The following is a 72089-nucleotide window of genomic DNA, read 5'->3' on the forward strand; positions in this document are numbered from 1 at the left end:
TGGTGAGTCAGGGACATGGGTTTCAGTTGTGTTAGTCACTATGCGCTGGCCAGTGTGCAAATCACAGTACTTTGATAACACTACAAAACGAAAGCAATAAAATTGTCGCGTAGTCCACAATCTAATGGATGAGTTAGCCTTCTTCTTCCGTCATCTCTACCATCCGAAGCAGTACCTGAGATGGTAGAGCGTAATCTTTGGGGGGATACTGTAGTCAAACCACTTTACAGCCTAAATCTGTAGAGACAAAGCTCCAAACGCCTTCAGGAGTTCTCAATTCTGGACTGAAGATAGAGTGAGCGCAAAAGCGTTCGTCTCCTTTAGACTTCTAACACAATTTCGCGAGGTCTATCCTCGGCAAGAGGCGCGAACTTTCCCTTCCGCTTGACCTAAGCTCACGAATCAAAAGATGACTCCGCATTTAAAAACTGTCCCAAGCCCCAGCGCGCGGGGGCCGGTAGCCGGACCACGTGACGTGCCCTCCCTCCGCAGTCATCCTCAAGACTGCGGGGAGCTCCCCTCAAATCCTCTCCGTCCCTTCAGAGAGGCCGGGCGCCCACGCGAAGCCGTGCGAGGTACCCTTGAACTCTGCGGGGGTGAACGGGGAGGCACAACAACCGGCCTCCTCCAGTTCCATCGCCCGGCCGACTCCTCCCGCCACACCAGCCCGGATCGCTTCCGCCAGTCTGCCCAGCACGTGATCACGCGAGACTTGGGGTGTGTGTGTGGAGGGGGGGTAGGCCGTATTTACTCTAGTCACCCCCCCCCCCGCGCGGCTCCGCCCACCCGGCCCCAGCCAGGGCGCGCTCGGCCCCGGCGCGCGTGCGCACGCGGCTCTCGCGGTGTCTCGCGCTCGGCCCCGCCCCCTGCCCCCGCCCTTTCCGCCCCTCCCTCCCTCCGCCCTGTCTCTCGGCGGCGGCGGCGGCGGCAGCTCGCGCAGCTTGTTGGCTCGCTATATAAAGGGGAGAAGCAGGCGGACCGGACGGCTGGAGCTGCAGCCGGTGGCGGCAGCGGCGGCGCTGGGAGCGGTGACCGGTGTTGGTTTCCCTCCGCGGCGCCGTGTGGGGAGCGGGTGACGCCCCCCTAGCCCCCCGAAGGGTAGTGGCTTGTATTTTTTTTTCCTATTTTTTTTTTTTCTTTAAGGCGATTCTCGAGGCGCCGAGCCGCGGGAGGAGTGCCCCCCTCCTCCTGGTCCCCCGCCTCTCACTCCTTCGGGATCGGTTTTGTTGAGCAAATTTTGCCCCACTCTTGCGGGTGACTTGGGTCACCCTCCCGGTCTGAGGGTTCTTTTTTTTTTTTTTTTTTTTTTTTTTAAATCTCGTTCCCTCTTGTTTGTGTTGTGTGTGGAAATGGCGAACTCGGCAAACACAAACACCGTGGTAAGGACGTGGTGCGGTGGCCGGCGGGGGCAGCGAAGGTTCCGGCGGCGGCAGGCAACGGCCGGGGCGGGCGGGGGCGGGCCCGGGCGAGGCGGCTCTCCCGACCCGGTCTCCCCCCTCCGCCCTCCACCGCCGCTGCCCGCCGCGGGCCTGGCCGGGCGGGGGGGCGCCGAGGGCTGGCGGGCGGAGGGCGGCGGGGCCGGGAGCGCCGCGGGGCGGGCCACGCAGGCCGTTGGGCCCTGGCTGCCGACCCCGGGGCGAGGACAGGCGGGCGGCGACCCCACGCGGGGGCCGAACCCGGTCAGCCCCCGAGCGGCCGCGGGTCGAGCCCCGCTCCTGGGGTGTCCACTAGGACGCTGCCAAGGTCCGGCGTGCCTTCGGGGGCTCTCTGGAGGTGGTGCTTTGGAAAGCCTGCACTGGGGCCGATTTTGCTAATCTTCCAAAAAAAAAAAAAAAAAGAAAAAAAAAAATGAAGGTTGGAAAGCACTTATCTCGGTTCCTCCCCAGTGGGTAAAATGGCGAAGGGGAAGCAAAACCCCCGTGGTAACTTCGACTAGCAAAAGCACCAGGACAAACAAAGCCTTACAATGAGTGGTCCAAGTGTCCCCGCATTCGCCTTGAAATTTGCCTACTTCTTCCCGCTGCTCCATTTTTTTGGTTCCTTGCGATCACGTAGGTTTGCAAAAAGCAGTCACATAAAAATAACCTTTTCCGTAGTCACCAATGCAGTGTGATCACTAGACCACCCCAACTCTTTAATTTTTAATTATAATAAAACACTTGTTTTTTTTTTTCTTTTTCTTTTTTGGTTTCATTTTGTTTTCTTTTTTTCGCCCGGCCCCAAACGCCGCAGAGCAGCCCGCTGCCGCCCGACACCGTACCGTTGGCGACTCGGGTAGATCCATCATGGCTGCGGCCGCTTACCCTGCTTTTCAGTGCCTGCGCCTTGTGGTCCTCCTCCCTTTGGCTGCCCTGTTTATATAGAGCCATTGCCGCTCTCTAATATAGACTCTGCCAGGATGGGAAGGTGCTTTTCAGGCCTACGTCACCGCCTCTCCATTTAAACACCAGATCCGGCTTTAAATAGTGAGAGCTGCTGAGCGCGGGGCTGGGAGGTGCGTGCTCCCGAGGCGAGAGGCGCCAGCGTGCGGAGCTCAATTTATTTCTAGGTTCCTTTCACGCCGAAATTTCGCTTCCGAGCCGGGAGGCTGCTTTCACAGATCCGAGTGTGTTTTCCTGTAAAAGCTAGGGTATGCTGCCTTTGTTTGTAGTGGGAAGTAGGCCAGAATTGCAGCATCGTTTTATTTTTCCTCTTTATTTATAGAATTTAAATTTTAAACCATATTAGACAATAGATGATTTTTTTTGTCCCCTTGAACTTTTTTTTTTAAACATTCTCAGCTTGAAGAATATTGTACATTAAATGTTTCTCCCACAGAGGACTTGGGTTTGGTAGTGTTTTGTTCATCAGGTATTCAGGAAATGTTAGAAACACAGCGCCTAACGTTTCATCGTGTTTTCTTAATACGGACACACAAAGCACCAAGTGACAGAAGCTTAGTCACTCGAGAGATCTTTCTGCCTACAATACATTGATATATGGGGTACTAAACTGGATTTTAAGCATTAAAGGTTAGGTGGTGGTTTTAATTGTATCAGTGGCTAACATGGGTCCAGTATAACAACCCACCCAATTTACTTAATATTGTGCTAGAAAATTAATACTTTCTGAAAAGAACCTTCCAGTGAATCACTTGATGATGCCACACGATACCTCTAATTTACGGCTTTCAAAGTTTCGAAAGGACAGATCTAAATGACTTTGTATGCAGTAGAGACAAACCCTAGCCCAAGAGATTAGAATTTAAGCATTTCCCTTTTCCCTTCAGCCATAGTGAAACCAGATTTGTACCCAAGTGTCTGAATCTCAGAAGATTTGGGGGTAACTGATTTCTTGAAATCTTAAAGCATCTGGTCTCCTGGAAATTTGTCCTACCAATTTAAAATTACACGGCCAATGTACAGTTCAGTGGGGTAGCTTGAAGGACAAACTAGGGCAGGGGGACAAAGGCATTTATATGATCAAATTCTGATTAGATTGCTGGTTATGACCAGGAGATGCCTAGTGAACTGAAAGTTCCCCAAAATTCAATAATTGGAAAGGTTATTACACTACTACCATAGTATAAAAAAAAAAAAAAAGAAAGAAAGGTTATGAGATAGGACAGGGGTTAAACCAAGCGTGGATAGTAGGACCCAGACATCATAAACTATTAATCATTGTGTTTGTTATTTTGCTCATAAACAAGGAAATTGTAACTGGAATTTGGGTTGCTTGTGTATAAAGAACTTTGGTTTATGAACTACATTGCACAGCCTTATGCCTCTATAAAATATGTGATTATTAAATCCAGTTTAATGAGGCCAAAATATGTTTTTTGTTTGCTTGTTTTTGTTTTTGAAACAGGGTCTCTCTGTAGACGAGGTTGGAAATCTGAAACCCTCCTGTCTGCCTCCCGAGTGATAAGCCTAGTTTAGGATTGCCATATCTTTAAAGGCACAGTTTAAAGTAAATTTTAGACAGTTGGCCAAATGGCTTGTATTTAAGAATTTCTTAAAGGCTGTTAAACTTTTGAAATCAGTCTTTTATTGAATCTTATTTTTCCTTTAAAGCCTAAATTATATAGATCTGTGATTGAAGATGTTATTAATGATGTACGAGACATCTTTCTGGATGATGGAGTGGATGAACAAGTCCTGATGGAACTAAAAACTGTGAGTTTGGCTCTTTTTAAATAATATCACCCTCAAGAAAAGCCCATTTCCTTTGTCACCAAGAGGTAGTTTTCCCGTAGTCTGAATGTTTGACGTTAAGGAGAGACGAAGAGATGCCTGAGTCTAGTGAAGGGTCTTCGTTTTAAACCTCAGATGTACCATCTCATCTCCCTCTGACTGTGTGCAGAGGACTTGCATTTCAGCTTCTTTCCCTCCAAGACAGGAATTGGTAGCACAGACTTAACTGCTGGTTGATCTCAGGATTAAATGCAGTAAATGTAGGGATACCTACCAGAATGCCCCCAAATAGCTTTTCTTCTTCACATGTAGTGTTTTGTGGTTCAATTACTTGACGTCTCAGTAACAGCTTTAATGTTTTTGTAGTCTTACTGTATTTCTGTTCTAAAAGTTGTTTGCTACAGGGATTAAACAAATCCTTGCTATGATAAAAGAATTTAGGCATTAGAGTTAACTCCTTTATGTGTGCTCAATGTTCCAGTTATTATATATTGAACATTGAGAGCTAGTTTTTCTCTTAAATTTATGCAAATATACTTAGATTTTTTTAAAATGACGTTTGTGTGGGAACTGGAGAGATGGCCCAGTGATTAAGAGCTCTGACCGCTCTTCCCAGAGGAACTGGGTTCAACTCCCGGTACCCACATGGTGACTCACAATAGTTTGTAACTACAGTCTCAGGAGATGCTCACTTCTGCATTCACAGGCATCTGCACACAAGTGCTGCACAGACATTCATGCAGGCAAGACACATATATACGTAATAAAAATAAATTTTAAAGAGATAGCATTTTTGTTTATATAGATCTGTGGAGTATTTTTATACTGGTTGGACTAAGTACCCAAGTTTGAAAATTTCATAGTTTATCATTCCTTAATTTTGAAGTTATATCTAGTGTGTTTGGGGAAAAGACACATTAAGAGTGCTTACTCTGAAATTAAGAGAACTTGAATTCAGATCTCCATCACCACGTCCCTGTCACCCCAGTGTTTGGGGGATGGAGACATCTGGATCCCAGGAGCTCACTGAAGCTTGGAGCTCCAGGTTTTAATGAGAGACCTGTCTCCAGGCAAAGGTGGAAAGTCATAGAGGAAAACTTAAGATCCTTCTGTAGGCTCCACATGCATACCTACACAAGTTGTCCAGTGATAAGCCTGCAGCTCAGCTCACACTTGTGTGCACAGTACTTACTGTCTCTTTCCTTAAAAGCCGCAGGCTTGCTTTAGGTGTATTTATTGTGTTGATGACTATTTTATACTCACTGTTGTTTAGGGAAATGTGTTAACTTTGGAAAGATATGCATAATTTATTTTCAATGTATGTTGGAAGTTCCATTTAAAATTATATATTAATAGATTTTACTCTGAATATGAAAAATTCATTGGTATAGGTTGAGATATTGCTGAACTATTAAGAAATATTTTAAAATACCTTTTGGTTTCTCAACTGTGTAACTGTAAGAGAAAATTTTCTTTCTATTCTTGAACCAAAACAAGAGCAAAATATAGAGGCAGATGGGGCATCTAGCTTCTTTTAAGTCCTTTCTGCTACTTTGTCGTTGTTGTTGTTAATTCTGGAAAAATTGCTGTCATTTATATACACATAGACCTAAAATTTTTTTGAAGTTCTCAGTAATTTTGAAAAGAGATAAGTGGAGCAGAAACTGCATAAAGTTGTCTCCATGTGCCATGCATGGTATATGCACCCCCGTCATCCATACACAATATAATAGATAAGGAACTTGAGATCACAAGATATTAGAACTATTGATTTAGAAATTGGAAGCAGTTCCTTTAGAGGTGTGTTGAAATTATCACAGCTAATAAATGTCTAGGGACATTAGCTGTGGTCTTTTCCATTCAGATGTGGAAGCTAGAATTTAGCACTCATTTAAAGTAAAGTAAATCTATCTGAGTTTTATTGTGGAGATGAAGTATGTCTTAATTTGTTAACTTTTAGAATATTGAGTAAGAATTTGTCAATGTGAGAAAGGAACAAATGTAAGTTTTAGTGAGGTGAGTAATATCTAGTGGGAGAGAAGTGGAAATGTATTGATGCTTAAGGATGCTAGTGTTAGAGAACCTCCTCTGAAACAGGAGTGGGAACAGCGTAAAGTACCTAAGTTACAGGGAGAGTAAATGCAGAAGTTTAGCATGGTCCGTAGTTTGCTGGACTAAGTGCTTTGCTGTCTTCAAATGCTGTTCTTATACTCTGTAGCTTTATACAGACTTTGTGTGGAAGACATAATTTCTGTAGGTGTGGAAATGAGCTTTAGAGACTTTAATTGATTTACAGTAGAGGTCAATTCTGGATCTTTATTAATTGCTCGTTTTGTAAGTTTACAGTCTTGACACTTCAGTCTTCTGACTGGTCCCCATAACTATAAGACATTCTATTCAGAGAAACTGAGTTGTCTCGGAAAAATCAAGTCTCTGCATTTGCATGCTTCTTACATTTAAAAGAGACTCAATTTTTGATCTTCAGTTTCTACCATAATACCTGCCATGTGTGGCTTGCATTCAGTTAAATATTTAGTGAACTGGCTAATAGTAGCTGTGGCTCCTAAATCTTAACAACGCTATTTTTATTGCTAAGTGGGGCATACTCTTATATCTTGGGTTGTAATAAGAGTTAAAGCTGATGGCCGGGCGGTGGTGGCGCACGCCTTTAATCCCAGCACTCGGGAGGCAGAGGCAGGCGGATCTCTGTGAGTTCGAGACCAGCCTGGTCTACAAGAGCTAGTTCCAGGACAGGCTCCAAAACCACAGAGAAACCCTGTCTCGAAAAACCAAAAAAAAAAAAAAAAAAAAAAAAAAAGAGTTAAAGCTGTTAGACCAGAATGAACTTAATTCTCTCTACTAAATTTCTTGAGGACCTCGTTAGAATTTTCAGAATGTGCCTTAGTTTTCGCAGTTGGACGCTAGTCCTGTCCAGGGAACAGCTGTCTACAGTGCTGGGAAGAAATGCTCTGTGTCTGTCTGTCATCTGCTACGCAGTAGTCGTTAGCCACTAGCCACATGCGACTGTAAGGCATTTGGAATGTGATTAGAGCAACTGAGAAATACATTTTTATTAATTTTACTTAAATTTAAATCACTACATGTGGCTAGTGATTACCACATTGAGCCACACAGATTTTCTCGTTAACAAGGTTAACAGTCAGTGTATATTTTATGATTTATAATGGACTTTAATTTAACACTAGCCCTTCTCCCTTTTTAACTGTTTAACAGAGATTATCAAAAGGTTGCTAAGGCTGTCAGATACAGTGGGAATTAGATTATGACCTGAGATACATGGTGAGGATGCCTGTAATGTAAAGGTTAACTGGATACTGCAGGTAATGTCATGACTTAAAAAAGAAATTCAGCCCAGTTCTTGGGATGATTTCTCAAGTGTTAGGAGCTCACTTAGATGTGGGAACTGTGGGAACTAGGGAAGACATAAGATATTGTCGATAAACTTGTTTTTAAGGGATTGTGGATTGGCAATTAGCTGGGTGGTAATAACAGTAGAAATTCTCTTCAAAGTGAATAATAAGCGACTAAGAAGGGGAAGCTGGGAGAGTCTGCACAAATTTAAAGTCAACCTAGTCTGTAATTGCAGGCCCCAGTCAGGGCTACATAGTGAGATTGTCTCAAAACAAACAAAAATGTAAAGTAAATGATTAAAAACAATTTGTCAGCCCTGCCTATATCTAAATAGTAAGTACAACTTGAAATATATACATTTTTCCTATCATTGCTGGAGATTAAATGAAGCACCTTGTGCATGCTGGGCTAGTGCTCTGCCACTAAGCTTCTGTGCTGATAAAATAGATTCCTCAGTTAGAGATGCGTCTGAAAATTCAGGCTCTAGGGCCTCAGATTTGGTGCTTCTGGCATGTTGACATGATTGGTTAGTTGTTTCATGTAGGATCCTTCAGCTCACTACATAGCACTTTGTAGTTATGTTCAGAAATGTCTTTATTGCTAGTGTCCCTAAGGAAGTAGTAGCAAAATCACCCCAAACTTGAGAACCATTTCCTAAACATACGCTAATTGTAGATAGATACTTGATACATTGATATGAATATCTAGAGTATAAATTGAGTAATTACCTACTTTCTGTCCTTTGACAAGAGCATTTAGCTAGTAGGTAGTAGAAATGTGGACCTAGGTGTGTGCCTTGAGCTGAAAGCCCTCCCTTCACATTCCCACCATCTGTTAGCTAAGTGCCCTCGTCACGGGATGGGTAGAGTTCACTTTGAATCCCACTGTGAACTGCCCATTCTCCAGCAGCATGCTGGGCTAGATATTTTAAACCACTCTCTTGTTTCCACAAAATATCTAGCTACTGGGTAAAGTGTACAACTAATCATTTCAGAGCTTCCAGAAGCTGTTGGGGAACTCACTTTCCCAAACGAAATAGACAGTAGATGAAGTGTGGTTAGATGAGAAGTGTGGATTAGAGCTAGCATTAGGGCAAGACAAGTGAAGTGCCCAGGATACAATATTCAGAGACAATGAAATAGACTTCTGGATTTTAGTTATCCTATTTTTGCCTTCTATTATTTGTTGATCTTGGATAACTTGCCTAACTTCTTCAGGTTCTTTTTCTTTAAAGGAGGTGATAATGTCTACATATGTACTTATATAGAACCAAAATAAAGTTTAGTTATTAAACTGTCTTCAGTAACACATACAGTTTTACACCTCAGTCTTTTTTTTTTTTGGTTTTTCGAGACAGGGTTTCTCTGTGGTTTTGGAGCCTGTCCTGGAACTAGCTCTTGTAGACCAGGGTGGTCTTGAACTCACAGAGATTCGCCTGCCTCTGTCTCCCAAGTGCTGGGATTAAAGGCGTGCGCCACCACCGCCCGGCTACACCTCAGTCTTTTTGGGAACAGAAGTTAATGTTTTTCATGTCAATTTTAGATGCCTAGGCAAAAAATTACTGAAGTATGGGTTTACCAGAATTAATAGTTACATGTGGGAAAGGGAGTGAATAATAAAAAACTCTTCCAGTTTTCTAAGCAAAAGAAATATTTACAATTTGGTATTCCTAGTTTCAGCATTACTAATACAGTTACTATTGCCAAAACAATGTAACATTGTTTTAACTGCGAACAGTTAGAATCTGGAACTTTTTGATACAGTTAAAATTGTGTTGAAGTAAAATTAAAACACTGGAGAGATGGCTCAGCAGTTAACTTGCTGCTCTTATAGAGGACCTGAGTTCAGTTCTCAGTGCCTGCATCGAGGCTCACAGCCATCCATAACTCCCATTTTCCAAGGAATCCAATGCCTTCTGACTTCTGTGGGTATTACACATGCATGCATGCAGGCAAAACCGTTGTAAACATAAATTTTTTTTTTTTTTTTTTTTTTTTGGATTTTCGAGACAGGGTTTCTCTGTGGTTTTGGAGCCTGTCCTGGAACTAGCTCTTGTAGACTAGGCTGGTCTCGAACTCACAGAGATTCGCCTGCCTCTGCCTCCCATGTGCTGGGATTAAAGGCATGCGCCACCACCGCCCGGCTCATAAATCTTTTTTAAAAAATGAAGATAAGCATTGAATAAATAAAATTTGACTTGATGGTATAAGCATAGTGCATAGCTGTAGACTATTATTTTTATATTTGTTTAGTTATACCTATCATGATTTTTTTTTTTTTTTTTGAGACAGGGTTTCTGTGTAACAGTGTGTAACAGTCCTGGCTGTCCTGGAACTTGCTTTGTAGACTATAGGCTGGCCTTGAACTCACTGAAATCCGCCTGTCTCCGCCTTCCAAGTGCTGGAATTAAAGGTGTGACCACTACCACCTGGCTAAGTCCTGATTCTTGATTGATTAGCTCAACTCCTGCAGAGCTTTTGGAATATATGGGACCTTGTTCGTGTGTCAAGACTAGCCAACACCTTTAACATTTAGTAGCTAAGAACTAGGAATGTTGCATTTCCCATGGGACCATGCTGAATGATACAGACATACTCTGCCTAAAATGCAGTAGCATGCTATATAGAAAATAGAAAACAGTTTTATTTTTCCAATTTTGTTTGAATTTCATACTAAATGACTGGTAAATTTTTAGTTATCTGTTAGGTCCTTAGTAAAATAGTCTCTTCATGAAGGAGTTCATTCAAAAGTAAAACTGTTTCTAATATACACAGGAAGTAACCACCATACCCCCTCCCCCTTGTGGAGCCCTGGTCGGCCTTGAACTCACAGATCACCTGCCTCTATTTCCCAAGTGCTGTGGGTTAAAGATGTGTACCACCATGTGTAGCTTAAGTGACTGGCTTTTCTTTCAGGCTTTGGGACTTTGATGTTTCATTTTAGAAGACTGCAGATTAAAAGCAGTCTAAGGTTATTTCACTAAAAGCAGTTTGAAACTATAGTTCAAGTTGAGTATCCGCTAGTCTAGGGCAGATAGGCTGTACTACCCAAGCTTCTGCTCTAGAGTCCGACTAAATGGCGTGGGTAGCAGCACGGGACCAAGCCGCTGTTCCTCAAAATAAGTGTACTAGTTTCCCCTTATCTATGGTCTTCTTTATTAAAAATATATTTTACGTGTGTATGTCTGCACCATGTGCTTGGTGCCTGTAAGGCAGGAAAGAGGGCATTGGATCCCTGGGAACTGGGTTTACAGACTATTTTGAGTCGCCACGATGGGTGCTGTTAATTGAACCTGGGTCCTCTGAAAGAGCGGAAGTTCTTTTAACTACTAATGCTTCTCTCCAACCCCTGTTGTTATTTTTTGAGGTTTTGGTCACCCTTGGTCACCTTTATTAGAAAAATATTAAATGAAATATTCCAGAATGAGCAATTTGTGGGTTTGAAGTTGTGTGCATTCTGACTAGAATGATGAAAACTCCCCAGCCAGCTGCATAGTCGAGGTTGTGAGTCATTCCTATATGCAGTTTATTCATTCTGCATATGCAGCTCATCCATTAATCACTTTGTGTCCACCCAGTTGTCAGAATCCCTGCTGCAATGCTGCAATGTTTATGTTCAGCTAACCTTACATAGAGCTGTTCCATCAAAGTGTCCGTGTGCTTCACCATCTTATCATGTAGGCACTGTATTTCACTAGCCGAAACAGCTTTATTCATTAACCAATAAAAGCAAAACATAGACAGAAGGACTTTCCACACCAGCCCGCAAGAAGACTGCAGTTCGTTTGGTAAGGTGCTTGAGAAAGAGATCAGTCACATAGGATTTATCACAGGAGATCCTTATAGTTATGTTTCACTAATTTTATTTGCACTGTATATAATTTGCAAATTAAACTTTATCATGGATTTGTATGTATGTAGGGAAATGTATGTATTTGAGTCGAGTGTAGTTTTAGACTTCCAGTTGGAACATGAACTATTTTCTCAACTATAAGGGTGAATATATTATAGGCTACACATACTACATTATATGCAGTATTACATATTGTATAACCTACAGATTATGATTTACTGTGGTTACAATTAAGCAAAAGATGCATTTGTAAACTTCAGAGAACTAATCCTGTTAACATGGCAGAAAATATAACAAAATACAGAAGCTATTTTTATGCTGCATTTCCCTTTCATTTTGTTTGTCATACAAAATTCAACATTGACTTTTTAATGACCCACTAATAGGTTTCAATCCTCAATTTGAAAAGCATTGGTTTCAACTTCAACTATTCACTGGGAAACATCCCAGAATAATGTGGTGAGTTGTCGTGGCTCATGTCTAAACCTGCTGATAGAGGAGGTGTGGGATCACACCTCAGAATTACTTATTGTTCTGCAGCTGCTGTCTCTTCCCTCCACCCTACTTTCTTCTATTTTCTTTATTTTCTTGTTCTGAATTAGTGGTTCTCATTTCATGCTAACTGGGCAAGCACTCTTAACCACTGAAGTACACTTGAAACCTCAGTTATGATTTTTTGATTGATAGGCTCTTGATATGGGAAAGTAGGGGAGTTGAACATACACTCAGCTGTTTTGTGATATTTGACTCTTTTGGCTTTTGGGGGGCTACCACCCAGTTCCCAAATAAATCATACACGGATTCTTATTCTTAGGAATGCCTGGCTTACCTTGGCTTTTTCTTGCCAGCTCTTCTTTTCTTTCTTTCTTTCTTTTTTTAAGTTACAATTATCTGGCCAGTGTCTTAGGCTTCTTGCTGGCTAGCTCTAACCATTTCTTTTAGTTTATATTTTACCATGAGACCCATGGCTTGTTACCTCACATCTTGCTTTTCCGGCTTGTCAGCTTTTCTTAACCCATCTACCAAAAATTTCCTCGGGGTTTTTTATCTTTCTCTATTTCTGTATATCTTTCTTTACTTTTTCTGTGGCTTGCTGTGCATGTGTAGCTAGGTGGCTGACCCCTGATGTCCTCTCTTTGTTTCCTTGTTCCTCTCTTCCTGATTCTCCTTCTGTTTATATTCTCTGCCTGCCAGCCCCGCCTAGCCTTGCTCCTGCCTTGCTATCCTGTTCAGGTCTTTATTAGACAATTAAGTGTTAGACAGGCAAAGAATCATAGCTTCACAGAATTAAAAGCAGCATAAACAAAAGTCACACATCTTAAAAGAATATTCCCCAACAGAAAAACAGTATTCCCCATTACTCAACTGCATATTACATGTAGTCAATATTTCTGTTTATTAGAGGCTTCATTGGAATGATGTGCTCTCATTCCAGTGGGTACACCAATTGATAGTAATAAAAATGAAACATGAATTTAGAAAAGTGTGAGAGGGAGGCTAGAATAGTGACTCGGTCAGAGTTCTGTTCCTAGACCCCACTTCAGGTGCCTCCAAACCTCTTGTAACTCCAGTTCCAAGGGATCCAGCCTTCTTTTGGTCAGGGAGAGCAGCCATAAGCATGTGACATATATTCACACAATATAATTCACATACAAGTAAGATAATTTTTTTTTTTTTTTAAAGTATCATAGTTTGGGGTTTTGGACCAGTCAGTGTTAGAACACGTTCTTTAAGAACTAGGTTGGGCCAGGCGATGGTGGCGCACGCCTTTAATCCCAGCACTCGGGAGGCAGAGGCAGGTGGATCTCTGTGAGTTCGAGACCAGCCTGGTCTACAGAGCTAGTTCCAGGACAGGCTCCAAAGCCACAGAGAAACCCTGTCTCGAAAAACCAAAAAAAAAAAAAAAAAAAAAAAAAGAACTAGGTTGGGCCCCCCCTCTGAGGAGTGGATGGGAGGTGGGATAGGGAGAGGTAGTAGGGGGGGGAGAATGGGGGGGGGACTGGGGCTGGTGTGTAAAATGAAAAAAATTAAAAATAAACAAAAAGAACTAGGTTGGATCCTCGTCCTCATCTCAATTAGAAAATTGTGGTGCAAAGAACCTTTTTTCCCCTCGCGGCAGGATCTCACTATGTAACTCTAGCTGTCCTGGAACTTAGTATGTAGACCAGGCTGGCCTCGAAGGCATCTGCCTCTACACCTGGTTTAAAAACCTTAAAAACCATTTTCTTAAACATCAATTGCTCTTTTACGTCACATTTTAATTTTTTTAGAAAAATATTATGCATGCACATATATGTATGGATATGAACCACCATGTACATATAGAAGTCAGAGGATAACTTGTGGGAGTTGATTTTCTCATCTACCGTGTGGGTCTCAGAAATCAAACCCATTATCAATTTGGTGACAGGTGCCTTAACTCCCTGAACCATCTCAACAACCCCTTCGCCTTGATTTTGACTCATGAAACCAGGTTTTGAGTTTGAAAAAGAGGAAGACAGGAGGTTCAGGTGACTAGTGTATCTGAGAAACTTATACAATACACTCATGTCTTACTTGTCATGCAGGCACCTGTTTTGACTGCTTTTAGCCCAGTTGCGGAGATCAGCCAGACACAATTTGAACCCTTAGGAAGTAGTACTTTGTTGCTACAGGGAGAAACCAGTTGTTTTTAGTGTGGGGTTTGTAGAAGCGTCTATTACTGGCTAGAAGTTTAGGAGTAATGTAAATCAATTTTCCTTTAATTTTAGGTGAGGAAAATATCTAACAATGTTACATGATTGAGTCATATTAGTAGACAGACCAGGATTAACTGGTTCCCCAGCTTGTGATGTAATGCTGTTACATATTTAAAACCACTACTACAGTAGTAATAGCAGCTAGTATTCCGTGGTCACTGGCTTTAACTCTGATAGCTATGAATAGAGTTTAGTATCTTTTTAAGTATTTAAGTATTGGGCTTCCTAGAGAAATAAGTTTTACTGTAAATCTGACTTTACTTCATTCTTTCAGTACACTATTGGAAGGATGCTGGAATTGTCACTAGCATGTAGTCATCTGAGAGGATCTTGGAGAAGCCTGTGAATTAGCAGTATCCCAAGAGCAGTTCCTGGCGTTAAAAGCAGTATGTGTAGACGTGCAAGTGTGAAAATGACCAAATTGTTTCATTTGCATTTTAAAAGCTCATTTGGGAGTAAGGCTCTAAATTAAACATTAAGCATAACAGAAAGCAAATATGTTAATGAAATAGTTGGAAATGTTTTCATTTCTTCTTTCTTGGGTGACTTTCCCTCCTCCTCCCATTATAGAATTCACCCTGCAGTGAAATAAGGAGATACAGATTGGGTATCCCTAATCTGAAAGGTGTCACCCACCCAGCAATATTTTCTTTTCACATTCTTTTCAGATTTTGAAATACTTGCATATAGAATGCAGTAAAGTTCACTTACGTTTTATATATACCTTGTATACATTGCTAGAAACTAATTTCACACACTATTTTAAATTTTATGCTTAGAGTAAAATTTTATCAGGTGGAATTTTTGACTGGTGGTGTCGTGTTAGTAGACTGTACATGTTAGTAGCAGTCAGTACAGATTGTGGAATGTTGCAGAATTTGAATTTTTAGGTTATATATGTTCTGCCTATATATGACAAAGCAGGAAGTGATTGTCAATCTTTGGCATATTGCTAGAAAGGAAATTTCAAGAGGTGTAGAGGATTGCAGTGACCATTAAGGCCTCGATTTCTTTTCCTTATAAGATTAGACAAATGGAAGTTGTCTATCTTAATTTAGAATGCCTCTACTTCTCATTCTACTGAAGGAGAGATGAATATTTGTTCTGTTGACTGCTATCTAAGAGACAGAAAATTTGGGATTTTTTTTTTTTTTTTTTGGTTTGGTTTTTTGAGACAGGGTTTCTCTGTGTAGTCCTGCAGTCCTGGAACTCGGCTCTGTAGACCAGACTGGCCTGGAACTCAGAGATCTATCTGTCTCTGCCTCCTGAGTGCTGGGATTAGAGGTGTGCACCACCACCACCTGATGAGATAGAAAATACATATTGAGCAAAGTTCTATAAAAGTAATTTAATAAGTGTTTTTTTTTTTTTTTTTGGATTTTTCGAGACAGGGTTTCTCCGTAGCTTTTGGTTCCTGTCCTGGAACTAGCTCTTGTAGACCAGGCTGGCCTCGAACTCACAGAGATCCGCCTGTCTCTGCTTCCTGAGTGCTGGGATTAAAGGCGTGCGCCACCACCGCCCGGCTTAATAAGTGTTTTGAAATGAAAAGAGAAGCTGTGATTTTTAAGATATTGGCTCTTGGTTAAGCAACTCCTGCCAATTAACATTTCTTGGAATGTTCTTTATTAAAGGTGAAATTTGATAAAGGTTTATTTTCCATATATAAAACTTGTATAAGAATTGCAGGCTATTTTTTTATGATTGTATCATTTCTTAAAATGGAATAAAGTTATAAACACCTAATAAATGTTTTGCTCATATGTCAAGAGTTTTCTTTGACTCACTGAGAAGACTTTACTGTTCTTTGTCTTAGTTGTGGGAGAATAAATTAATGCAGTCTAGGGCAGTAGATGGATTTCATTCAGAAGAGCAGCAGCTTTTGTTGCAAGTTCAGCAGCAACATCAACCCCAACAGCAGCAGCATCACCACCACCACCACCACCAGCAAGCGCAACCTCAACAAACGGTACCTCAGCAAGCACAGACCCAACAGGTCCTTATTCCTGCATCACAGCAAGGTGAGAGAGCCAGATTGGTCCCTGTCGTGGCTCAGAAACTACACTTGTCTTTGGAAAGTATTCTTGTGACTCTTGGGTTTCTTGTATCATGCTTTTGAATAAGTACTTGGTTGGGGGAAATTCTTCACTGATTGTTCTGTTCCTCTCTATTGGCTGAGTTTGTGATTGAAAGTATTTGTTTAAGGAAAAAAAATGGGGATCTGGAACTATAGAGGCTTATTTCTGAAGGGTTTCATTATATTACATAAGGTATATATATATATGGTTTCTTTATGAAACATGTTCTTTCAAAGATATGTTTTATTTTTATCCATGTATATTAGAGAAATTTTGTTACTTTGATAGTCTGAAAGTTTAGTCTAGCTTAAGTAGAAAATGAATATGAAATTTAGCTTAATTTTAATGCTTGGTTTAAAGAAAAAACTCACTTATAGACTTTATAGGTTTTTACAATATACAGATCATTTTATAGGTTCTGTTTGTTAGTCTTTTACTGGGATGTTGTAGAATAGCTATTAGCTATATTTCACAGTTGAAGAAAAATCTGAGCCCTGGAAAGAATCTTGCCAGGTTGTAGTGGTGCACGCCTCACTTGGGAGGTAGAGGCAGGCATATCTCTGAGTTCAAGGCCAGCCTAGTCTATAGTATAGAAGTTCCAGGACAGCCAGGCCTACATTGAAGAACTATCTTGAAAAACCAGGGAAAAAGAAAGCATTTGATCCATCATACAAAACTTTTTGTTTTAAATATGACAAAATCTATCCAGTTACAAAATTTTCTCAATATTGTAGTTAGATGAATCTTGACTGGGAAAGGAAACAGGATACATGAAAGCTTGGCTTAAGGTGGTAACTGTTTGGTGACTCATTTGTTTCATCTCCTCTGCGAAATACAAAACAAGTAGTGATAAGTAGTAGAAAAGTCTATATGATCTGGTTTATTGTTTATAGCTAAGAGATTTTGAATATCTTTTTTTAATTTAAGATTTACTTAGTTTAGTGTTTGTGGAGGAGTGATAGACCATGGTATACATGTTGAAGTCAGGACAGCTTGCAGCAGTCTGTTCTCTCCTTCTACCATGTGAGTTCTAAGGATGGAGTTCTGGTCTTTAGGCTTGGCAGCAAGCGCCTTTGCCCACTGAGCTACCTCAGCAGCTCTTACCCATGTCGTCTGTACCACATAATCTCATCCTTTCCATCTTTGATGACTGTTCCTCCTATTGCCTTTAGGCATGGCACTAGGATTTTAGATCATCATAAATTAAAATTGATTTTTTTCATTCAGAGAGTATCAAGATAATGGGATTATCTGTGTATTCTCTGAAATTTGCGGGATCAAACAATTATTTGCATTTTTTAACTGACATTGCCATTGTTTCTGAATTGTGTGTGATGTGTGTGTGCACATGCAGATGTAGGTGCCCATGGACATGGTGCATGCATGGAGTCAGAAGACAAGTTGGGGTGTTTGAGACGGACGGGGTCTCTCTCAGACTCGCTGTTGTCAGGCTTCTGGCCGTGTCATCACCCCTGCTCCGCCTGCTCAGCGCTCGTGCTCTGGGACAGCAAGCACTTACACCCTTGATTTGTATATTTTAAATAGTTAGTTAAAATGCCTCAATTGTGTAGTTGTCAAGTTGGTAAAAGGTTTTTGGTTTTTGGTTTGTTTGTTTTTGGACAGCGTCTCACTGTGTAGCCCAAGCTGACCTTGAACTCAGAGATCTGCTTGCCTGATTACTGAGTGTTAGAATTAAAGGCACACACTATACCACGCCTGCCCTGGTATTATCATTTTAATGTTTCTCAGTATAAAATGAATATATCCCAGCTGTTGATTTCCATAGAAAAATTTAAAAACTTCCAAAAGGGAAAATAGTTTGAGAATATTGTACTGTAAAAATATAAGTATGAAAAGATTGACGTCGCTGCTGTGAGTATGAAGTACCCTTGTGGTTCCTTGTTTGCAAATGTCTTTTTTTTCTTTGTATCTTTGTAGCTACAGCACCACAAGTTATTGTCCCTGATTCTAAGTTGATACAGCATATGAATGCATCAAGTATTACGGTAAGACTTGAACATGACACTTACATTGGCTTTAGTTATTTAATTTAAAATTGCAACTATTTGTGTGTATTATATTTAACAATTTTAGGATTATGGAAGATTTGAGCAGAATAGCTTAATCTTAAACATTAAAGTTCATAAAATTATGTAATTTTCTTCTTAAAAAATACCAAAATACTTTGTGGTTGATATGTTATTATAACTGTAGGGAATCAGCCAAACGTATGCTAGCACCCATAGTTCTGTTTCAGAAATCAGTTAAGTTTAAGAGTATATTTTCTAAACTGCTAAGATTTGTAAAGTTGCTGAAAATTAACTGTTCTGGACGATTCAAGATAGCTATTTCTTTTTAAATTTAATTTTATTAGTCATTTGAGAATTTCATATGATATATTTTAATCATATTTACCCCCTCCTCCAATTCTTCCCAGATTCATCCCTTCTTTTCTACCTGCCCTTAAGCCCATAAGAAGCAGGTCAGCTGCTAGTCACATGACTCCTTGTGTACAGTCTTGCTACCTAGACAATATTTACAGTGCTATTCAATACTAGCTATTACAATTTTTATTTTTACTTATTTGTATTTTTAAAAAATTCTTTGTGTATGATTGCTTGCCTGCATGTGTATTTGTGAGCCACATGCATGCCTGGTGCCTACCTATAAAGCCTAAAAGAGGGTGGCAGATTCCTTGAAGCTGGAGTTACAGATGGTAGTAATCTGCCATGGGTCTGTGCTGGAAATAGAACCTGGGTCCTCTGCAAGAGCAATGAGTGCCCTTAACCACTGAGCCTTCTCTCCTGCCTTTGAATTGTGCAAAGTCGTTTTGATTTCTTTGGCATTAGTTTCTCTACAGCGTTTATTTCCCTAAGCTTAATCCAAATGTGAGTTTTCTAAAAATTTATAGGTTGAACAGAGTATGTAGCAGTTGATGTCTTAAGGAATATGTAAGCATAATGGAATGAAACCATACCTAAATGTAGTTACGGTTAGATGCATAAAAATACTTCAAGTACAAAATGAAGCTAAACGAGTGTTGGAAACCTCTTGGGGCAAGCAAGAGAAATGATATCTTTGGAACAAATAAATGGAGTAATTTTGCCTCAAGTCTCACTGGGGCCATCATAGGGCACTTTTGTAATTCCATTTCTCAGGAGATTGAGGCAAGAGAATCATCATTTTGAGGCCATCCTGGACTATGCATTGAGACCCTGTCTTTAAAAAAAAAAGAAGACTAAAGGGCTAGAGAGACGACTCAGTGGTTAAGAGCACTTGCTGCTCTTCCAAAGGACACAGGTTCAATTCTCAGCACTCACATGGTGGTTCATAACTGTCTATATCTACAGTTCCAGAGGACCCAACACCCTCACATAGACATATTTGAAGGAAGAACAGCACCAATGCACATAAAATAAAAGCAAATTATAAAAAAAGACTATGTCTGAAGAAAGAGAACAAAACAAGACTATGCATGTTAGTATGCACTTGTGATTCCAGTACTTGGGAGGCACAGGCAGGGAATTCACTTCATGTTGAAGACCAGTCTGTCTGGGTAGTGAGTTACAGGCTAGAGAGGATTACATATAAGACTATTCCCAGAAAAGGGAATAAACCCACAGGCTACTAAAATATGAAATTATATTTATATTTCCTAATGTATGTAGGAAAAATACCATCCATATACCTTGGAGTTCACGTATCCAGGATAGATGATAGGGTGTGTGTGTGTGTGTGTGTGTGTGTGTGTATACACTAAATCTGGGGGAAATAGCTGAAGTTTGAGATAGTTCTGGCTCCAAGCTTTTGGAATAAGAAACACTCAGCTTAATACATATTTTACCTAGACTATTGTGTCATTGTGTTCATTTTTAGATAATGTGGCATCTTAGAAGAATTGCCAGTTACAGAAACAAAGGAATTCTTTAGATTGTTTTGTAGGGGGACATGTTGATTCTGGTAGAAATGTACAAAATGAAGAAAGGTTTGACTTTGACCTTTAGTATATTGTTACTGAAGCCGGAAATCGGATGTAAAAACTTGGAAGGATGGCAGTCACGGAATGGTGGTCTGATCTGTGGTACAGCATGACTGCTAGTGCATGCACTTCTAAAAACATACGGTTAGGCCGAGGCTGTGACAGCTTGAATCGGGTATACGTCCTTGTGAGGTTGCTTAGAGTAAGTTCTCTAGGGGAAGCAAACAGTCAGACCTGTGATTTCCTGTGACACTTGAGTAGGTTGTTTCGTGTGCCACACGGAGCTTCAGTGGCGTTTCAGTCCATTCTCCCATGCACTGCAAAGTCTGCCGTCTCATTAGGTTCACATGCAGATGTGATTTCCCCTTTGTTTTTGTTATTCCAGAGTGCTGCTGCTACGGCTGCTACCTTGGCACTCCCTGCAGGCGTGACTCCTGTTCAACAGATATTCACGAATTCAGGTAATTAGAACAAGGGAAGCAGTTTTAAATATTGTTCTGAAATTAACACCAAGTAGCTCTTAATGTTTTATTGTTGCTGAAGGGAGACAATACTGACACTTGTTTTTAGCTTTTGTTAAAAAGAGCTCTAAAATAGAGAATTGTAAATCTTTGTTGAGGGCACAGTTGAAAAAATGAGAATTGTAGCCACTGTGGTAGCACACATGATGCCAGCAGTTGGGAGTTGGAGGTGGGGATCAGAACTTCAATGTCATTCTTGATTTCAGAGTGAGTTGGAGTCCAGCTGAAACCCTGATTCAAAAAAAAAAAAATTTAAAATGGGAATGATGGATCTTTTGTTCACTCTGCCGAAGAAGTGGGATTGTTTAGAAATGGTTATTTACTGAGGCTTTTTTTTTTTAACTAAGCATCTGTTTTGCCAAATGAGCTAAATGAAATATTTGAATTAATTTGTGATAACCAAATTAAATTACACAGGACTGGAAGAGCTGATTCATTGTGTATTCTTAGACATATTGTCTCTGCATTGATGTCAAATGCATATTTTTCATCTTATCTTTGGAAGACTTACACAGACTATTATATGGACTGATGTGTATAATTTTTATTTTATTTATTTATCTATTTATTTGTTAATTACTTTCTAAATTTGTGAGGAACCAATTAGAATTTTGTCTTGATGCATGCATTTGTTCACTTTTTTTTTTTTTTTTTTTGAGACAGGGTTTCTATGTAGCTTTGGTACTTGTCCTGGAACTAGCTCTTGTAGACCAGGCTGGCCTTGATCTCACAGAAATCCACCTACCTCTGCCTCCCTAGTACTGGGATTAAAGGTGTGCGCCACCACCACATTGGCTTGCATTGTTTTTCACTCTTAAGGAGCATACTCTGTATATGTTATTGAGTCAAAATTACAGCAAATTTTCATTGCTTGTTGAAAGTTTGAAGCAAAGCCTTGTGCTCTGGTTTAAGGTATAAACAAGATACTATAGCTTTCTGTCTTTAAATTTTAAAAGCAATCATTGAAATGTCTAATACTGTTTACTACACAGATTCCTACCATGTGAGCAAAAGTAATTAAGGCTGTCTTTAAGTCTTTTTTATTTCATTTTTTAATTTTATATGTATAGCTATTTTACCTGCTTGTTTGTGTACCACGTGCTTGAAGTTCCTTGGGAGTGCAGAAAAGGTTGTCAGAATCCCTGGAACTGGTGTTAGAGCTGGCTGTGAGCTGCCCTGTGGTGCTAGGAATGGAGCTCCACTTCTCTGGAGGAGCACCTAGTGCTCGTAACTGCTGCATTATCTCACTAGTATCCTTATAACTCTTAACAGTCTGTTGTTAACGCTTTATTGGTTTAAAAAAAAAAAGAAAAAAAAGCTAATGAAGGGGGCTGGAGAGATGGCTCTGTCCCTGGGTTCGATTCTCAGCATCCGCATGGTAGCTCACAGCTGTCTGTAACTCCAGGTTTAGGGGATCTGATATCCTCACACAGATATACATGCAGGTAAAACACCAATGCATGTTTTAAAAAAAAGCTAATGAAAATAATAAATATGGAAAAACTTTTGGAGGACATAGGGGGAGGTTGGGAATAACAGTGGTTGTAGTTTATCATGTATAATTGATAGTCCTTCGTAAGATGGTCGGTCAGTCTTCTAACTTGGTGGTTTTGGTTCTTTGGCTTGAGAACAATATAAATTTGTTTCTTTGTGTATTGCTGCTGAAATAGCAATTTGGACTATTTTTTTCTTTTTTTCTTTTTTTTGCCTTAGGCCAGATTCTTCAGGTGGTTCGAGCAGCCAACGGTGCCCAGTATATCTTTCAACCTCCGCAATCAGTTGTTCTACAACAACAAGTTATACCACAGATGCAACCTGGTGGAGTGCAAGCTCCTGTTATCCAGCAGGTGAAGCAATGTTAACCATCCCCAGGGATCCATCTGCTGCTATAGCTGTATGAATTTATTGTGTGGTTCCCCACTCTTTCCCCACAAGTTCACATGTGCACAGTAGTCAAGACAATCTTATTCTGAACTATTGTTGTTATCACCATCATCATTATTATTATGCCTCCAATCCCAATTTACATTTTTCATGTTTAAAACTGAATTATTATTAGTTTGGTTCTGTTGTTTTGATCCTGCTTACCAGTTCCTAATAGGTGGTTTTGTTTGCCCTAGGTCCTAGCCCCACTTCCTGGAGGGATTTCACCACAGACAGGTGTCATCATCCAACCACAGCAGATCTTATTTGCAGGAAATAAAACTCAGGTCATCCCTACTACAGTGGCAGCACCCACACCAGCACAAGCACAGATACCTGCCCCTGGCCAGCAGCAGCCACAGGCCCAGCCTGCTCAGCAGCAGGCTCCATTGGTGCTGCAGGTTGATGGAACAGGGGACACATCATCTGAGGAAGATGAAGATGAGGAAGAAGACTATGATGATGATGAAGAGGAAGATAAAGAGAAAGATGGAGCTGAAGATGGGCAGGTAGAAGAAGTAAGTTTCTAGTAGAAAGGAAAGAGACTTGAAAAGAGAAGCCCCTCATCGTTTACCGTTGTGTTTGTGTTAAACAGACAAATGACCTGCTATGTCTTCAGAGGCACAGGGAGGAGGATGCTTGAACCCAACTAACCCCAGGGAAAGGTGTTATCCACTTTGAGTGTGGGTCTCCCTACCTCAGTTAACCACATCATTTCAGACCATCATAGGCATTCTCAGGAGCTAGATCACCTGTCCCTCATAGGTGTGCCTGGAGGTTTGTCTCCTAGTGATTACAGAGCCTGTTAGGTTGATATTAGCAGTAACCAGCCATGACAGGTGCATTTCTTAAAGGTATGACTATGAAATGGAAATACATTAATAGGGATAGTACAAATCAAATTCTTGCACTAGTTATACATAATGTGGCTTAAACATAAGATATTGGTAGACCAGAAGGGTGTAATTGATCTTTTGTTTCAGTGATTAAAAAGGCATGGTTGTATTTGAGGAGAAAAGCTGAATGTAATGGCTCCAGCCAAAAGCTGTCTTTGGCCTTTTTTTGTTTTGTTCCATACCAGGTCCTCAGTAATTGGTCTTCATACCTTTTTCTTGATGTCTGTAAACATGGCCCCATTTTCTCCATTCTTCCAGGATAGTTACTCTGTCCAAGGTGATTATTTGGCCCACCATAGTTTTTATGGTTAATTGCTTTGGCATAAAATGGAGTCTTCCGTCTTTTAAATCTTAATACTAAATTCTGTTTCAATTTACTTATTTATATTTGTTTATTATTATTTTAGTTTTTTTGGAGACATTTTCACACTGTAGCCTAGAGTGGAAATCATTATATAGCCCAGATCGACCTTGAGTTTGTAGTAATCTCCCTGGTTCAGCCTCCCAGGAATTATAGGTATGAGCCATTGTTTGGGTCTAAACATTTTTTTCTGAATAATTTAGTTAAAGATAGTTATTAAATATTTGAGGAATAAAAGAGAATAAAGTATTTTAAAATATTACTATCCTGGCAGCCACCATTTAGGTAAAATTTTTTTCTGTTAAGTGTTTTGGTGTTCCCTCCCAGTTACAGCCTCTTCCTTCTGCTTTCAAAGCGTCTGTGCCAGACTTAATCACGAACTTGTCTTTGTATTTCAGTATTTGTTTCTATTTCCAAAGGTAATGCTGCTTGAGTTTTTCTTGTCCATGAATAGTATGACTCCAGTATTTTAATGTAGTTTTTGTTAATTTGTCTTAAAATGATAATCCTGAGGTTCAACCAGGTTGTTGCATATAATTGTAATTATTTTTACTGTTGACTGTACCATTATTTGATTATCCTATTGAGAACTAGAGGAACAGGCTAGTTCTTTACTGCATTTTAGATATTGTATGTGTCTTTTGGGAACTCATACATGTATTTCTCTTCACTATTATACATGAACATGGACTTGCCAACTTACTGTACTGAGTTTGTTCTGCCAGTTTTATCTAATTTGTAGATGTCAACATGTTACCACTTCCTAATATTGGCAGACTTGAATTTTTCCAGTCTGGCAGAAAAATGGTGTCTTAATTTAGTTTTAGTTTGAACATCCTCAAATACTTAGGAGCTTCAGCCTCTTTTCAATATCTACTTGCTATTTGTATTTTTATTATGTGGAAGTACGTATTTAGCATTATCCTTATTCTTTTTCCAGTTTTGGTCCTTCTCTAAGTGATACTTCTATTTCATTTCCTCCTGCTTGCCAGTGTTATAGATGTGCATAGAAATTTTAATAGCCATCACTGAGCCAGCCTGATGCCTTTTGTAAAAATGCCTTTGTTGATTCTTTTGTTTTATATGTAGATGGAGCTTCTTTTAATGGTCTGTTATTTGTTAAGTAAAATGTTAAGTAATTTGTTGTCTTTTGTAGATGTCTTTTAGGGCTAAAGGAATTCATTTCTTTGTAATTAACCAAATGCTTTGCTTTTTTTCTTTAAACTATAAGGAATGTATTTTATTTTATTGTTTATTGCTTTTCTGCAACCAGTTGATAGTCAGACAAATGTCTGATTCAGAATGTCATTTATGAATTTCATTGATTGATCTTAATTGACAAACCAGTCTTGAGTTCCCGATATGACAAGCTGAGGACCCTGTACATTGTATTCTGTGTAACTGCAAGAATCACATTGACAGAAGTTTTGCATCGATGTGCATGAGTGCTTCTGTAACTTCTTTTCTTTCTCATAAGCTTCTCACTGGTCCTCATGTTAATAGTAACCTTTATGAAAGAAATTGGACTTTTTTGTTTTAAAGGTCATGCGAATTTCTTATGCATTTGTTTTTGTCGTTATTAATTTATTGTTGTTTTTGAGACAGGGTCTTATGTAGCCCTGGCCAGCTTGGAACTCTATGTCTCCTAAGCGTTAGGATTAAAGTTGTGCACCACTGTCCATGCCTGGCTAAATTTGGGGTTTGGGGGATTTTTGTTGTCTTTTTCCCCCCTATTTATTTATTTATTTATTTATTTATTTATTTATTATGTATACAATATTCTGTCTGTGCGTATGTCTGAAGGCCAGAAGAGGGCGCTAGACCTCTTTACAGATGGTTGTGAGCCACCATGTGGTTGCTGGGAATTGAACTCAGGACCTTTGGAAGAGCAGGCAATGCTCTTAACCACTGAGCCATCTCTCCAGTCCTCCCCCCCCCCCTTTTTTTTTTTTAAAGGTAGAGTCTCACTATGTAGCTCTGGCTGTCCTGGAACTCAGTACATAGACCAGGCTATTCTATAGCTCACCAAGATCTGCCTGCCTCTGCTTCCCAAGTGCTGGGATTAAACATATGGGCCACCATTTGCAGCATCTGTGGGTATTATTAAAGCTTGTTACTTTGCTCTGCCATTACCTGTCTATCCCTCAGCTCATGAGAGCCCTTATTAAAGTAAGGTCTCATTCTTAAAACTTTGAGCAATTCAGTTCTGCCGACGACCTGAATGAAAGGTTTGAGATGACATTATCATGTCATTAGGGAAATGCAATTCTTTTCTTTTTTTTTTTTTTTTTTTTTTTTGGTTTTTCGAGACAGGGTTTCTCTGTGGCTTTGGAGCCTGTCCTGGAACTAGCTCTGTAGACCAGGCTGGTCTTGAACTCACAGAGATCCACCTGCCTCTGCCTCCCAAGTGCTGGGATTAAAGGCGTGCGCCACCATCGCCCGGCGGGAAATGCAATTCTAAACCACATTAGGGGTGTTTTGCCTGCATATATTCCCGTGTAACACATACATGCAGTACCTACAGAGGCCAGAGAAGAGGGCCTCAGACCCCTGAAACTGAAGTTATAGATGGTTGTGAGCTGCCATGTGGGTGCTGGAATTGAATTCAGGTCTTCTGGAAAAGCAGCCAGTATTCTTAATTGCTAGAGCCATCTCTCCAGCGCAGGATGGTATAATTTTAAAAGTAAATGTGTGTGTGTGTGTGTGTGTGTGTGTTGGTGAGGATTTGCCAAATTTCACTTGCAAGTACATGTAGGGAAGAATTAAAATCAGGTGTACATGAGTGCTCATGGCAGTACCCCTTGACTATCCAGACAGAAAAAGCATCTGGGTATCTGTTAGTATCTTCTGAATGGCAAATAAAACATGTCATGGCCATACAACGAAATAGCATTTAGCTGTAAAGAAGCATGAAGAACTGAGTACATTGACAACCTGAAAGCGCAGTACAAAGCCCACAATTTGTATTGTTCTATTTATGTATCCAGGATAGGCAAGTTCATGAAGTCAGACAGCAGATTGGTGGTTGCCAGGAGACAGGAGGGACTGTAGAGGGATAGTTTCTGGGTGTGGTTCATGAAGTGCTCTGCAGCTACATAGCACTGCTGAAATGTACATTCCCAAAGGGTTAAAGTCTTATCATTTCCTCCCACTTAGCATAGATACTTTTATTTAAATGTCCATACACACCTATGTTTGAGTGGCATACACCTAATACAACTAGGCTTTTATCATTCTTGCTTATTTTCCTTTCTGCCTGTTTTGACTTGTCTTTTTCTTCCTTATTTTTGTCTTATACCACAAATGAAGCTCAGCCTTATTTTATCCCTTTCTTTGGTTTTATTTTTGGCCCTGAGATATTTCATTCTCTTCATTTAAGAGTAATTTAAATCTTAATTATTTATTATATCTCCAACGTAATGTCTTCATAATGACAAACAGTACCGATTGGGTCTTTAATATAGTCCTAAGACCACACTAGAAACTTATTGTATTCTTCTGCTTCTCTGACGTTACTATTGGCTTGCTTTGTTTTGACCTCACAACACAACCTTCATATTTCCTCAGGTTTATTTCTAGGTACCTGAAAATTTATTGATGAGAATTTATCTTGTGCAATTATTAAAGAATAAAGAATTATTATTATTATTATTATTATTATTATTATTATTATTATTGGGTTTTTCAAGACAGGGTTTCTCTGTAGGTTTGGAACTTTCCCTGGAACCCTCTCTGTAGACTAGGCTGGCCTCGAGCAACTCACAGAGATCCATCTTCCTCTGCCTCCTGAGTGCTTGGATTAGAGGTGTGTGTCACCACCACCTGGCAAGCATAAAGAAAAATTTAAAAATTACTTTATGTGTATGACTGTTTTGCCTGCATGTATGTCTGTTCACCACATGAGTACCTGGTACCTAGGGAGTCCAGAAGAGGGCATTTGGTCCCAGGATTAGATTTAGAAATGGTTGTGAGCTGCCATGTAGGTGCTGGGAATTGAACCCAGGTCTTATGCACGAGCAGACAGTGCTCTTAACAAATGAACCATCTCTCTAGCCCTGAAAAAAATACATTTTAATCCCTTTTGATTTTTATGAGTGCTATAGCTTAACTTGTATTGAATTTCTTGCTGAAATAACATCGACAAACCTTCTGTATTGACAGCACTACATTCAGTGTGTGCAGACACCTGATAACACTTAGTTCTCAAAGAGCATCAAGGTCATGCTTCTTCTTACTATATGTTACGGGAAACACTATAGCAATCCATGAGATCTATGTGTAAATTCTCCTTTTATTTGCAGGAGCCCCTCAACAGTGAAGATGATGTAAGTGACGAGGAAGGACAGGAACTGTTTGACACAGAAAATGTTGTTGTATGCCAATATGATAAGGTACGGACTTCATTTTCATTCATGGACATTGTTGTTGTTGTAGTGCCCTCCTCTAAACCATCTGCTCAGTCTTAGAGAAAGGTTTAGGGAGATGATGACTATCCATATTTTAATTTTATGTTTTACCTCTGAGATGAAGTATATTAACAATCAAGGATGACCTGGAACAATGTAGGTGGCTAGCTCAGGGTGGCTTCGTAGTCAGTTGTACTCCTGTCTCAACTTGGGATTAGAGGTACACGCTACCCTGTCCAGCTTGCTTTCTTTACTTTTATAGACAGTGTAAAAGAGAGCATTGTGATTGTTTCAGAGACTGTCTGAGTAAAATGAACTCTATAGTGTTACCTTTGAAAAGTAAGTAGTGAGTAAAATGGTGAGAGATGATCATTTTTCTTTCTTTTTATAAAAAAATTAATTTCGGTTAATGCAGATTGGTGCTTTGCCTGAATGTGAGGGTGTCTGGTTCTCTAGAACTGCAGTTAAGACCATGTGAGCTACCATGTGGATGCGGGGAATTGAACCTGGGTCCTCTGGAAGGGAAACCAGTGGTCTTCACTGCTGAGCCATCTCTCCAGCTCCAAGATGATCATTTTTCTTTCATTCTACATCAGCTTGTAAACAGCCCCTTTTCTTTCAATGACACAAACTCAAAAGAAAACATAACCTTTACACACTTCAGCGTGCTTGAGTCTGGAAAGACCTAATTGATATTTTATTACTAAGAGGACCAGAAAAATAAGTACCAAAAACCAACAAACAGATGAGATTTAAGAGATTGCTTAAATATCGTGTTTTCTAAAAGAAATGTTTATTGAGTAGCAGGGAGTAAGTACTTAGGGACAAGGATTGTGGTAATGAACATGGATTATTTGTATCTTTTAGCTGAAAGAAATCTTAAATTTTTTGTTATAATGAATATGATAAGTAGTGCTTACATGAAACAGATCTATAGAATGCCAGTGTAATGGATCTTACTTAGTAAAGGGTAAAACCAGCCAGTTGCATGCCAGTTACCTAAAGTCAGACACATTATTGATACTCTGATAGTATATACTTTTGTACGTTGTGACTTACCCTTGACCACAAATGGCATTTTTTTTTTATCTGTAGAAAAAGGTATATGAGGTTAAAACAGCAGGAAGTCCTAAGGGACCTGCTTGTAGCCAAATACCTAATGCATAATTTCATGATAGCAAATTACCAAATGAGAACTTGCCTACAGGATATTTCGCAAAGTATTTTCCTATTGTAAGAGAGTATTCTCCTTGATTAGCTATATAGTGTTTTAAATGTTATTAAAGTTGGTTTATCTTGCTCACAGATACGCTCACGTTTTAAACTAATAGAGACTTGGGTTGGTTATATAGCTTAATTTCATAGTTTTCAGAGCTGTATTTCAAGAATCAGAAAGATGAAAAGTATAGTCAGAACTTTGACAGACTGTAAAGGTGAGTTAGTCTGTGGTTAGTTAAAATAAGGATAAATGTAATTTGGGCCAACTTGAGTTTTAGGAATTTTGTTTTGAAGCCTAAGCTTTATATTTCAGTAGTGAGTCTATTCTAAGACAAGCACAGGAGTAATGGCGTTTATATTGCCAGACAAGCATGTCTTAATTGAAATGCTAGCAGGATGACAGGTTTAGGTAACTGAAGGACTGTAGGGCATAGTGAAAACAGTATCTAGTGTGACGTTTCAACCTGTTTATAGCTCATTTCACATTAAGAAATTTTCACTGGACATTAAAAAGGCCCTTCTGTTGGCTTTTAGTGTGTCCATGAAAGGCTTAAGGCCAGGAAAGAAATACTTTTAAAGTTTTACATTATAAGCCGGGCGGTGGTGGCGCACGCCTTTAAATCCCAGCACTCGGGAGGCAGAGGCAGGCGGATCTCTGGGAGTTCGAGGCCAGCCTGGTCTACAAGAGCTAGTTCCGGGACAGGCACCAAAGCTACAGAGAAACTCTGTCTCGAAAAACCAAATAAATAAATAAATAAAGTTTTACATTGTACTTTTATGTAAATAAAAATATCATTTATTACTCAACATGACTTCAGTTTTGAATTTCTGGACTTATATCTGAATGTGAGAGTCTCTTCCTTCTAACTTTATTGCTGTTTTATTTTAACAAAAGTTTGAATCTAGAGCAGGAACATTGAAAGGGAAAGTCATAAAACACGTTTTTTATATCAAAAGGCAGCGCCAGGATCAGTAAGTGAAAGGTAGAGGAAACAGGTTTGAGGACAGGGTAAAAAGTCTAGATAAACTTCTAATTATAGTCAGGCAGACATTGAACAGCCATTTGTCCTAAATATGCCGGAGGGTGTCTGTGCTAAGAGTATAGGTCATAGGATTTTAGAATCGAGCTCAGAAATGTCTATCTACTGAGTTATGGTGAAAGGTCCATGCTAGGTTTTGAGAACGCTAAGCTTATTTTACCAAAAGAAAGAAGGCCCCAGTTGTATTGCTTGCAAATAACTTGTAACTCTTTTAGTGAATACGAGTTACTAAGAGCTATTAATGAATTCAAGAAAATTTTAAATCTAGAGGTTTTTTGCTAAACATTAAGAGACCAATTTCCAAATATAGTAATTATACGAGACAAGCTTGTGGTTTTATTATCAGTGGGGTTTTGTTGTGTTTTCCTCTTACATCTTTTGCATTTTCAATTTTTGTTTAGATACACAGAAGTAAAAATAAATGGAAATTTCATCTCAAGGATGGCATTATGAATCTTAATGGAAGAGATTATATATTTTCCAAAGCAATTGGAGATGCAGAGTGGTGAAGAGTTGCTTCTTTCCTTTTATAAGTAAGACAAAAAGAAACTTAAAAAGTTAAAATGGACGGTTTGAAACTTGGGACATATATCAACCAAAACTTCACTTCTGCATGTCAGAACAGCGCAGTAGAAGCAAAGCTACTGGAACAAAGCTAGACCTTGACAACATAGACACTACTAACTGGCAAGCCATGGAACTGCAGCTCCTGGGGTTGTTGGGCGGGGGAGGGGTTGTGTAGGAAACTGTAACTGTCGATTTTAAATACAGGAACCTGCCATTGGTAATTAGCATGTAAAGCTTTGTTTATATTACTTTCTCCAAGTTTGGCTCAGTCAGAAGATACTTGTTGGAATGATCTGAAGAAATTTCCCTTTTGATAGATTGAACTGAAACTGCTTATTGTATGTGGTTATATTTGGTACAAATTGCGTGTGAGCTTTTTACAGAAGGGCAAGAATTATGGTGTTGAATTTTAATTCATTGTGTAAGAAGATTTAAAACTCATAATAGGTCTTAAACATTTTTACTTGTTACTCTCCCTCAGTAACACATACCTCTTGCTTCCCTGCTGTCTGAAACATCTACCTTAGATTTAAAGAAAGGATCAGTGGTCACAATTTGGAAACAAAGTCGACCCAGGAACGGATGCTTGTTTTAATTAGGTTTTCATACTTGTTAAATGTAATTTAAGACTTGGGTCTTACCTGTGTTGAGTAGAATTAAAGTGACAGCTTGATTTCCATAGAAAAACTGTACTCAGTCACGTACTTTAAGAGACTCCAAATTGGCTCCTCAGGAATATGTTTATTCACAAAGGTACAACCGAGCTGAAATTGTACAGTACGCTTGATATGTGAAGGTTTTTCTTGTTGGGCTACAGTGTGTGCTTAGCTGTTCATTTAGTCTTTATGTAACACTGAGATGGCATTCTGTACATTGGTCTAAGAAGCATAAGGGCAGGTGGTGAGGACTGGATTTTTATTAAACAATTTAGTAATTATAAAAGTTTCTTGTGTTTACTAGTAAAGAATTTTAGAAATTATTTTAATTGAACAAATTTTTTAAAACAATTTGTAATTTGAGGGGAATGCTTGGGGGTGGAGGGGGTAAAGGGAGGTGGGCCACTAAATACAAATTTACCTCTCTTTCATTGGGTAGCCCTTCCAGGCCATTGATGATCTAGACTTGGGCCCCAGTTTGCACATTGGAAAGAAAGTATAGAGATTTGACTTGTATATTAAAAACTCTAGATACTCGCTGTATGTGATGAGAATGTGTAGCTCTGGTTCGTTCCTGTAGGGGCTCTCAACAGTTTGGCGCTGCAGTGGGTCAGCTTCCTGGGAACTGCAGGAATGCTCACTCGCCTTCTCTCCTAGTGACTAACAACATTTGATTCAAGTTAACTTGCCTGTTGGTTCTTCTGTCTTCCATTTTTGTCTTCCTTTAATTTGACTTTATGTAGTTCCAGAAGTAACAGATGAACTAAAGTATATTACAAAAGAAAAACTGTGAGTTATAAAAATATACATATAGTGCTTCTTTAAAGCACATATTTTTAAATTTCTTAATGCAATTGATTCCTCTCCCCCACTTATCACCCCACTGAACCAGTTTATATTGTGGAATTCGTTATAAGTGGTGGTGTCTTAACATGATAGTAGTTAGATTTTGCTTTATCCCATAACTGGTAATACAGTTTCTTGTTCTATTATTAATACAGCCTTTTGGGGAAAGTTTCTTTATTCTCTGTTCTCAAAGCACATGCAGTTCTGTTTAATTATAACACTTGGAGTACAGAGGGAGTAAAATCCCATGAGTTCTGTCTCAGTTGTCCCTCGGTATAGTTTCTAGAAGGCTTGTGTTTATTCGGTGAACAGTGACTGAACTACCTACGGCAGTGCAGCAGTGTTACTTCAGTGAAACTTGGGCTCCCCAGTAGCTTTTCTGTTACTGAAACTCGGATTACTTTATGATAATTCAGCACATGACCCTGGGCTCTCTATGTAGTCAAACATATTGAAGGTTAGCATTGTACACCGGCTTGTTTTTTCAAACATGAACAACCACTTCTTTCAGAGTAACACATGGGGTTGTTTTGAAAGCAGGAAGTAACCATTTGTATCTGTACCTATGTATTGCCTATTAATGGTGACCTCCTGGATAAATGCTTTTATATGTGAAAAATTCTGAAAGCTGGTTCAAACAACCCTGCACACTAGGTTGTGCTCTTATATGCTGTTATATTGTGTTCCTTTTTAAATCAAGTAGCATGTTGTGTGTTTTTTTTTATTACACTAGCTTTTGCTATGTAAATGTCACTTGCTTTGAATTCTTAATCATGTTTTGCCATTACATTTAACAGATGATGTCATTAGGTTCTATTAAAATGTCATTCCTTTGGAAAGGCAAGGGGGTCCCGCTTGCAGAATTTTGAGTAGCATGTTTATCCAAAAAGTGGATATAATTCAGACTTGGGAATCCTGAAGTAGGCAGTGTTTTCAGAAGGTGATCTGTTTAGATTTGTATCAGTAGTGATTACACCTTTTACATAACATGATACCAGTAGTGCTAAGGTATATTTACACAGAATGACGGAAGTGGAGATGTGTGCCTCCCAGTGTCTGAACTCTTGCCTGGTGTCATTTGTACTCAGACCACTGGAATGCCTGAGAGCACGTGCGATGTCTTTGAGTGACACAGCTTTGTCACGTGCGGTCTGTGCAGGCAAACGTGATAGGAGGGGAACTTGATGTTGGGTGTTGATGTTTGAAGTGTGCACATTTCTGTTGACTCCGTATCACATTTACACTGTTGCCTTTTAAATCACGCGTGGACAGTGATTGAAATGTGTTCTGGACAAACCTAACAGATTCTGGCTTTAGAAAACAGTGTAAAATCTACTAGTTTTTATAGAGAGGCTTTCTTTGTTGTATTGAAAATCCAGGAGTTTTCTTTTGGTGGCTTGTATGGGCGAATGCAGAGTTGTCTCCATCTGAGAATGCTTTTTATTATCTCATAGCAATAATGTCGCCATATTAGAGGGTAAGTATTCCTTGTATAAGAAAACAGACATATCTCCTCTTAGCAACCCCCTTATAATAGCGTTTTCTTCTACTTGAGAAAGTTCTTATATTCTCAGATTACTTCATCTTGAACTGAGCTTTTGTGCAATGTGCTATTTTATTGATCTTTGTACGTTTTCGTTTCGAGTTTCCTGCCTACCTGTTTGAATCAGCTGTAGCAGATACTGATTTTTTTGTTTTAAAAATGGTTGTTTTGTGCGTTTTCTCATGTGTTTACTGTTAGGCTTGGATTTTGATCTGTTATCCCTATGGAAATGATTCTGGTTTGTAGTCTTCCCCCTGGAAACCTGCCTTTGTCTTTTCTTTGTCATCTTTCCTGCATGCATGATTTAAGGAAGAATGTGTCTTTTTTTTCTTTATTTTCTTTTTTTTCTTTCTTTTTTTCCTTTTTTTTTTTTTTGCTTATTTTGAGGAACAAAAGCTTCCTTTTTGAGGAGAGAACAAAAGAATATTGAATCAACAATTACTCTTTCAGCCAAGCTTCCTTAAATCAGTCCGGTATGCATTGGGTTGGGGAGGGTTAATCCCTAGCTTTTCGGAGCTACTATTGTCGACTGCTGTTGTACATACTGTTATGTGTAAGGGCGTAAATATATTTATTATGTTTGTAAAATTCATTCTGTACACTTGCAGATCAAGGTTGCTCTTCTGTGATATATGGGTTGTTAGGTTTTAAAGACCATCTTGGAGTACAATTAAAGAGCTTAGTATTTTGATGTACTAAGACCTATTTTAAGTTTAATATTTTACCTTGCAAAAACTTTAATTAAAGATGTTATTTAAAAAAAGTAATGTTGCTTGCTTTGCTTACTGGTCTATGACATTGGCATACGGACAACTGACTAAAACCATACAGTTTAGACAGGAAAAGTTCAACAAAAATAGGGATATTGTTAAATTCTATACCCTTAGTTAAATTCTGTACCTTTAAGGTAGTGGTTTTGGGATGCCAGACTGAATTGTTAAACTGTCTTAGATATCTTAAGCGCTTTTAAAAGCTGTGTTTTCCAGGCACAGAGGTATTTAGGATGGGTAAATTCACACCAACTAAATGTAAATTAAGGTTAATATAATTAGCATTGTATTGAAAGAGTATTTCTACTCAAAAGCTTAGATTGCTTAGGATGAAGTTACTAAGAACATCATTTCATTTCTTTGTCTGGCTAAACTGTTTTCTCTCAGTTCAGAGTTTGTAAATAATTGCTTATTAGGAGATTTGGATTATTGAGGTTTGTATTACATATTGAATATATTTTGTGTTACTTTAGAAGATATTAAATTACTAGCAGTATTTTGATTTTATAGTTAATTCAAATGAATCATTAAGAGCTTGCCTTTTGTAATTTTTTATCTGTTATAAACTACTTTATCTAAGGAAACATGCAGATTTTAACTATTAAATAATCCTAATAAAGATATTTTATTTATTGCCAGCATTTCTTGTATTTTGCAGTTTAATTCAAGCTCCTACATTATGATCTTAATTCATGTGACCTGAGTTCCTATCTGTGAAATAACAGTGGCAAGGTTTTGAGTATGAAGTTATTTGGATAATTTAAAATTAGTATAAAAAAAAGTAAATCATCAAAATAAAAAAAATGTCGTGTGATTGAGAGACAAAATGTTTGTTCACAAAGCAGCCCAGCGGGAGAGTTGGCGGACCTTTGCAGCTACTAGGAGCAGCCCAAGGCAGAGGAGGGAAAGGAAAGGCTGGGCATCAGAGTGGGAAGACTTTATGCCCTGAATTACATGTCTGAAATAGATTTGTTTTTCAAAGTTGAAATTAATAGAGAACTATACATTTTTTTTACTCTGTGTGCATGATAGTTGTCCCCTCCCCTTTTCCCCCATGTATATACATGCACCATGAGCATGCAGTGCTCACAGAGATCAGAAGACGGCATTGGATCCCTTGAAACTGGAGTTATGGATGGTTGGGCGCTGCCGTGAGGGTGTTGGGAATCAAACCCAGGTCCTCTTCAAGAGCAGCCATTCTTCATAATGTTTGAGTCATCTCGTCAGCCTGGGAGCTACACTGTTTTAAAAATCAATTTCCCAAGTATGCGTGGGTCATGTGAAGGGAAAGCACGGAGGTGACAAGCACTAATCCATGAGTGTGAGGTAATCTCTCCTTTGCCAAAGCGCCCACTGACTTACTCTAGTCCGTGGAACTTCCATGCTAATGATGTATCCAAGAACAATGCAATAGCCTGTGTTTTGATGGGCTGTGGCCCTCTGACAAAGTCACATAGCCTGTATTATACTGGGATTTTTTTTTTTTAAGCCGTATGATACTTGACAAGAAGATTCACTGGGGGTGGGGGAGTTAAGAGATGAGAGAGAGAATACAATCAATGTACATTCCGTGTGTGTGTGTGTGAAACAGTAGGAAAGATGCCGTAGAAGGTGCAGTTGGGGCAGGGCAGGCAGGCTCGGTACAGGTAGGATCACCCTTGGACTCAGTTTGCTTTCCATCTTGGCTAGACCTGTGGGCTGTAGCTGCGGGGTCTTTTCTGCAACTTTCATTGTCTCTGTGTCCCTCAACAGTCAAGGGAGTGAATAAAAACATCGTCCAGTATATAGTGTAACTATTTGCTTTGTGTGTCCAAGAACCTGAATTTCCATGGTGACTTAGAGAAGACATTGGGTGGCAGCCATAATAACAGAATAAGTAGAACAGTACTCACTGACAGGGTTAGAAGGTAATGGTGATGAGACTATTGCTATATCCGTGTAGGAACGGGAAGGGTCAGGATACCCTCCCTTGATTGCAGTCATTACACCCCCAGCCTGAGCTGCACATCATCCTGCCGCTAAGGTGGTGTTAGTGCAGGGGTGAGAGCATATAAGAGCTGGGTGGTTATTTGGGGGTTGAGACATCAATGATGTAGTCCCGTGCTCTTATAAGGAAGCACAGTTAATTTGAGTTCACCAAGCTGGACTTGGAAATAATTTCTCCTTCTGTCTGCCTGATCTTCTCTTTATGAGATGCGTAGATTTTTTTTCTTCAATCATCTTGGCAGGAGGGAAGATCTCTAAAGAGACACTTTTGTCTCTGCTTTTGGCTATCACGTTGTTGAAACAGTAGTCCCCAAAGGAATTAGAATTTCCCTGAGTCTCACACTGGGAAAAGGGAAAGGCTGAGTCTGGATGCCAGCCCATGGGAGAGAAGGGAGCTTGTCTCCTGGAGAGAGGTGTCCTACCACCTTGGAGGAGACAAAGATAAAACGATGAGTCTGTTGATGGCTACAGCACAGCTTGCCCTGACTACTAAGTGCATACCTTCTCTCTCTAATTCAAGTCTGGACCCCAGCTATGGGCTTGGGAGGGTGTCACTGAATCGCTTGATTTGTTACTCTTCCCAGTGTGGCCACGCTGGCTACATCTTTCAGTAATACTGCTCTCTTCACTTGGCTTGGTGAGGACAGGTGGCTGAGCCCAGCTTATGGCTGCCAGGGCCCAGTCTTCAACCCTAACAGTTCCTATAAGTATGTGATCTTAAGTCATACAGTGGGAGCATGCGGGCGGAGTGACTGCTGCTCATTCGTGTGAGAGTCAGCAAAGTGTGCAGCTAAAGTATTTGACCTCACAACAGTAAAATTAATTAAAGAAAAAAGAGGGCTTGTGTGTTCGTGAGTGGGGGCGGGTAGTTATTTTTGTTTGCCCAAAGGAGATTTAGCTACACTCAGCTCATGTTTGAGTTTCCCAGTGCAATTAAGTAAGTGGTCTTGACTTTTAAAGCAGTGTGTAGCACGTTTTTAGGTCATTACTATGATCTGTATCTGAAAGTCTTGTCTCTCTTAAATACCTATATCGAAGGTAGTCATATTTGAAGTTGGGCCTCCAAAACGTGAATTGGTCATGAGATCACTCCACTGAGGAGGATAATAGATCACTGTTGTTAAGTGATGCCTCAGAGAGTCAGCTAACCTCTCGTGTGAGATTGCAGCAGAGAATGGTCTCTTGGAGGATATTAGGTTACCAGGATCTTGACCATTGAGCTTCCCAGCCTCTAGAACAGTAAGAGATGAGTGAATGCTTGTTTGTAAGTTTTCCAGCTCTTGGATCTTGTAATTAAACAGTCCTAACAAACTAAGCTAAACACTCCAGTCTTCGGAGCGAAATATGTGAGAGCGGTAGATCCTGCTGCCTGGTTTACTGCCAGAGAAAGCTGTGAAATCCTGCCTCACTTGGCGTGTTTAGCAGAGGTGTGCTGGGGCGAGGGGCGTGCTCTGTCTTGGTAGCAGGCAAAGAGAGGATTAAAGTCAGAATGTTTCTTATGACGTTCCATCAATCCTACATCATGCCTATGAAAAATTCCTCTTCGTAAGAAATAATTATCTGTTCCAGCAGGCAGGCTTAGTTGCTATAGTGTAACGGAGCTGTAGGGCAAAAAAAAAACAAAACAAAAAACAAACAAAAAAAAAACAGACTACCTTCAGTCACCTGTCCCAGTACACCAGTTAAAGACAAACAACGGTTAAAAAAAAAGAAGCAGCAGTGCATGGCCGCATTGGGAAGATGGATGCAGGGATCCAGTGATTACTAAACCCTTAGTCATGGTATGCCGTGAACTTTGTGTTTGGCTAGAACTTTCAATTTCAGTGAGACAAGGGGGGCCGCAGTTGGGCATGAATAGGCAGTCTGGTCAAGGTGTGGTCTGGCTGATTGTCTTGGCACTAATCTACCAGGTGTTTTGAAGCTTAGTGCTGTCTCTGCCAGAGGGGATTTGGTTCCAATGAGGTGATACCCCTGCTCCAGGGTCTTTCCTCTTTACCTCAGATAGTGTTCTCAGCGTAGTTAGTAGGTTAGTCAGTAGGATTTCTGCTCCTGGAATCTGAGGTGTCTGCAGATTTAGGACAGACCTACCTTTGTGCAGTCAGCTTTGGGAAAGGAAAGGGTTGTTAGACAGTCCTTAGTGATTATCACGGCGATGCAGTGTGGCAGGAATCTGACCTGAAGAACAACAGGCAGAGCTGCCAAGATTTCAGCATACCTTTTTAAAAAATTTTAATCAAAAACTTTTTTTTTTTTGAGATGAGCATTCAACTGGCGTCAAACTCACTGCGTAGCCAAGGATGACCCTGAACTTCTGATCCTCCTGCCTCTACCTCTCAAGTGCTGGGATTACAGATGTGTATTGCCATATCTGGTTTATGTGGTGCTATGGCTCAGAGCCTGGTGCATGCTGGACAGACATGCTACCAACTGAGTTCTCTTCAGCCTCTCTTGCTTTTTAGTTGCCTCCTAGGTTCAAGTGGGATCGGTGCTTTTCAGCAGTGCAGCTTCTAATTTCCTGTTGCAAGAGTACTCAGGGCTTTATTTTTTTTTTTAATATATGAGCACATATAAAACTTAACCATTTTTATTACTACAACTCAGCAATGTTAAATACATCAATGGTGAATTTTAATCCTACTTATAGTGTCTATTATTTTCTCAAGTTTTATAAAAACGATTATAGGCAATATCCAAGAGAAATAGTGTGTGAATCTACTTGAATGAGGCCCCTGTGGTAGTGAAGGTCTTAGAAATAGTAACATTGTGGAAACTGAGAGCTGGGAAGTGAAGAATGCTTGATGGGTATATAGTTTCAGCTGTACAAAATGAAAAAATCCTGGAGGTGGTTTTGCAACCATGTGAATATACTTAATAATACTGGATAGCATATTTAAAGTCAAGATGATAATTTAAACCATTTTAAAGTTTTTTAGTTTTTATGTGCATGGGTGGTTTGTCTGCACGAATGTCTGTGCCCCATGTGTGCGCAGTGCTTGTAAAGGCCAGAAGAGGATGTTGAGTCCCCTGGACCTGGAGTTAGAGGGCTATGAGCTACCATGTGGGTACTGGGAATCAAACCCAGGTCCTCTGCAAGAGAAGGAAGTGCTCTTAATCACCGAGCTGTCTCTCCAGAACCAGTTCATTTCTCTCTCTCCCTCTCTCTCCCTCCCTCTCCCTCCCTCTCTCTCTCTCTGTGTGTGTGTGTGTGTGTGTGTGTATACACACCACAGCATTTTCAGATGTTAGTTCCATCCTATCATCATGTCCCAGATAGAACCTGGGTCTTTGGACTTTACAGTTTTTTTTTTTTTTTTTTCAAGACAGGGTTTCTCCGTAGCTTTTGGTTCCTGTTCTGGAACTAGCTCTTGTAGTCCAGGCTGGCCTCGAACTCACAGAGATCCGCCTGCCTCTGCCTCCCAAGTGCTGGGATTAAAGGCGTGCGCCACCACCGCCCAGCCCGGCTGGACTTTACAGCCTTTAACCACTGAGCATATCTCTGGTCCTGTTGCCTACGATTCTATCTTCAGTCCTTTAATAGCCAATTATTGCTCACTGCTGTGTCTGTCTGAAATAGCATCCCTGTAATTGGCAGGTAAAACCTTTTGGAATGTTTTATATTAGCAGATCACTAGCATCCACTAACCAAAAGCTAAGAATGTTATCAATGACTTCTGAAACCCGTACCAAAGATTTCCTCTCTTTGCTGTCACTCACCCTGTCTACTCTACGTTCCCACTGATGTATTTGAAAAGTGCCTTGTTGATGGATTTCTTTTACTCTAAAACTACAAAGCTTCATGAAATTATTTCCATATAGAGACATGCTATTTGGGATTACCTAAATCCATATCCCTGGCCGTGGTCACTACTATTTGGCTCAAGAATAAGCCGTTATTCCCTTTTAAGTGAGGCATTTAATATTTTCACTGGCAATATAATCTTTAATATGCTAAGACCCAAAATGTCTTCTTGATTCTCCTCTCAAAACACATTGGGGCTGGAAAGATGACTCAACAGTTAAGAGCGCTCGCCACTCTTTCAGAGGACCAAGGTTTGGTTCTTAGCGCCTAAGTTGGGCAACTGGTAACTGCCTGAACCTCCAGTTCCGGTGGATCTGACACCCTCTTTTGCCCTCTGCAGGCAACCTGCATTCATGTGCATACATACCCAAACACAGAAACAGACACATACAAACACACACAATTAAAAATAAAATTTCAAATGCTTAAAAAATTATAATTCAAACCACCACCAAATATCTGTGGCTTCACCTGCCAAATTTAGACAGTAGCCACTTCTTACGCATGCACCGCTGTCGCCCTGGTCTAGCCTGTCATCACTGCTCCCTCCAACTATTGATGATCTGTTTTATTCCTCTTGTCTCTCATCACAATCTGTTCCAGGGCTGGCAAACTGTACTCTCCCAGTGACCAAGCTGGGCCACTGTCTACCTACTTTTCTATTTTCTAGAAGCTAACAATAGGTTATGGGGTTTTTATTTGATGTGTGTGTGTACATGTGTGTATGTGACTGCATGTGTACATTGGTATGGCTGTGTGTGGTCTGAGGTCAGCATTAGGATGCTAGGTGTCTCCTTAATCACTTGCTCTCCAATTTGTTCTCTCTCTCTTTCTCTCTCCCTCTCTCTCTCTCTTTCTCTGTGTGTGTTGTTTGTGAGACAGCGTTTCATCGTTTTAAAAACTGGAGCTCATTGTTTAGGCTAGGTTGCCTGGCCCATGAGCTTCAGGAATCTTTCATCACTCCCCCAGTCCCCAACAATGCTAGGGTTATAGAAGCAGGGTACCACCCCTGGTTTTTTGCATGGGTCCTGGGACTCTGGACTCAGATCATAGTGCACAGGCAGTGGCTACTTTACAAACTGAGTTATCTCCCTAGCCCCATAGCTTCATATTTTTAGATGGTTCGGAAAATAAAAAGAGATAGACTGTTTTGGCAGACAAACCATGACATTCAATGCTAACACTCTTAAATCATTCCAAGAGAAGCCAGCCAGTTGCTCATTTTCTTACTTTGCACAGCTAGTTTTGTGCCATAACAGCTGAGGTAGACAGCTGTGGCAGAAGTGTGCAGCCCACAGTGTCTGACGTGGCTACACTTGCTCTTTCCAGAGCAACGTCTCAACCAGTGCCTTCTCAGCGGTTCAAGCTGAGTGATTCTGTCAACACTCCAGTCTCTCAGGCCGTTCTTCCCAAAGCCTCTGAATGGCTCTCCAGTTCTCTGGCAGCAAAGGGCTCTTAAATGGGGTGTATAGGATGCTGTCAGTCGCCTCTTCGTTTTTATCTCTTACAGAGCTCCTTCTTGTGGTTTCATCCTAGCTGCTGCCTTCCCATTCCTAGATCGTACTCCTACCCAGAATGCAGCTGTTTGTTCATTGCTGTCTAGAATGCTTTTCTTCCTGTAGCTGAATGAGTCTCTTGCCTCAAACACTGGCACAAATAGCAAGGATAATGAGGCCTGCCCTGACCCCTCTTGCTTCCTCACCCCCTTATCAAACTTTATATTTTTTTTTCTATTACACCACTGTCGTCTCACAGGCTGCATACCAAATGCAAATACAAGAGGAGGTTTTTGGTTGACTTTATTCACTGGCAGATCCAAGAGACTACAGTGGCCCTTGGCCCGTAGCAGAGGCTCAATAATATTTGTTTGATTTGAATTGAATAATATATCACCCTTTGTGTTCATAATTTGTTTAATTGACACCACTTTAAAAACACCTCTCAGCCGGGCGATGGTGGCGCACGCCTTTAATCCCAGCACTCGGGAGGCAGAGGCAGGCAGATCTCTGTGAGTTCGAGGCCAGCCTGGTCTACAAGAGCTAGTTCCAGGACAGGAACCAAAAGCTACGGAGAAACCCTGTCTCGAAAATAAAATAAAATAAAAAAAAAACACCTCCCAACTATACTATTATAATTCTGGTACAGCAGAAATTTTTGAACATGGCCTGGAGAGATGACTCAGAGGTCAAGAGCCCTAATTGCTCTTTCAGAGAACCAGGGTTCAATTTCCTAGCACCCACATGGTGATTCTCAGTTGTCTGTAACTACAGTTCCAGGGGATCTGATGCCCTCTTCTGGCCTCTTTGGGCACTGGTTACACAAGTGGTACACAAACATACACAGGCATAATCCATGAAACAAACAGATAAATAGAAAACTGTTTGGCCATTATCTGCCTTATGACATAGTTGGGTATCCTTTTAGTTGAAAATTATAGCTGGTCTTCCATTAAATTCCCAAAGACTGTGAGAAAAGATTTTTGCCTTGTACCATTTCCTTGGGGGAGGAGGGATGGTTAAAAGGCCTGTTGATTGAGTCTTCAGTCCTAGAGTTGAGAAGCATTATGACTTCAATCTGAAAACCTCTTAAGCTCCCAAAATTCAGTCACAACAAAGACTGGCTCATCCACATCTAAGAAAGAATTGGCTAGAGCTTTTGTTTGATTCAACTCTTTCATCATAACCCTGGAAGGGTTCACCCTTCTCCAGCTGGGCACCTGTGTGGCTTTCCGGCAGGCACTCTGTCCTTGGGCTCTTTAGTTGGCATGTTCATTGTCCAGTCCTATTGGATGGTTCTTAATACATAGCTTAGCCTTCTGTAAAAACTGTATCTACTGCTGTGTTTCGTTCCCAGTGTCTAGTGTGGCACTGGAACCTTAGGATCTACCTCAGTGGTAACAGATCTCATGAACTTTTGACCACACTTGACCTATTTTCCTGAGGCATCGACTCTTAAATTCTGTGACCAAGCTACCAAGAAATAGACTAATCCTCTCACTACCACTCACCACAACACGCAGTCTTTACTCCCTTATCCAGCCCAACCCCTTGCCTTCGGAAACAGACGATAGAAAAATATATTAGGGACAGGGAACTGCCTCAGTTGGTAAAGTGGTTAGCTTGTAAGCGTGAGGGCCTCAATTTGAGCCCCAGAACCTATGTTAAGACAGGTCTGGTAGTGTGGACTGAGGAGGGGGAGCCTGGTGAGTCCTGGGACCCACTGGCCAGCCAGTCTAGTCTACTAGGCAGGTCCCAGGGCGATGAAAGACCTTGTCTCAAAAATAAAAAGGTGGATGGAGCCTGAGGAATGACACATACACATACCTCTGCACTCACACACAAGCACAGAATAGCATAGCCATAGGCTGTCTGTTTAATTCAGAGATAGATAGCTGCAGGTTTTTATCCCGGAAGCAGCAGCTTTGAAGTGCAGTGTCTCACTTTGTCGTGTTTTTTTGGCTAAGTTCAATCTGCACTAGCATTTCTTAGCAATCAATAGGAAATTCTACTTTGTCATGCAGGTAAAGCAAGCATGAGAGGGTTCCCCATATTACGTATGTGCTTTCTCAGGACCTTGGTAAACATAGGGTGTGTGTGATCACATCTAAATGATCACCTGTGTTCCAGCCAGATAAGCTGGAGGAAAACTGAGCTCTGCCATGGTATCCCAAAAGGACCCCAAAGTCTCAACCTCAACATCAAAATGAGGTCCGGAATGAAACTCTCCATATGTGAACAAGGCTAACGTGATCTTAAGTGATAACTCCTTTGTTCCTTGCCAAATAAAAATGGCAATTCTGCAAAGGACCTTTGCGGATGTGATGGTTTGGCAGAAAATGACCTCCAAAGGGAGTGGCGCTACTAGGAGGTGTGGCCTTGCTGGAGTAGGTGTGGCCTTGTTGGAGTAGGTGTGGCCTTGTTGGAGTAGGTGTGGCCTTGTTGGAGTAGGTGTGGCCTTGCTGGAGTAGGTGTGGCCTTGCTGGAGTAGGTGTGGCCTTGTTGGAGTAGGTGTGGCCTTGTTGGAGTAGGTGTGGCCTTGTTGGAAGACTTTTAGGTCTCATATATGCTCAAGATATTGCCCAGTGCCTTAGACCACTTCCTGTTGCCTGCAAGATGTTGGTAGGAATCTCAGCTCCTTCTCCAGCACCACATCTGCCTGCACCCTGCCATGTCCCACCATGATGTTAATGGACTGAACCTCTGAAATGTAAGCGGGCCACCCCTTTTAATGGTTTTTCTTTGTAAGAATTGCTGTGGCCATGGTGTCTTTTCAGCAATAGAAACCCTAACTAAGACAGCAGAGAAGTCAGAAAGAGGCTTAGTGAAATACACCTCCGTCACCAGGTGCTTAGTAAAGACACTTAGCAGCCTGTCGGGTCAATGAATGAGGTCAAGAACTAAGTCACACTGAAGGATCCTTGTCAACCAGTGGAACAGAAGGAGAAGACGGTAGAAAGTTAAGTAGTTCTGACCTGAAGGGTGAGGCACAGGCTTCTTGGAACTGCTTGGGAATTCATTTTTCCACTTTGCTCTTGCCAAAGCATTAAGTGCCTGCTGGGCTATTCACAGTAGACTGATGCTACACCCCAAGTCCTCGCCTGCACAGAATACACTCTTCCCCCAGTACAGCAGCACAGAAGCACAGAGGAGCAGTTCTCCCTGTGGTCCTCTGCACAGCTGATTTGTCTCCTAGACCACTCACCTTTGGATGTCACTCTCTCAGCCAGCCCACTACGATATGACTAATTTCCCGCCTGTTGACTCACAGACTAGAGAGAAGAAATTACAGCAAGGCCCCGTGTGAGACTAAAATGATTGTTTCTTGACCACTCTGGGTTGGTCTGTAACACAGGTCGTGGGTTAGGCCCCCTTGGGTGAGTGTGTCTCCTGTAGTCTCCTGAAACACTCAGTTGGAACTGGGAAGATGGATAAGTGGATAAAGCACCTGCCATGCAAGGAGAACCCAAGTCCAGTTCCCCTAACCCACACAGAAAGCAGGGCATGGGTGTGCCAGATCTGGGGGATCACTGGGGCTGATGGCCAGTCGGTCTACCCTAATTGATTCACTGAGAGATCTTGTTGTTTTTCTGGTTTCTCTCCCTCCCTCCCTCCCTCCCTCCCTCCCTCCCTCCCTCCCTCCCTCCCTCCCTCCCTCCCTCCCTCCCTCTCTCTTTTTCTGTGGAGGGACCAGAGAGGTGTCTCTGTGGTAAAGAGCATTGGCTGTTTTCCAGCAGTTCCCAACACCCACACGGTGGCTCACAACACTCTGTAACTCGTTTCTGAGGATCTGATATTGTCCTCTGGCTCCGCAGGTACTAGGCATGTATTTGGACAACTGAATGAGACATTGAAAGGTATGGAACCTCTAATTGATGAGAGATCTGTTATAAACAGGTGTATGATACCTTTGCTTATAAAACCAAGTTCCAAAGACTAGGCAGGTGTCCAAAGTGATCGGAGACGTGATATTCTGAAATTATGCATAAGAGGAAGAAATGTTGACCTCAGGGACCAAACAGGGCTTCTCACAGAAAAAGATAACCTCAGTAGATAAAGATAGACCTGTCAGGAGTCTCATTGCCCGTGGGGTGTAGAGCACTTTCTTGTAGTATATATGGGGTCTCTGGTGAGAATTCTAGGAGCTTACAGGTTTGTAGCTGCGAAGGGAGAAAAGCCAATGTCCTTAAATGCGCTAAAATTGTTGATTCTCTGACTCTAGAGGGAGGGATCCTCTCCCTTCTCGTTTACGTGCTACCTCCCCCACACCATCTCCTTATCCTACCTCAATTCGTAAATGACGAAACCGAGAGCTGCTTCTGAAAATAAAAGGGCTACATGTTTCTGGGCATGTCTTCCCACCACTAGCCGGGCTGTTAACTTACTTAAAGGTTGAGGAATTGTTCTCTGGAGACGGCTAATGCCGGGTAGCTGCTATAAGAGTTAACCACATATGTCTGAACTTCCCAGTCCTGCCCTCCACTTGCCTCTACCCAAGGCAGGTGCTAGGAAACAACACCACAGTTTCTCTGTCATGTATTTTCTAGATGACTCCAGTTGCCTTCACAAACACACTGATAAAAGCAACTTGGGGAAGAAAGGGTTTATGTAGTTTATACTTCTTTTACTATTGCAAGGAAGTCAAGGCAGGAACTAACAGCATTACATCCATTGTCGAGAGTAGAGAGAGAATACATAGATTCTCGCTCGCCCTCAGCTTGCTTCTCCTCTCCTACACTGTTTAGGGTACCACCACCACCACCACCAGCTGCCACCACCACCACCAGCCCACTCCACCTGCCTAGGCAATGGTGCCACCCAATGTGGGCTGGGTCTTCCTGCATCAGTTACCAAGGTATTTCCCTACAGACATGCCTACAGGCTAGCTTGTTCTAGACAATTCCTCACTAAGACTCTTTCTAGGTGATTCTAGGCTGTGTCAGGTTGACAGTTAAAACTAACCAATGTGTAATTAAGGTCTCCAATGCTGAACCATTCCTATCATGCGAACACTACACACAATTTCTGCCACCTAGAATGATTCTTGGAAAGTTTTACAATTTCTCCTAGATACAGCATCAACCATTGTGGCGGTTTTGGGGCAAGGAGTCCCACCCAGTATATCCACTTGGACAGACACATGGACAGGGACAAAATGGAATAGGTTGGCAGGGATAATTGAGACGTGTGTACTCTGGGAAGATTAGTGTAGTGTGCACATTTTCCATGTGTAGCACAGGACGGGGGTGATTGGAAGAGAATGATTGCTCTCTAGATCGGATGGACAAACGATTAAAGAAACGGAAGGACATGCTTGGATTTCAAGTATCTCTCCCACTCCTGGCTCCCCTGTACTAATTAAAATGAAGCCAAGTGGCAGTATGCATGTCTGGGAGGACTTATGAGTGTCACAGCCACGGTCAGTTTTTCTCGTTTGCTACAGCTGACTGTGAGATGGTGAAAACAGGCATGATGTCAGCCATCTCCTTTTTCCCCGGATCAGGGCGTTGATTGACAGGGTATCCCTTTTCTCTGACATTTGTTGGAGCTATTAATGCTTACCCTAGTGCTTCTTCTGTCTGAGTGCTTAGAGAACTCTTTGAGAAAGCAGAAAAGCACCTCGGCAAATAGAATGTAATTGTGTGCGTCCCGTGTTTGCATAGACCTATGGACTATTTGTCAGTGTCTACCTTGAGTTTTTAATTATAACCTATATCATTTTAAAGCCCTTTCCACCTGCTGTCAGGAAAATGAGATACAATGTTGTAAATTTTAAATTTGAATTTCCTACAAAAACTAGGAATATCAGTTTTGCTTTTCTCAAAAGTTTGCCTCCTTTTTGTTGATGTTGTTTTATTTTTGACTTTCTTCTTATTTATTGTGTTTTTCTCATCATGAATCTTGATCCCATTCATTTCCTGTCCCTGTGTGTCCAGCCTCTGCCCTTGGAGCTCTCCCCGACCCCAGATTCTGCTATACTATCCATGCTGGGCCCTTACTGGAGCTCCTCTTGGCTATCCTGCTGCTGCCCCTGTGTTGTAGAGATCTTGCAGCTTTGGGTCTATAGGACTGGTCCCTTCACTTGCTCCAGCAGATCACAAGGCAGGGTGGATATTGGGGTGGGCCACCCCATAACCCTGTCTTGGGCCTGGATAGTGGTCAGCCTGCCTGTTCTCCCTTGTCCTCACCACCAGACTGAGCTCCCCTGCATTGCCTTGGCGAGTTTACTCTTTGCAGTGATGAACAAGGGGCAGGGCCGGTTCTGCTTTCATGTCCTCGGGTTTGTATCTCCCACATCTACACCTTCAGGGCCAGCTCTATGGAGTGCTGCAGCAGATGAGGGACAGGGCTACATCCACCGCTCTTTGACTTCAGGGCCAGCTTTTATCCTCAGGCATTGATGGGCAGTGGGGGGAATCTCTCCCACCCATGCCATCACAGGAGAAGTGAGTAATGGGGACAGCTCTTCCATGCTCACGGTATCAGGACAGGCTCACCCACACCTCTGCCAGTGGGGTTGGCTCTACTGTGCTGCTCAGGTGAGGTGCAAGGCCTGCTCTTCCAAGTGATGCAGCTGGTGACAGGCAGGAGCAGCTCTCAGCCCTTCTAACCTCAGGGGCCCTCTCCCAACCTGCCTCAGGCATTGATGGGCAGAGAGGTGAACTTTTGTTTCTTTAATGTGGTTCTTGGTGAAAAACTTGAAAAGGATCATAAGAAAATGAGGGTTTTGTAATTCTCATTAGGGTTGATCTGTAGATGTAGTATCTAGGGTCTTTAGAAAATTGAATCTCAGGAAAGAATACATTACAGCTAGATTTTTGTCAAAATCCTTCTTGCCTAAAGACTATATGTTTTTTCAAAGTATATTTCTTAACTGGGCTTCTGCATGGTCTCATCATTGTAAATAATACTGCAATGAACATGAAAATGCAAATCTTTTTAAGAAAGGATTTATTTTGAATTAATGACTATATATGCATGTTATCTATGTATGGGTACACTATGTGGGTGCATGTACCATCAGAGGGCAGAAGAGGGCATCTGAGCTTCTGGATCTGGAGTTACAGGGGTTTGAGAGCCTCTGGCATAGGTACTGGTAATCAGACATAGGTCCTCTGCAAGAACAGCATGTACTCTTAACCACTGAGCCATCCCTTCAGCCCCTTAGTTCTACTCACATAAGGATTCTGGGTTTCTTACCCACAGACAGGTTTCTGGATCACGTGGTAGTTGTGGTGGTTTGAATAAGCCCATACACTCATACATTTGAACGTCTGCTCAGAAGGAAGTGGAACTGCTTGAAAGGATTAGAAGGCTTAGGAGGTGTGGGCTTGTTGGAGGAAATGTGTCACTGGGGGCCATCTTTTAGGTTTGAAAAACCCATGCCAAGCCCAGTCTCTTTCTCTGCCTGCAGATCAGGATATAGCTCTTAGCTACTTCTCCAGCATCATGCTTGCCTTTCTGCTGCCATGCTCCCTGCCATGATGATACCGGACCAACCCACTGAAACTGTAAGCAAGCCCCTGTCTATGTAAGAACCTTAGCTCTCGTCTTATAGGGATTAGGAGATAGTTTATTCTGGAGACATTATGAGTGACCATGACTTGGGAATACAGATTTAGATTACAGCAAATTCTATGTTGCAACATGAAAACAGTTTTACAAAGTCTTTTTTATAGTTTTACAGAACAACAACAACAACAACAACAACAAAAACCCATAAGTCAAGGTAAACTAAAAATCCGTTGGTGGGGTCCACCAGAGAGGGAGGTGCAATGGGATGGGGGAGCTATTCTATAGACCACAGAGGCCATCTGATGTATTCTTAGCGCTTGGATTGGTGAAAGTTAGTGTTCTGCTAAGTTAACAGCTTCTAAGAGGTTTTTATTTATTACCACAAGGTGTTAGTCCAGAATCAGAGTGGGACAAAGAATGGCTGTTCCAGAGGGGCTAAAACTAAGCCCAAGATAAGCAATTAGTCTCTGAACTTACAAAATTCCCACCTCTCCACCGTGCTGAAATTCCAATCTGTATTTGTTTTACTATCTTTCTATTCTTATCCATAGATGCCTACTAATGAAACCTAATTAACATTCTTGGAGTTGCTAATCAATCAATGTGGATTTCTCAGTAGCTGTGCACAGTGTTTTCTCCTCTTTGATTTTAACATACACGTACAATGTTAATCTCAAAAGAAATCAACAAATTAAAAAAAATATCATATACCTTAGTACAGGAAGAAAATGTATTGCCTTTTGCCCATGTGAATTTTGGTAACAATCTTGTTCGAGTCACTCCTCTAGGACTTTGTTTTCAAAGCGCTAGATCAGCTACTCGAGATGAAACACAATCATCTGCCCAGATGTGGTGCCAAGACATCACAAGAGAGAAACACATGCCGTGGGTAACACATTTGCTTAACTTCAGTGGTTATGAGTTAACTATCGGGAAAGCCAATGCTAATGGACAAAGCACCAGGGCCATCATGGAAGGACCGAGTGAGATGACCCACAAAACCCTACTTCACAGACTTAAAGTGACAAAACTTTTATATTGTATGCTTTGGGTCATAAGCACTGAGAAGCAAATGCCAGATCTGCTTGGCGGGTGAGGTGAGGCACTAGAACAGTGTAGTAAGGAGCTCTCCAGTCAGGAGACCTGGAAGGTACTCCTGTAGACACAAACTCCTGGCCGTTTGAAGCAAGCTCACTATTGGCCATAAATGTTTTATGTCAGTGACTGGCAGGCTTAGAAGGAATCTGGCAGCGTCAGATGAAAAGGTTTCTCTCTTGACAATGCTAGTATGGTGATGGAGGAAGGTCATTGGTTAATTAATAAACTGCTTGGCCCTGATAGGTTAGAACATAGGTAGGTGGAGTAAACAGAAGAGAATGCTGAGAGGAAGAGGAAGTGAGGTAAGACACCTCAGAAAGACGCCATGCCGCTGCTCTCTGAGGCAGTCACCATGATTCTCCCACTCCAGACAGACGCAGGTTAAGATCTTTCCTGGTATGCCACCTTGTGGTGTTACACAGATTATTAGAAATGGGTTAGATCAATATGTAAGAGCTAGCCAATAAGAAGCTGGAACTAATGGGCCAGGCAGTGTTTAAAAGAATCCAGTTTCCGTGTAATTATTTCGGAGCATAAGCTAGCCATGCGGGCGGCCGGGTGCAAGGGACGCAGCCCCGCCACTCGTATCGCAACAGTATGGTATGAGATGCTGAGTGCTAAGAAGCTGATCTGTGAGGATGAGGTAAATGCTTGGAAGTGAGTCTACACAGTCACATAATAACTCTATTATTAGTCTATATTTTGTTGTTTTGCTTGTTTGCGACAGAGTTTCTCTGTGTAGCTCTGGCTGTCTTGGAATCTGCTTTGTAGACCAGGGTAGCCTTGAACTCAGAGATCTACCTGCCTCTGCCTCCCAAGTGCTGGGATTAAAGGCGCGTGCCACCATGCCAGGCTGTATTATTCGTCTAGTGCATAAATGTCAGTTTGTTTTGGACTTAACAGCAGTATAGATATAATAATTAGATGAGTAATTAGGATCATTCTCCATATAGTCACTCAGAAGAATTTTTGGTTCAGACATGATGATCAAAATAAAATAAAATAAAGAAAAATATTCTTGGGTCATAGCATGGTTCGAAAAAGAAGTAGACAGCAGCTCCGCAAGATAGAAAAACCAGGTTTAAAGATACATTTCCATGTATCTTTAAAGATGAGATATACCTAGAGTTTTTAAAATGGAAGGGGCAACAAGTGCCTCCATTTCAGTTTGGAGTTCCAGGGACTTGCTCGAAGCCCAGCAGTTAACTGGTGTATAGTCACATTGTTAACAGGTGACTAAGTGTGCTCTGACCTCATTCCCACGTGTTGCTTAGAAATGTCTTCCAGAGCTCTCATCTTCTACAAGAAACTAATTCTTAGATTGCTCAACCACAAAAGATGGGATCTCAGCAGGTTCTCCAGCCAACACGGGACAGCCGGGTCACAGCAGGTAGATGCTGGTGAAGAGACACTTGTTTCATAGTCTAAGGGAAAAAAAAAAACTCTCACAGCTAAACTTCCCCCTTTTCATGTTTAGTGGAAGCAATTATGTAACATCTGGTCATGTTTGGCTTTCCAGGGTTCTTTGGGTCTCGAGATGGGATATCATGTAGGCTAGACAGGCTGGGAACTCACTCTGTAGCTAAGGATGAACTTTGGATCCGCTCTGCCTCCACCTCTCAAGTGCGGCATTTTAGTTTTAAGGGAAAAAACTTTCTTTGGTTATATCAGGGGAGCCAGCATGAAGCGATCTTCAGTATTAAACAACACTACACAAGCAGAGAAGGCAGATGGGGAAGGGTTCCGTTGGTATCCGCGGAGCATGTCACCCAGTGTCATGACGGACATGTCCCCTGGAGCATGGACTGTTTCCATGTTGTCTGGGACTTGGATATACTGCTAGCTTCTCTTCGTTCTTGGAGACAATACTCTCTAGAGATGAACTGTGTCCCTATGAAACATCACCTGCCTGAAGCTACGCATCCATATGTGCCCTAGATTAGAATGTGCGTTCAAGAAGCCAGCCTTTTAAAGTCCTACTGTGAATAGGCAGTGCCACTTTACAAGGCCGTTTGCCTGTCCTCTTCTGCGACTTGCCCCTGTATTTTTGGAGTTAGGTGTGCGTTTTCAAGGAGTTCGTAGGCATCTTGCATGTTGGGGAGACTCTGTCTCATGTCCTGGGGAACCTTCTGAATTGGAATTCCGGTGCTGTTGTTTGGGCACACTCTCTGACCCTGGTATGCCTGGGCCCGGCGTCTGCAGATGCCAAACTTGCTGAGCAGGATGAACACATCCCTCTGGAAGGCCTTAGTGAAAATCGCATAGAGGAATGGGTTGGCACAGGAGTTCAGGGGATAGAAGAGAACCAGCAAGATTTTGGAGTTAGTGACGGTGATAAGGGGCTTGTTCATCAGTGCTGACAGGGCATAGAAGGAGATTGGGGCCATGCACATGAAGTCGGTGAAGATCAACACGGCCATCCTCTTGGCAATCTTGGTGTCTTTATCGCGAGGGTTGTACTGGGGATTCCGGACCGTGATGTAGATCTTCACGTAGCAGGAACAGACGATGACAAAGGCGACAATATTGAGCAGCAGAACCAGGGCAATGTAGGCTAGAGCAAGCGGCGTGTCAGTGTCCATCGGCAGGCAGATGCTGACCTTGGCGTAGCTGCTTATTCCCACCAAGGGGAGCAGGGCCAGGAGGAAGCAGGAAACCCAGCCCCCCGCCATGATGGTGTATGCGTGCCGGAGGCGGATCTTCCTGTCCAGGCGCATGGCAAAGGTGATGGCATACCATCGCTCCAGGGTGATGACTGTTAGTGTGTACACGGATAGTTCGCTGGCAAAAACGGTGAAGAAGCCAGCCGTGTTGCACCCAGGGCCAGTCTGCCAGTCGATGGCGTGGTTGTAGTACTCCGACTGTGTGTACAGGTCCACAGAGGCAATGAGAAGCAGGTATACCCCCATGCAGAAGTCCGCAAAGGCCAAGTTACACATAAGAAAGCGAGGCACGGTCAGTTTGTAGTGGCTGGTAAGGAGAATAAACAGGACAAAGATATTGCCCAGGAGAGCCAGCAGACTGACAAACCACACCACGATTCTCAGGAACTTGTAACCCATGATGTCTTCACAGGGGTTAAACTCATCCGACTTGGGGGTGCACACCATGTCTTCATTGTCCCCACACACAGTATAGTCATAGTGGCTGTCGAAGGCTAGCAGAGTCTCTTCCTGAGGATTTTTGAGCTCTTGGCCGAAACCAAGGATCTCATCCTCTTGTTCTTCAAAGAAAACGTAATAATGAGAGTTGCCCGAGCTCTCCTGGATCTTGGGGTTTTGTTTGTACCCAACACCGTTGTCACTCAGATCTTCCTCGTACTCCTGGTAGAGGGGACCTCTCAGCACATTCACTGATTTTCTCTGGCGCAGATTCCGGATGCTACTCTCGTTACACATCAAGGACTCCAGGATTCTGTAAGGCAACAGATATGAGTCACCTCTTGCTTAAAATCCACCTTGGAGCCCCTTAAACTCTGGGAAGATACACAAGTTACTTCTTCTGATGTTTCGGTGCTACCGATTCTTCGTGATCTGGATGGGGCCTCCTCTGCTTCGCCATTTAAAACACTGACTTGGTTTGTTATGTTGCATGCACCACAGCATGGCGTGGAGTTCAAAGTGCAATGGCAGAATTAAACCTTCCTAGTCAGAAACCACTCCAAGCATGTCAAAGATCAATGAGAACACTTTATTAAAAACATGCATCCAGATTCCGGCTAAGCCTACGGGATCCCAACCATAACCAGAAATCATCTACAGCTCGGAGTCTTGAGCTATAACATGGTAACCTTACATATGCATTGAGTTGGCTTTTAAAGCTCCCATCCCAAGCTACATTTTCTGAGCAATTTTTTGGGTTTTCTTTTCTTTTCTTCTTTCTTTCTTTTTCTTTTTTTCTTTTCTTTCTTTCTTTCTTTTTTTTTTTTTTGAGACTGGGTTTCTCTGTAGCTTTGGGGCCTGTCCTGGAACTAGCTCTTGTAGACCAGGCTGGCCTTAAACTCACAGAGATCCACCTGCCTCTGCCCCCCGAGTACTGGGATTAAAGGCCTGCGCCACCACCGCCCGGCTCATTAGGTGGGTTTTCTAGAACCAAAACGAAGCAGCAGTTTTTGGTTATCTTCAGATTACACAGAGCAACACAAATGCAGCTCTCTGTTAAACAAACGAGGTTTGCTGTCTGAACAGCTGGCAGCCAAGGCCATTTTCTCTTTGCGTTCCTCTGATGAGAAGAGGGGCTTCCTATGAGCCAGTTCTAAAGAAACATGTCCTGGGGGAATCTGCATTCTTATTTACTATACTAGTACAACTCTGCCTTCCTTATTTTATACTTTCTAGGTTTGGTTAGCATGCTATTTATCTTAGAGTTGTGTTGGAGGCAATACTTTTTCAGGTAAATTCTACTTCTGTGTAGCTTAGTATTTTCTCAGCAAACATTGGTAAATCCTCTATGATACTTGTTATTGTTTTTTCTTTTCTTTTCTCCAAAAAGACAACTTGTGGTTGTCTATTCTCTTCTCCCACTATGTGGGTGCTGGGGATGGGACTCAGGCCTCTTCGAGCCATCTTTCCCACCCTCTGCTCTGTCCATTTATATGACCTCACCTCTCCTTGTGACCAAGGACACTGATCTTATTTCTCACCATCTTGAACCACTTGAAGAAGAATCATGATCGAAAATCATGGACACGGGAGCCCACTTAGAATATGGCTCCTGAGGTTACTAGCTGTGCCACGTTGGGCAGGTCTCTGAAACCCGTTCATTTGTGAGTGGAATGAGAGCTTGAATGAACAGAGGAGTAGCTTTTCCGAGCTGTTACAGCAGGACCGGGAGCATGTGTTTGTGATAGCTGCTAAACACTATTCCTGTTCCAGTTCCAGAACTCCACACTCCCTTTGCCTTGACGTTCATGGCCACCTTTACTCATTATTCAATTTTAGACATAGCTGCTTTTTTTCATGGGAGCCTTTCCTGGTCTATTAAATAAACCACCCCACCCCATTGTTTCATCCCTTCCCAGCCCTGACTGACATTTCCTTCTCTGTTTGTTGACTTCCTCCAGTAGATTATAAACTACATGCAAAAAGCTTCCTCATACCCCTGCTGTGGCTAGGATAATGCCAGGTACACAGGAGATGCTCACCAAATATTTGCTAACAACTTAATAAATGGCCATAGCACATGGGTATACTCATAGAAATAATATTTATGTTTTCATTTTATTTTTTTATTTTTTTGAGATTATAATATAATCACATCATTTCCCCTTCCTGTTTTCTCCTCCCTAACCCTCCATGATACCCCTCCTTCCTCTCTTTCAAATTCATGATTTTTTTATTAATTGTAGTTGTTATTATGTGTGTATATGCCTAAATGCATAAATACAACCTCTTCAGCCTGTCTAGTGTTATTTGATGTTTATGGTTTCAGAGCTGATCATTTGTCATTGGAGAGCAAATTGGTGTGCTCTTCCCTGGGAAGACTAGCTCTTGCTCTCAGCATCCCTTAGGTGCCTGTTGTTCTATGTGTAGGGTTGAGGCCTACAGGCCCTCCCTGAACCAACATCAGCCTGTCTATTATTGTCCTTGATCAGCTCCTGCTTTGGTAGCTGTGTTGGTGAATCTCCATGGATGTGACTTCTGACATTCCTAGGAGATACAACACAGTAGACTCTCTGTTCCTCTGTCTCTTATAATCTTTCCATCCTTTCTTCCTCAGTGATCTCTAGGCCTTAGGTGCAGGGGTTATATTGTAGATGTATCTGTTGGGACTGGAAGGATTTACATTTTTACTACATCACCAGCGAGGTCCCCTCTAACCATGCATTGCATCCCTGATCCTTTCCACTCAATGCCATGTAGTGTTATTATAGCACCTGATATCAACACCCTGCGCCCCATGCAGCTATTATGGATGTGATAGTCCCCTTCACCTAGCTCTTCAACCTTCCTCTTTGCATCTGCCTCTGTGATTATGTCCCGATTTTTTTTTTCTGGTAAAATTATGAGTGTAGAAAGTCATCTAGTAGATCCTTGTGTAGAAACTAAAAGAAAAGGAAGTAGGCAAATGAAGGTGGAGTTAGAACAGGTGGCACAAGGCCAAAAGAGGAAATAGGTCAGAGGTCAGGGACAGCTTGAAGTGTCAAGTGTGATGGAGTATCTCCTTGGCACTCTTGCAAGTAGCCAGCTACCGAAATAATACACGTCATAGCTAGTACCTTTCACTTGTGACATTCTAGATATTCAATCCCAGATGTTTCCAGTAAACTGCCTTATCTTCTCAACCTTAGAAACTCAGGGTAGTTGAATGAGTACACTGAACACCGAGATGATACAGCTTGAAGCTGATAGGGTTGGGATGCAAGCCGAACCTGCTTCACTGTTCCTGCACACCGGAAAAATTAGCTGCGCAGTGAGCCCTCTCTCCATGACATCATCTTTTCTTATAGTCTCCCCTCCCCCGCCGCAGTCCAACAATGTTGGCCTTATTTCTCAGCTGCAACCACTTTGCTCCCACAGCCATTAAGCCCAGGGCTTTCCTGCTGCTCGTGGGGAAGCTTGCAGTTCTTTCCCTCCTCGGTTTTAAATCACATTCATTTCCAAATCTAAAACTAATCTAACTCCTGTCGTGCCCTCTCCTTGCTCCTTCCAGGCCCCTGCTACTTACCCCCTGATTTTCTTCTGGTTTTTAAAAGCACAGCAGTGGCTTGGGTAAGAGAGGTCAGCCCGCGTGAGGTGGAGGAGACTCAAGGACAGAGGGAGCTTCTTGAGAGTCCAAGTGTCTTTGGCGATCAGTTCCTTCAGGTGCTCCAGGCCTTTGGAGGGAAGGGCGGTGACACTGGTGGAAGACACATCTCTGGGATTCCGGGGACAAAATGACACAAACAGGCAGTGAACAGCCAAGGCCTTTTAGTTTTTGCCACCCCTCACCCCTCCAAACCACACAGTCCTGAGATTGATGGGGAGATGACATGCTCCTTTCCAGATGACACGGACTGTGTAATCTGAGTTCATTACCTGCACCCACTGGTCCACAGCAGACGTTGAGTGTCCAAGTCAAGGTTACAAGGAACTGCTGTTTTTTAAAGTTTTCATCAATCTTTGTTGTGTGTATGCATATTGTGGGTGTGTCAGCACACACATGTCGTGGTGTGCATGTGGAAGTCAGAGGGCAGATTTGTGGAGTTAGCTCTCTGCTTTCATCTTTACGTGGGTCCTGGGGATGGAACTCAGGTCTTCGTACTTAGGTGGCAAGTGCTTTGTACCTAGTGAGCCATCTTACCAGCCTAGAACTGCTGTTTTTATTGCATGGAAGTCTTGCATTTAATCAGCATAACTCCATAAATATTTTTTTCTTTTGATAAACTCTTGGAATCAGAGAGGACAAGAATGTTATTTTGTAAAATGACGTCATACAACTATTAAAAGATCTCAAGAAAAAAAATCAAACAAGGTCAACGGCACTTAAACTCTTATCACTTTCTGGAGTTGGGGGGTGGGAGCTTAATGTCTGGAGACACATAAAGTACTCATTTGTAGGATTAGGATCAATATTATGAAAATACTCTCCATTAAACGCAGAACTGAAGAGTTCAATAGTTACATAGTGAGTCATGGCTAAGAGAACTCTCCCCAGCACAGTTTCTTTTAGAAAACCAAATATATTTCATTTTTTAAAAAACCAATTATTTTATTAATAATCTAACATTACTTCTGCAAACTGTGGGAGGGAGATGTGGTGGGGCAAGGGGTTGTTAATATTATTGTTAATTATTAAAGTAGAATGGTTTTGACTTTTAAGTAACAATTATCTCTTCTCTAGTCCCAAAGAGTAAAGACTATATGTCTTGTTGATGTGTATACAGATATATATATATATATATATATGATGCTTATACAGAGTAGAGACTGTATGTCTTGTTGATGTATATATATATATATATACACACACACACACACACAGATGATGTCTATACAGAGTACAGACTGTATGTCTTATATACATACAGATATAATGTCTATCAGAGTAGAGACTGTATGTCTTGTTGATGTATGTATGTATATATATATATATATATATACACACGTACAGAGATGATGTCTATACAGAGTACAGACTGTATGTCTTATTAATGTATATACAGATATAATGTCTATACAGAGTAGAGATTCTATGTCTTGTTGATGTGTATATATATATATATATACACACAGATGATATCTATACAGAGTAGATACTGTATGTCTTGTTGATGATTTTTCTTGCATTGCATAATTACTTGAATAAAGCAATGAATATTTAATCTGCCATCTCTCTTCTTTAGATAGTCACTATGCATTCCCTATCCAAGGCATATATTTATACTTAAAATATTTACTTTAAGATGTGTGTAGTGGTATATGCCTTTAATCATAGCACAAGGGAGGCAAAAACAGGTGGATCTCTAAGAGTTCTAGGCCAGCCTGATTTACAAAGCAGGTTTCAGGATAGCAAAGACTACATAATGAGACATTGTCTCAAAAAGAAAAGACAAAACTAAATTTAAAAAAATTAATATTAACCTGGCCTGGTGGCATATGTCTGTAACATCAGCACTTGGAATTTGGAGGCATGTGGATCAGGAGTTCAAGGCCATCATCCTTGGCTACACAGTGAGTTCAAACTAGCCTGGACTACAAGAAGCACTGTCCATATACCTATGTGGTAACCGATAGCTCTCTGATAGAACTTAAGACTGACTTAACAAGAGGGAAACCATACTTGTTACTGGAAACCTAGCCAACTAACAGGGCTAGTGAAGTCATGGACCTTGGAGGAGAACCCACAATGTCACTCTACTAAACCAGCATATCCATAACTACATTCTAAATACTTGTCTTATACCCACAGATAAATCTAGTCCTTACTCCTCATTAGGGAATCCTCTTTTGCAACAAATGGAAACCAACACAGAAGATCACAACCAGTTAAAGTATAGAGTTGTGAAGCCCAGTCCCAACATATACATCTGTAAAACAATTCCTAAACCCAAGGCTCAGGGATCACTGCAGAAGAGGGGGCAGAGAGATTGCGAATGAGAGGAGCAGGAAGCTTGCGTCTCCTAGGAATGCCAGGAAGTACACCCATAAAGTCTCACCATCAAGACTTCCTAAATGTGAGTTGAACAAGGACACCAACAGTAGACATGCTGACGTTGGTAAAGGGAAGACCCATAGGCCCCAGCCCTACACAAAGAACTACAGGCAACTAGGAAAGCTGGGAGTGGAAGAAGTTGTCTTCCCCAGGGAAGCACACACCAACTAGGTATCTAATACCAAACAGCCAGCCCTAAAACGTACATACGAGTGACAGCATAGAGACTGAGCAAGTTACAGTTAATGTGTCAGTTAATGTGTTTACAAATACAGAGGTGTGTACCTGTGCATATATGCGTGTAACAATACTGAATGGAAAATAGAGGTCGCGAGTTTGAAAGAGCAAGAAAGGGCATACGGGAGGGTCTGCAGGGAGGAGAGGAAGGGGGGAAATGATGTCATTATAATCTCAAAAAAGTTACAGAAAAACAAGAAGGAAAAACAATTAGTAGTGTCTGCTTAGCAAATAAAATCTAATGTTGTCAACTCTTCCATTACAATTGGATTTAGCTGGGATTTTATCATCAAGGTTCCAGATTGCCAGAACTTGATACTGTTCTTTTTTAAAATTTATTTTATTTATTTATTTAATTAATTTATTTATTATGTATACAATATTCTGTCTGTGTGTATGCCTGCAGGCCAGAAGAGGGCACCAGACCTCATTACAGATGGTTGTGAGCCACCATGTGGTTGCTGGGAATTGAACTCAGGACCTTTGGAAGAGCAGGCAATGTTCTTAACCTCTGAACCATCTCTCCAGTCCCCTAAAATTTATTTTATTAGTATTATTATTTACTGTTTTATGTTCATTGGTATGAAAGTCATATGTTCTGAAACTGGAGTTACAGACAGTTGTGAGCTGCCATGTGGGTGTTGGGAATTGAACTCAGGACTTCTGGAAGAGCAGCCAGTGCTCCTAACCTCTGAGCCATCTCTCCAGCCTCCTCCTCCTCCTCCTCCTCCTCCTCCTCCTCCTCCTCCTCCTCCTCCTCCTCCTCCTCCTCCTCCTCCTCCTCCTCCTCCTCTTCTTCTTCTTCTTCTTCTTCTTCTTCTTCTTCTTCTTCTTCTTTTTTAAACAAATATAAAGCTCATATATTATCCTTGCTGTCACCATAGAACTATGATTCTTGTGGGAGAAGGTGTCATATTAGTTATTTTGGTTTGTTTTCTATTTAAAATTTTACGGTTCTGTGTTCTCCAACCTTGCCTGTTACCGAGAATGAACTTTGGCACTTGTCCCTGAATGCCCTTGCCTGTTACCAAGAATGAACTTTGGCACTTGTGATACTCTCCAGGTGATTAACACCAGCACAAGATGTTTGGGAAATTGGCATAAATAATTCCGCAGCTGGGGAAGGAGCAGGGGGAGGAGAAAGCGCCTTTAGCACAGCTGTGAAGTGTGACCTCTCCTGTCCTTTGGATGCCCCTCACTCCCTGTCCCTACCCCCCTCACTCCCCCCTCCCCCACCATGCTATCTTCAAGGTCAGACCATCTTTCAGTTCTAGTTTCTCTTGGAGCAAGTTAGGTACCTCTACCCTGTGGTCCATCCATCTGTCTGTCATGTTGAAGGAGGATAGCATCTTTTAGGTACCTCTACCCTGTGGTTCATCCATCTGTCCATCATGTTGAAGGAGGATAGCATCTTTTAGCTCCTTTGCCCTGTCTTGCTCTCTTCCAGGCGAGTGTGACTGGCATAGTATGTGAATGTGGCCCCACACAAACACTGTAAACGTGCTGAAAATATTACGAGATGTGTGTGTGTGTGATTTTTTTGTTTTGTTTTGTTTTTATAACTTGGTTTTACATTGTGGGTGGTGTCATCGACAGCCTGGTGATCCTGGGTTCTGTAAGAAAGCAAGACTTGAGGAGCAAGCCAGTAAGCAGCACCCCTCCATGGCATCTGCTTAAATTTCTGTCTTCAGTTTCCTTCCCTGTTTGACTTCCCGTCCTGACATTCTTCAGTGATGAGCAGTAATATGGGAGCATAAGCCAAATCCTTCCTTTGCTTTTGGTCATGATATTTCATTATAACGTATAGTAACTCTAACAGCAGGCACGGACAGAGACAGTGTTGAGCATGAGTCATATACCTGAGAAACCTCTGTGGCGTGATGTGTGCTTGGAATTTACTGGAACTCAATAAATCTTCATTTTCTTTTTCAACTCAAAGCAAAGGATGCAGTCAACACGACTCGAGCCTGGAGCTGAATTAGTTTGTGTAGCTGCTCATTTGACACCTTCACCCGCATGCCTCGCAGACACCTCCAGCTAAACAGAGCTGAAACTGAAGGGTGGGGTTAGCGACTGCTACCCCTCTTCTTTATTCTCCATTTTTCCCTGTCATAGTACTCAGTACTCTTATGGCTCAGTTGCTCAAACTTGGAGTAACTCTGGTATGTAAAACTTCAAGATTTAACATAGCAAAGAGCTGTGGGTTAAATTTCAAAAGTTTTCAGATCCATACACGTCCAGCAATTTGTACCTTTGGGTTCTCCATCTTGGATTAAACCAACTTGACCTTAAAAACTTTAAAAAAAAACTTGTATCTGCATTGAATATATAGAGAGTTTTTCTCATTACTCCCCCAACAAAATATGGTGATATAGCATAGCACTTACTTTGCATAAGGTAGCATAAGCAATTTATAGAATATTTAAAATATAAGGGAGGACATAGCTGGGCTAAATGCAAATACAATGCCATTTTATATAAGGGATTTGATCAGTGTGAATTTTGATATTCTTATTGGATCCTATAATCAGCTCCTCTCAGATACCGACTATGCCCGAATCTTCGCTTCAGACCCTCTCAGTCCAGCTAGCATCATCTTTTGCTGCAGTCGCTTTCATATTTACTCTTTTTCCTCCTGATCTGTTTGCAGACACCACCTAGAATGGTCTGGAGAATCAAGTAATGTCACTCTCCCGCCTCACTTCCCAGTGGCTCCCCAGTGTCCTATCCGTGCTTTATGTCTTATCCTTCAAGGCCTCGCAGCTCCAACTTTGGTCTCAGGGGTGGAAGGCTCCTTGATGCAGCTCTAAGCATCCGTTGTCCATGCTGTGCTTCAGGTGTCCTGGTGTGACTCTCCTGAAGCAGGTTGTTCCGCCCACCCTGGTTCACACTCACGGGGTCAAGTCGTCAGAGTCGAGTGGGATTTGTTGCTCTTCTCCTCATCCGTGCTTTAAACTGACCCTGTCTTGCCGAGGTCTGAAGTTCTCAGCAGACACTAGAATGTTATCAGAAACAAAGGCAGCAGCTCCTTTCTATTTCCCAGGTGACCCCGCGAGTCATCTCTACTGGAAATAGTACGACTGGAATGGATCGTCCCTTCCTTCCTACCGGTATCAAAGGGAATCTTTCCTGCCTTCTATACACCAGCTTCTGGGGTTTGAAGCTACAGTTCTTTCATGTGGTCTCCTTTGCCCTTGTTCTACATTCATGCCCTCAAGATCTATAGTGGAATAAAACCGAGCTCCCGCCAGCCATCAGATACATCAGATACAGTTGTTCATGTGCCCATATACTTGTGACCTGTAGTGATATTTCATTTGTATTTTAATAAATAAAGCTTGCCTGAAGATCAGAAAGTAAAACAGCCCCACTGGCCAGTCTTACAGACCAGACAGTGGTGGCACACACTTTTAATCCCAGTCACCACACTAATTTGCCATAGTGGTGGTAGTGGTGCACACCTTTAATCCCAGCACTAAAGAGGAATATAAGATGTGAGGAGACAGCTCTCACACACAGTCTCATTCTGAGATTCCTGGAGGCAGGATTGCCATATCTGTCTGAGGTAGAGGTAAGAGTCAGCGACTGGCTGTTTTGCTTTTCTGACCTTCAGGTTGAACCCCGATATCGGTCTCTGGATTTTTATTAATAGTGCTACAGTGACCCTCCCTACCACCATAGCTTAAGTCTCAACTACACTTCATCTGAGTTTTGCAAAAATGTCACGAAGATCTTCCGGAAATCTAATGATCCCCCTGCCTTAACACTCAGAATAGGATGCACTGCCGAAAACACAATCTTACCACACTACTGCAGCAGCGAGCGAGGCACGGTTCCTTCAGAACATTCAGCTGCTCAGAAGAATATTGCCCTTCCCTCCACAGAGAGACTGTCCCTAAACTCTGTCATCTGTCTTGATATTCGCTCTCGTTCAGTTAGACCACACTTTCAAACAACTTCGTAGAAAGACCAGCTAGAAAAGAGATTTTCAGCTTGCTTGCAATTTTCATTCTTTGCCTTGCTAGGATTTTGGGTTGCAAACTCTTATTAAAAAAAATCCCTCTTTCAAAATTGAAATTACTTGTCTTATTATAGTCTAACACCACTGTTGCTTTTCATAAATAGGATACCACTCAAGTTCCTATTATTTGGATGAGCTTTAACTCTGTGTGTCTGTGTGTCTGTCTGTCTGTCTCTCTCTCCCTGCTGTCTCTCTCTCTCTCTCTCTCTCTCTCTCTCTCTCTCTCTCTCTCTCTCTCTCTCTCTCTCTTTCTCTCTCACTCGCTCCCCCCCCATGTGTGTGTGTACCTGCCCATATGTACGTGATGGTGATTAAACTCAAGTTTTATGCCCTCTACAGCTGACATTCTAAGCCCCCACCCCAGAAGTCATTAGAACCTTCTTTTTATCCTCAGTGTAAGAGTTCTCGAAGCTGTACCACACTGTGAATCCTTTTACCATTTTTTTTCTTCTAGTCACAGGGGTTTGGATCCTGCTTAGTCTGAACCATTAGGAAATGTCCTTCTTTGAAAACTCTTCTTGGGAAGACTCATTTTTCCCAGTTTCTCTTCCTCCTTTCCGGAGTTCCCAGGAAGTGGGAAAGGAACCTCTTGTATTCCCCAGACACACCTCATTCTTTTCTTGTAATTATCACCTGCTGCTCTGTGATCTTCTGGTAGAATGCCTTCACTGTATTGCCCATCTCTTGCACTGAATTTTTCACTGTAACTTCAAGAGAGCTTGTACTCTGTCCTGTTTAGAGCAGTAGTTTTGATACTTAGACCTCAGGCTCGCGATATGGTTTGTCAAGTGCAAGAGAATCTTTCTGAGCCTTTCTTGTTCTTTCGTTCTTCCCGTAACAGGATGACCCGTGAAACCCAGTGCAATGCTAATGAATGTGGATATAACCACACTGGATTTTAGGAAGGCAAAGGAACAAATACAGAGGATAAGTTTGAAATTCAGGTATGGTTTCTGGCTTCCTCATTTACTAATGGTCGCTTAGCAGCAGCCGTCAGTATCCTCAATAGAGTTGTGGGGGATGAAATGTCTTATCAGATCTATCAGGTCACTAATTATTGCTCTGTGAAAAGTGAGTGCCTTGCTGTTCTCTGCAGGGTCTGATTCTTCAGACTCCCTTTCCTATTTGTTTTCCTGGGTTTTGGGCTCTCAGGGTAGAAGCATTCTTTGCCCTGGTGCCCTGTGGTTACTCATTAACACTTAGAAGTGAGCTTGGCCGCTGGCTGACTTTGTTTTTGGGCAGCTGCAAAGAAAGATGGCCGTTGTGTTACTGGACTCCAAAATGGTCAGGTTATATTCCAGCATGGGGCGGGGCGGGGGGGGGACATGAGCCCCTACCCCAGCTGATGACCTACTGATACTTGGTGGCTTTGGAGTGAGGAGAATCAGTTCTCTGGAAGGGTGTGGCCGGCCTCGGTGGATCTTCACGCTCTAGCAAACGGCCCACATGCAGGGATATTTTGGCAGCATGAATTGGGCTCGCTGAATTACTTTTAAAAAACAAAAGACACTGAGTTGGGAGGGAGGCAGGGAGAAGGGAGTGTTTCTGGGAAGAGTTAGGGGGAGAAGTGGGGAATGAATATAATCAAAATATATCGGATGTGTGTAGTAAATTGCCAAAGAATGAAAGTATTGTATTTATAAAATGTCAGGTTACGCTGTCCTTTTCGCTTCCCTGTTTTTTAAAATTTTAATTTAATTTAATTTTTTGTTTCCCTGTGTTCTAACTTCTTCACAAAGGAGACTTGAAATCTAACGTTCTGAACTCCTAATAAGGATACGTTATGATGACAGCATTTTGCATGAATGGGTTAGGCAATATGATGATCGAAACTGATTGTCAACATGACAGCATCTAAATCACTGAGGAGATGAGTTTCTGGATATGTATGCCTGTGAAGGATTATTGATTTGCGTTAAATAAAGTGAGAAATCCTATCCTAAAAGTGAGAAAACCTGCCATTCCATGGGATGGGATCCTGGACTAAAGAAAAACGAGAAAGCTCGACAAACACATATAGTCGAGCACATGGAGTCATCTCTGTCCGGTTCCTGACTACAGCTACCATCTCCACGCCTTCCCTGCCATGATGGAGGGTACCCTTGAACCATGAGCCAAAACAGGAAACCCTTTCTCCCTAGGTTGCTTGTCAGGGGATTTTATCTCAGCGACAGGGACAGACACATTCAGCCAGTCCTCCTTTGTTCAGTTCCGTGTTGTCTCTAACACGGGGACAGCAACAGGCCACACACATCACCTCTAAACCCCGTACTACAAGGGTCCTGGGCAGAGCAAGACAGTTGCCTCTGGCTGTCTTTCCCTGGGAGATCTCTGCATTTTGCTTCCCTTCTCCCCTGCCTTTCTCTTTCATGACTCTCCCGACTGTGGACACGCCCTTACCGTCTTCTTTGCATAGGTTCAACCTATCATCTTTTCCTTTTAGCCGCCACTCTGCTGGGCATGTGGACTCTTCAACAGCTTAGACAATGCTGCCAAATGCCGAGCTAGAGCAGACAGCCTCCCGTCTCTGGTGTGGATGGAGAAAGAACATTAGTCTGAAGAAAATCCTCAAGCTTAACAATTCAGGGTTCTTTTAATGTACTTGAAACTGTATCTTGTCTTATTTACACCATCTTTTTTATTTGATCACTTTGCATCCTAGATTTCCTTAGTGCAATTTCTTACTTACAACTAGGCATTCAACAGACAGTTAAAGCCCACAGGTTCCATAATTTGTGCCATGAGAGTTCATGAAGCTTCCTGTTGTTTTATGGACCCTACAATGAAGGATTTCTCACAAGCCGGGATCAATCAAGAGAAGAGCTCTACCACGAGGAGATGAGAACACAGGGCCTCTGAGTCACAATTTAATGAACAAGATAGATTTCTATGTCCTGTATGCCCACGTGACAGCCCACAACTTCCTCTTTCCTTCCACTATTGTGGGAACAGAACTGGAGGAGAGACAAAGAAGTTGGTATTTACCCATGTTTGCATGGGGCAAATCGTGCACATAATTCTATGAACTAAAACCTCCATGTTGTACTTACGTTGGTGGCTTATTTGTAATAATAATATTATTACATATGATAATATCCAGACAGACCGACCTCCCCCGTCAGTTAGCCGGCTGCCAGGATTGTCTGGTTAATGGTGGTATCCCGAGTAAATGCTGTTGCAGAGTGTAACTCGCTTGATTGTTTTCACCTTTGCTACAAAGTCCTGTGTATCCTCAATTCTTTTAGACACAAGTCATTGAATCAATATGAATAAAACCATCAAAACTTATGAGATGGATGGTGATGGAAAAGGCCATACTTTTTTGAAATTGAAAGTACAAGATAAAATTTGTGTGAACATATTTAGCAGAGTCTCACTGGCATTCACAAAAAGCAGTTTTTTTTATATTTAAAGATATGAAACAGGGGAAGGAAAAACATAACTGTACTGTTTGTTCTTCAGGTTCATCACTGTGGAGAGATCATGGTTAACAAACGTTGACTGGTTGGGCGGGAGAGATGGCTCAGAGGTTAAGAGCACTGGCTTCTGGCTGATCTTCCAGAGGTCCTGAGTTCAATTCCCAGTAACCACGTGGTGACTCATAACCATCTGTAATGAGGTCTGATGCCCTCTTCTGGTGAGTAGGCATATATGCAGTCAGAACACTATATAATAAATAAATAAACTTTAAAAAATGTTGACTAATAAACTATGAATTTATGTGACATTTAGGATGATTTTGCCAGTTTTGTTTTCCTGGGGTTTATTCAACAAAACTTCTCATGTTCCATTTTTTCCCCCATCTCTGTCCTGGAACTCGCTCTGTAGACCAGGCTGGCCTCGAACTCACAGAAATCCGCCTGCCTCTGCCTCCTAAGTGCTGGGATTAAAGGCTTGCGCAGCCACCGCCTGGCTTGTGCTATCACTGCTCGGCTGCATTTTTTTTTTATCATGTTAAAAGACAAACACAGAACCACCCTTTACTTGAACAATAAACTTTGGTTAAATTGTGCTATAAGAGAGCTTACGAGGGCTGGAGAGATGGCTCAGTGGTTAAGAGCATTGCCTGCTCTTCCAAAGGTCCTGAGTTCAATTCCCGGCAACCACATGGTGGCTCACAACCAGCTGTAATGAGGTTTGGTGCCCTCTTCTGGCCTGCAGACATACACACAGACAGAATATTGTATACATAATAAATAAATAAATATTAAAAAAAGAGCTTACAACTTTTAAATTATTTTCTTTGAGATAAAACCTTATTCCACTAGTATTTAGCATTTATGAAAGTATTTATTCTGAATGAATCTCTAGACTTAGGGCAGTAATTCCCAAGATTTTAGTGAAATTTTTCTTTATTTAAGATAAAAAACAACAAGAAAACGAAAACTTTCCTCTTGGAGAATGGTAATGGTTATATTTTTAGTTGATTAAAGAAAAACAAGTATTTGTCTGACTCTGAGAATCTTCACACTAACTCCATCACCTCTCTCCTACCCAAAGGAAGCCACTAGCTAGTGTCTACTTTGCGAATGATATCTCACTAGTTGTTAAAAAGTAATGCAAGTTGCGGGCGGTGGTGGTACATTCTTTAATCCTAGCACTCGGGAGGCAGAGGCAGGTCAGGTGCCTCTCTGTGAGTCTGAGGTCAGCCTGGCGTTCAGAACTAGTTCGAGGACAACCAGAGCTGTTACACAGAGAAACCCTGTCTCCAAAAACAATACAAAAACAACAACAAAAAGGCAATGCTAGCCTTATAGACAGCTGTGATTTAAGGTATTAATTTTTTTCCCCATGCCAGTGACTACAGTAGTAAGAGATCTCATTAATAAATGAGGATTTGGGGGAAAGTCAGGATCCTTAGTTTCTAGTACCACTCCAATTGATCTGACGACGCCTAGGGTTGATGTTGTCTATCCCTGGATCTTGTCCAGAAGCCAGTACACAGTGCAGGAGGTTTAACTGTCTATATTTGCTCTGCACAGACTTCCGTGAGCCTCTTTCAATGCCTTTGCTGTGACCATGAAGGTGGGGCTGCGTCTTAAGAGGCATGAGGTACTTGGCTCCTGAGTCGGGCACTGCATCAGATCTGTTGGTCTAGGGTTTGCACTACTGCCATAATCAGTAAGCACAGAGGCCTGTCAGATTAACATCCTCTAACCTTGAATCCCTAGGAGGCTTCCCTTTCCAAGACAACTACCACAGGCGTTCCTCTGTGCAGCGCAGAAAGAAAGATGGGGTCCAAGCCGATGTGGTTTTCAGAGCTAGGTTCTCTCCTTTGAGGGAGGTACAATCCCTTATGAGAAGCTAGGAGATCCAGAAGAGCTAGAACTGAATACCTAGGACTAATAAAGCCAGGGTTAGAGGCAAAGAAAGGATGGCATGGGGTGAATTGAAGAGGTCACACCCTGTAAAGGGTTCTAATGTCCTCACGACCACCCTACAGTCAGCCCTTCTTTCTCATCAGATCAGATTCTCCACAGTATGACCTCAGAGAGTCTTTCAAATGCTATGTTTTGAACCTAGCTGTCAGGGACTTCTAGTCTGCTCTTTGCCCTTCCTCAGCTAAGCGCCGTCCTCCCCCCCATCCCCCTCCCTGCCTAAAGCCCGCCTCCTTTAATAAGGTCATTGCTAAACCACACTAACAAGAGCTAGTACCTTGGTTTTCTAAATATCTCCTTATGGCTCTTTTACATTAAATTTATGTCATAGCCACTTATATACCTTCTCTTAAATATTGTTTTGACCTCTCTCAAAAAAGAGTTCTCATCTCTTTGTTCAACAAAGTGCCCAAGACAAAAATGAGTGAGCAAGCGTCTGCTGCCACCAAGGCTTAGATCAGCCAGCTGTCCTCAGGAAAGGAAGGAAACAGCGGGGTATAAACCCGTGACGGCAGAGGGACGGCAGTTAGAACTCCAACTGACTTCTTTTCGGACCAGCTGTTATCCAAATAGAAAACTGGACACAAGATTTGAGCAGACACTTTTCAAAAGAAATTATGCAAATGCTAGTAAGTACATGAAAAGATGATGAACATCATTAATATCAAGGAAGCACAAACTGAGACTCAAAATTTCATTCATACACACTGTAATAACTAGACTCAAACAAAACGACAGTAAAGCTAGGTGTGGCGATATATGCCTGAAATCCCAGCACTTGGGAGCTGGCTGCTAGCAGGAGCCTGAATTTGAGACCAGCCTAAGTTACCCAGTGAAGCTGCGTCTCAAAAAATTAAGGGCTTGGGATGTAGCTCAGCGGTGGAATGTTTGTCCAGTGCATGCAAGCCCTGGCTTCAGTCTCCATCAGCACACACACATGCACACACAAACACATGATTGATTAGAATGAAAAAAAGTTGACTGGGATGAAGCTCTCATCTATTATTGATGGAGAATAAAAAAAATGAGACAAACAATCAGGGCTGGGGAGATGGCTCTCCAGTTAAGAGCACTGGCTGCTCTTCCAGAGGACCTGGGTTCAATTCCCAGCACCCACATGGCAGCTTATAACTGTCTGTAACTCCAGTTCCAGGGGTTCTGGCACCCTCACACAGACATATATGCAGGCAAAACACCAATGCACATAAAATAAAAAAAATCTTAAGAAAAGAAGATGAGAAGACCATTTTGGAAAACAGTTTGGTAGTATATCCAACAAAGTTAAACATTTATCTGCCCTGTGGCCTGGTAATTTTGCTCCTAGATTTTTATGCTAGAAAATTCAAAAGATACGTAGTTGTTTATAAGAGATCAGGACTTGAGAGAAGGTCCTGGGGAACGAGAATGTTCCCAGGCTTAGCCAGGGTAGAGTAATCAAGTGCTACAAGTAAAAATGGTTGTTGTTTCATATAAATTATGCCTCAATAAAAAAATTTTTTTCAAACATGATCTACCTAGAAAACAGTGCATTTGATACACCTGTGGGTTTCAGGCATGCTAGAGAGAACTTCATCACAAATTTCTGCTAAGACTATAACCTTGGGATGATCATAAAGAGCCAAAGAAAACAAAAACCTATTCTATACAAACAAAAAAGGTTGGCAGTGCCATGCCTGGGGTTTTTCAAACGACTAATTTGAAAAGAGCTGACATCAACAAATGCTTATTCTAGTTCATAAGTGTAGTACGAACTCAAGGATATAAACACAAAGACGGTCTCTTCTTAAGATATACTTATAATAGTAATTGGGACTGTTATGGTAATTATCATCAGCTCGCTAAATGCTGTTAAGGCGAGTTACATAATTTAGAATCTCGAGAGCCCTGATTATTATGGAAAGCACTGCATTTCGCCGGGTGGTTTTCTTTGCTGTTATAAACACAAGGAGCTTCTCTTTCAAAATAAAGTGGGGCGGAAACAAGGCACTCAAAAAATGGAAAGTATAAAAATGGAAAGGGAGATGGACTGTCTCTGCGACAACAATCAGTCAATAAAATGTTACTAAGTTCCCAACTAAATTAAAAAGCCTTCGTAGAAAAAGAAGATCGTAAGGACTGCAGAATAGATGACATCTCCGATTTGTGCTTGGTAGAAATCAGACTTTTCTGGGAGAAACGACCTTGAAAAAGAAGCCGTGGCACAGGCAAGTTTAGTGATCTCTGTTGACTGCGGGGATGAGCACTCTTTTACCGCGACACTGCACGGGGCAGAATATACGCAACACATAATCCCCTTTTCTTTAGATGGCACTTGTAGATTTTTCAAGTTTAGCATGTACACCAAATGGCAACCACGCCACGGCTATTTGACACTCAATTACAAGGCATCTGATGTTCCTTGAATATTTGCTAATGTGATGGTGAGGACATCACAAAACTGTGAAGTACAGTCCTTTTCCTATGGGAATCTTCAAGTCTAATTAGGGGAGGAT

General features: G+C 41.6%; 2 protein-coding genes and 1 non-coding gene across 3 annotated transcripts in view; 2 read left to right on the plus strand and 1 right to left on the minus strand.

Moving 5' to 3' along the window:
* Positions 1–934: 934 nt before the first annotated feature.
* On the plus strand, positions 935–35573 carry Gtf2a1 (general transcription factor IIA subunit 1). The gene is made up of 9 exons (XM_057782872.1): positions 935–1379; positions 4053–4154; positions 15948–16152; positions 18148–18215; positions 20574–20649; positions 22423–22556; positions 22830–23150; positions 28191–28280; positions 30955–35573. Exons 1-9 carry the CDS (start codon positions 1350–1352, stop codon positions 31060–31062), a joined length of 1134 nt encoding a protein of 377 aa, XP_057638855.1. The 5' UTR covers positions 935–1349; the 3' UTR covers positions 31063–35573.
* Positions 17354–17496, plus strand: LOC130883236 (small nucleolar RNA SNORA79). The gene has a single exon (XR_009057930.1). It is a non-coding gene; the product is annotated as a small nucleolar RNA SNORA79 (small nucleolar RNA).
* Positions 35574–49337: 13764 nt separating the features above from the next.
* Positions 49338–72089, minus strand: part of Tshr (thyroid stimulating hormone receptor) — a 136721-nt gene continuing 113969 nt past the window's right edge. The window contains exons 9-10 of the mRNA XM_057783237.1: positions 57496–57684; positions 49338–54243 (exon numbers count right to left, since the gene is read on the minus strand). Coding sequence (XP_057639220.1) covers positions 52830–54243; positions 57496–57684 — 1603 coding nt within the window. The 3' untranslated portion in view covers positions 49338–52829. The remainder of the gene's footprint in view (positions 54244–57495; positions 57685–72089) is intronic.

The sequence above is a fragment of the Chionomys nivalis genome, chromosome 10 (assembly GCF_950005125.1).
Source record: "Chionomys nivalis chromosome 10, mChiNiv1.1, whole genome shotgun sequence".
NCBI lineage: Eukaryota > Metazoa > Chordata > Mammalia > Rodentia > Cricetidae > Chionomys > Chionomys nivalis.

Excerpts from the sequence above, each read along its gene's own strand:
- Gtf2a1 (XM_057782872.1), top strand. The coding sequence starts at position 1,350 with ATGGCGAACTCGGCAAACACAAACACCGTG. Across the intron at positions 20,650-22,422 it reads ACAGATATTCACGAATTCAG|GCCAGATTCTTCAGGTGGTT; the intron begins GTAATTAGAACA and ends TTTTTGCCTTAG. Across the intron at positions 22,557-22,829 it reads AAGCTCCTGTTATCCAGCAG|GTCCTAGCCCCACTTCCTGG; the intron begins GTGAAGCAATGT and ends TGTTTGCCCTAG.